The 72,089-nt window shown below is 38.5% G+C and overlaps 2 protein-coding genes across 5 annotated transcripts; both read left to right on the forward strand.

Annotated features, from left to right (window-relative positions):
- Window positions 1-2,779: 2,779 nt before the first annotated feature.
- Window positions 2,780-12,359, forward strand: LOC149202590 (formate dehydrogenase, chloroplastic/mitochondrial-like). 4 transcript variants are annotated; one of them, XM_089400014.1, is made up of 3 exons: window positions 2,780-2,976; window positions 3,165-3,267; window positions 12,097-12,217. In XM_089400014.1, exons 1-3 carry the CDS (start codon window positions 2,848-2,850, stop codon window positions 12,108-12,110), a joined length of 246 nt encoding a protein of 81 aa, XP_089256140.1. In that variant the 5' UTR covers window positions 2,780-2,847; the 3' UTR covers window positions 12,111-12,217. The 4 variants fall into 4 exon arrangements, 3 of the variants coding, with proteins under 3 accessions (XP_089256140.1, XP_089256139.1, XP_089256138.1); XR_016253554.1 differs by having other exon boundaries at window positions 2,783-2,976; window positions 3,142-3,267; XM_089400013.1 differs by lacking the exon at window positions 3,165-3,267 and having other exon boundaries at window positions 12,102-12,359.
- Window positions 12,360-33,305: 20,946 nt separating this feature from the next.
- Window positions 33,306-34,196, forward strand: LOC149202591 (uncharacterized). The gene has a single exon (XM_089401632.1). The coding sequence runs from the start codon at window positions 33,306-33,308 to the stop codon at window positions 34,194-34,196; it is 891 nt and encodes a 296-aa protein (XP_089257758.1).
- The last annotated feature ends 37,893 nt before the right edge of the window (window positions 34,197-72,089 follow it).

The raw sequence follows: 72,089 nt of genomic DNA on the forward strand, positions 1-72,089 counted from the left end.
ATACATACATGTTAATATAAGCATTAAAATTTGTATTCCTTTGTAAAAAATGCTAGTCCAAGAGATACATTTGATCACCTTGTCTTGTATCCAATATCCAATGTTGACCCCTATATCCTTAGATCTAGAGTGAAGGTTTCATTTCTAATGTTGTGTTTGAGCTTAAATTCTAATTAAATATTTGGGTTAGCCAAGGTCATTACTTAACTTAATGGCTTTGCAATATACAATGTATCATATTTTTTTTAAGTTCAATTGGTGAGATATGTCTGGGGGATTGAACTTTCGATCACTTGGATACACAAGGGCTTGCCAACATGCTTTTTTCCAATTGTGCTACTACCCTCAGAAAATATACAATGTATCATATTAACATCCACTTAAACCAAATTGAATTTTGGGACACATGTCTCTTTGATGATGAAGGGAATCCAATTATGTGATGTCAAACACATTCCCTCACAAACACTCACAAAGACCCTACACTTTTTAGGGTTCGAACCTAGGTTGTCTGTTATGAAACCAACTCACAAAAAGATAGAAAAGATAGATCAACAACTTAGAAATCAGCCTCTTCGAGGGGGCAACCTCCTTTACATTACACAAAAGAACAATTATTGGATGATACAAATGACAAAGCCTCATTTCTATATATAGGAGTCTAAGGGGTCACAATATAATCAAAGTCAACATAACAATAATAATATAAGGGCACAAAAATAACAATAGTGGGCTTCTATGGGGCACAATAATAACAATATGGGGACAATAAGGGCACAACAATAACAGTAAGGGCCACAATGACACTAGTAATGGGGGAATCACTAGTGTTATAGGGACCTAACATTGTCTATATGGAAACACTGTATAATTTTGAATTTATTTATTGTAGATTTGTACATAGATGGATATTCCTTTCTTTGCATTTATCTTTTAGACTTCTTGCTTTCACCAATTGATTTAGAGCTTATGGAGTCTCAAGTAGCACCAATCCCCTTGCTTCTATTGGATTGAATAACATGATTTCTCTTTTGAAATCCATAATATCTCATTCACATGCTTCCTATTTCTCCCATAAGACTTTAGCACAGACTCCATGATCATGTTTGTGTCCCTCTTAAATACGCACTCCTTGGAAGGGGCCATAAAATCTTTTATTAGAACTAAACTTGGATGTCTCTTCTTTCTTGCCCTTTGATTCTTCATTCAATCATACCACCCATCAACTTGTTATTTTTCCATTTTTCTTATAATGACCTTTGTTGTTGGGAAGGTGCCTTTCAAGTATTTTGTCTTTGCATATAGATACACATAAAGTATCATTATTTTAATCTAATGGACGTGGTTGTTAAAATCACCAATATTTAATTAAATATGCATTGTTATACCTTTGCTCAAGTCAACTTCAATTCAAATTCTAACACATGTGTGTATACCCTTCCTTGCTTAGTTTGTATATTGTTGTAAGTCCCCAATATATTTATGTTGGCTTTTGAAAGATCATCTCATCCCAAAATAAGTAGGGGGGATTCAATATTCAAATCCGACAGAGTGGGGTTGAAGAAATGGATATTGAAGATGGATTCAATTATAGAAACTATCTTTTGAAAAAAGGTTAGTTTTGCCCCAAAAAGAAAGTCCCTCCTTTGAGACCTTGCCACAACTTCCATAGTTGTGAAATTTTACAATAATAGAACCTCTAGACTAGAGGTTTACCATATACTTAGAACTTAGGTTGGAATTGATTTGATTCTTGAACTCTTTAGATGATGACTAGAGATCATTAAATACATAGTTTGAAGCGTTTGCTTGTAGTTATTAATGAACTTGTTAACCATCCATAGATGAATACTTCCCTTGCACATGTGCTTGATTTTGTCAATAATGAAAGAATCCTACTATGTTTTTGGTATATTCGACAAGACTACATCTTTAAAATAAAGAAGATTCAATTCTTAATGCTTTGCAATCCTGTAAGAGGGAGGGACAATCGAAGTCACGCAGGAGGAGGTATTCCCTTTGTTTAGCGAAACTCTACAGAGATAAAGCACTAAATGCAAGATTAACCCCTTGTTTATGTGATAATTAGGGAATATATATCTATTCTCTCAAAGATTAGTCTTATATATTCAAAAAGAATTTCTCATTTATTCTAAATAACACTTAACACTGTTTATAGAATAATTTCTCACCATTACAATCACAATAATCATTTTTCAAGGCAAAAACTACATCAAAACTTTTTGAATATGCAAGTAGATAATCTCCACAAATGAAGATGAAAACATATTTTGAGCATGTTTAAAGTGGATTAAAATATAATAATAAAAGACACAACAAAAATCTTGATACAATAATAGCTCAAATAATTATCTTTAACAAAAATCTATTAAAAATTACTATAAAATTATAAAATGAAATTAACATTAATAAATAATCAATTAATTTATATAAAATCCCAATTTAATCATGAATAATTACTTAATTCTTTAAGTTCCACTTCAAAGAAAGCATTGACACATCAGCTAGAGAAAGGTGCATTATTGTTTTGGAGTAAGAGAAGGGTGCATTATTGTTTCGGAGTTCTATGTCCCTCGCATCAATATTTTATTTGATGTGCCCAATTATTTTTCCAAAGTAAAACTATTATTCAACTTAAATAATAGAATGTATAATATTTCACATTCTATAAAATGTATAATATTTCAAATTCTTCTGAAACACAAATATATGGCTGTCGATGACATGATCGGACGGTAGATATTCTATCCCGCCTTTAAATTCAAATCCTCTTGGTAGTTTGGCGCCATTGCGCGTATCCCTCTCAACGAGCTCAGTAGCTCGCATATGAACAATCATGGTTTGCAATCGCATAAACATTGCCCCAGAATCGATCCACGAGCCACCAGATCTCTCTCTGCACGACTTCCAACCATTCATCTGCGTTTCTTCGTGGTCAAAACGATTTCAGAAAAGGTATTTTTCTGCTCAGAGAGTGCTAAAATTGCAAAGCGCCATTATTTTCTTGTCGCCGTCATGAATCCTCTACGCCTTGTCCTAATGAAATTATTTAGAGTTCTTGATTGGAAAAATTTGCCATATTTCAACTTTCTGGAAATATTTCAACTTTTTGCCTTGCAGTTCATTCCCCAATGTCACTTCAGGAGCACGCAGGTAGTGATAAAACTTGGGTCTGGCATGCAACTGATTTCTCAGATGGGGAACTGAAGGAAGAACTCTTCTGCATTCGTCTTGGCTCTGTAGACAGTGAGCACTGTTCTTAGACTCTTCTAATCCTTGTTTGTATCATGTATGCGGATTTTGAACTCTCTGCTATACGGTCTTGTCATTCTCCTGTTGTAAGCAGTACTACCCGAGATAACTCAATTGACAAATGCCATTCCACTCTACTGCCCGAGATAACTCAATTGACGTATGCCTCATGAGCTGCACTGAATTTTTGGATTTCTTACTTGAACTTGCTGGTTTTTAAAGGTCTTCCTTGAACGAGCTCTGCAAAAGTTCTGTTATCCGGGATCTGTACTAATATAGAAGCAGAGTTGAGCAATTAGAGGAGCATCTATGCTTTCAAAATTACCCAAAACTCTCACAAGCCAACTCCGACTGCCACCGACCTAGACTGTTTCATTTATACTGTGATATGCCTCTCCTGTAAACTTTCATATTTCTTTTGAGTACTAAGTAATTATGAAACATCGCGGCAACTGTTGTCAGGAACGGTGGTGGGGAAGCAGTAGAAAAGATGGATTGAAATATTCAACGCCCACTTAGGTCATTACCTTGAGTATTGGGCTCTTTGAGAGCCGAAAACTAAACCAGCCTTAGTTGCTGCTACTAATAGCCGTGTACAACCTGCCCTTTTATTTTGTCCGAGGCCGATAAGGCAATTTGGTGTGTACTTGATGTATATATACCTCAGCTCAAATATAATTTAGTGGCAACCAGTTCCCTCGTTTGCATAAGTTTGTTAGCGTTCTATAATTGATGTGACAGTCAAATGTTTTTGCGATAATTGGGGTATTGCATTCTTCTTTGATTATTGGTCTGTTTCTTCGCGCTTCCCCTTGGTTTCGTATTTGAGTGGAGGGAATATCGTTTTAGTGTTGCATATATCCACATTAATCACAAATTTATTGACCAGATCTCAAAGTTTTTGATATCAGAGGTTAAGACGAAACCATATTTTACACTCAATTGATCCAGTTGTTAGTAACTTAGTTGTTTGATGGCTTTAATGAAAATTCAATCCACCAGTTTCCCTAATGGCCTTTTCCTGTTCACTAAACTGCTAAACAATCATTCTAACAATCATTCTAGGGAGTGATTAGGAGAGTGCACTTAGACACTTGTTGGGAAATAGTAGCAGTTACACTTAGGAGAGTATCATCATGTGCTGGCAGCCAAACTTATAGCAGTGACTATGCATTAGAGGCCATTGCAAACCTTTCAAGGCATAGTGAGAATGGGTTTTCTGTAAGCATTGAGTTATATTCTCCGATGCTGTCAATTCCCTGAATGACTGGTATCTCTTTTCTCCCTTACAAGCGCTTTCCTTTGACACCTGAGTTTCCCCAGATCAGCATCATAATACGAGATAGATCTCTACACAATTGTTCCGCTGAGAATGTTATTGATGTCCATGTGACATTTTTGTTGTTTTTTAGGGCAGTTTAACTGAGAATTTTGATGTTCACGTGACTTCTTTTTGGGCAGTCTGAAAGGTTCAGTTCAATTCAACGAGTTCATTGCCACCAAAACTTAAACAGTTGAAAGCTCAAAAATATCTGCAAACAAGCTTAAATCCTTTTTGACACGAGTGGATATCTTGTAGGGCTCTGTAATCGTTAGACTGTTTTTGCAAGCTCAGTGTGGTAGAGATGTTGTAATGTAATGTCCTCAAGCACTGTACTATGACTATAAATCAATCTGCAGAGGATGAGCAGTTCTCTGTTCAGTTCCATATGGATCAAGAGGGGTGCTTGAACCTGAAACTTGCATTGCCAAGCGGTCAAAAACAAGTATCTCCTTCTCTTCCTACTAACATCCTGACAGAAAAGGCCAATCTGATGGTGAATCCATGCTCTTATGCTTTGTTAATACCAATACTCTTCAGAGAATGATCCTTTTAATATAGAAATTTGACCTTCTTTCTCCATGACTTCATCTTCTAAAACCTGTACTCTGTGCCACAAGTCAGTTGCCTCATTCCGGATGTTTAGAATAACCTGGTCTTTAGCTTCTGCTGCTTGCTTAAGCAATATATTCTGCTTGATCATATCACTCTTTTCGGCCCTTAGTCTGCACATTTCATCATGCATATGACATATTTTCCCTTTCAAATCATTCATCAGATTTTTGGAATGTATCAATTCAGCCTCAGTTTCAACCTTTTTGTAGTTGGCATTTTGCAATTGTCTATGCACTTGCAGGTGTTCAGTTTCTGCAAAAAGCAAATCTTGGTTTGCAACAATGGCTGTTAACTTTCGGGTTAACTTTCCCATCGACTCTTCACGTTTTGCAATCTCCATCTCAGTATTCAGTACGATGGAAGATTGTAGTAAATGATGCATCATATTGACTAAAAGTTCTAAACGCTCAAATCTTTACATTATTATGGTTTAAATAAATGTAACTTGACATTCTGTGATGGAACGAGCTGCCTATCTTTCGTGGCATTTTTGGGAAATTACATAATTCATGAAAATAGTGTTTTGTAGCATGCATTCCCATGTTCTTTGTTCTTAGATATTCTCTTCTTTCTTTTCCTTTATCTATAATTTGTTCGTAAACCATGATGACCCGAAGTTGGATACAATTGGGAAAAAAAGACTGCAGGAGATAATGGTACACAGAGGCCTTTTATGTACCAAATAACCTGTTGCTAAACTGTACATTCCATTGACAAAGAACTGCTACTATACCATCTTCTTTACTTCCTAGTATAATATCCATGTTTTCTTAGACCAGTGTTTTATCCACCTTGTGTTCATTTCAGGGGAACCACTACCAGGACAGTGCCGACTGGTTACAAGCTCAAGGGGAAGAAAAGAGATGAATTTCATAATCACATTCTGCTTTGAGAATGAGTTCTATATCTTGATGACTTTCATATAATCTAAGACCTCGTGGAGATGGTTTTTCTTTTTGGTTTTTTTTTCACACCATTGACAGACCCTATATTTAATTTGCATGTTTGCATTTTGAACTTCTACAGAATCCCAGTGGTATTACTAGCTTTGGGGCCTCGTCTATTTCTTCTCTTGGTTTTTTTCTTTTCAGACCTCTGATTCTAGGAAATCTATTGAGCACTTGTTAAAAGGAGGAAAATGATCTTGAACCAGATTCTCTCTTAAGCAAGAGAACGATACAAGTGCCTTGTGCTTATAAAATTTTCTTTTATTCTAGTTTAACAGATTATCATTAAGGTTGTCAATCCTGCATCCCTGCAGAGTTTCTGCATCAGGGTTGTGGGATTTTGTGGATCATGTGCACCAAATGTTCTCTAGCAAATAGTGCATCAAGAACAAATAATGCCCTGCGAGATTCTGTGTTTGTTGAATTAGATTCCAGGCTTCTAGAGCTTCATCCTATTTCACCCTACCAGTACTTTCATATTGCCTTGAAGCAAGCCCATGGTTTACTATTCACTATTCCTAAGCTTCATTTGAGTAACATCATAATGCTGCCTAGTATCAGATGTTGCTGTCTGAGATCAGCCATTTCGACTCTAAGAGCTCTCAATGTTCCACCCATAATGATATTATCCTCTGTATTCTTGGAAAGTACCATCTGCAAGCCTTCCACTCTTTCAGCTAAAGAGCTCATCTGCAACGTGTATAAAAGGGCTTAATACATGATGTATTCTACCATTGATGCTAATAAAAATAATCCTTCAAAATAAAACTCTTAAGCTTCAAAATTACCTCCTCCTCTTTCCGCTGGGCAAGTGTTAGAAGATCCTCATTTATATTGAGGTAATCTGTAACATAGCAATTTAGTTGCCGTGTTTCTTTTTTGGCTTCTTCCACAGTTCCTAGGTCTTCTATTAGACCTTCACCTCGGGTTGGAATTTCTGATGCATCTTCAATGTGTTTTAATGGAGAAATCCCAGCCCACAGTTTTAACGATCACTACCCGATATCAGAATCTATTGGAAGCCCAGATATTTTATATGAGGCCGTTGATTTAGAGGAAGATCCGAAGATGTATCAAATTCCACAAACAAAGAGACTCGTGCCTTTGATCCGAAAACAGTAAGAACCAATTACAGTGATAACATAGGTTTGAATTTCTAGGCACTTGAAGCTTCATGAAATGAACAATGGAGATTGACTGCAAATATGAAGAGGCCCACCATGATGTTTAGAAGCCCCTCGAGCTTGAATCTCCCGTTCAAAATGGCCATACATGAAAAATTTCAAGCCCCTTGATGAAGCATCTTGAATCCCCCTTTCAAAATGTCTTACATTAGGCAGTTACAAAAAAAGATATATGCAGCCCATGTTTCCTGCTCCAGACAAGCCAAATCCCAAGAAAGCTTTCCTAACAACTTTTGGAACATTTTTTTTGTATCCTTAGTCATTAATTGATACATTTTTGGAATGTTTTTCTAAATGAGAAATTGTAGCTTGCCATTTCTTTTAATCAGGATATGAATAGTTTCTTGAAATTTTTAGTTTATTTTTGGAAAACAGTGTACAGTAACTTACAACTATACCTTTGACTTAGGTACAGTGCTATGATTGTGATTTTTATTTTTACAATTGTCTACTGGTTCCTATGCCTCACACTTATATCATTGATGGATTTGCCTAGAGAACCAATGAAAGCTTCCATCAGCCCCTGTTGCCTTTAGCTGGTCTCTTGCCTTTTACTAACAGACCTGGAGCCTATTCTAGCTTGAAAGAGCATTACGATGGACATATAACGTACGGAGTTGTCTCCATCTTTTTATAGCCTTTAAACTCTTCTTTACCTGTGAGTTTTCTATTCTTATCTGACATAACTGCTTGTGACCTTTGGGAAACGTTTCAACTTTCTCTTGTTGGCGTAGTAGCTACAGAGAAGGGTATTGTGTTTATGTTTCTCGAAGATACCTCTGCAAAGTCCATGAGTTTGGAAATTTTCATTTTAGTGAACCTATTGGCTTTAAACCTAGCTGCTTTTTTGGCTTGACAAGTCATCTACATGGGTTTTCTTGTAATGTACAAGTTATACATTAATTTGTAGTATGTACATGGGTTTTCTTGTCATGTACAAGTTATCCAATTAATGTATGGAATGGAATACTGTCAAATGTTCTTGGTATTTGCACAGTCATTGTTGAAAGCTTTATGGTTCATCTGCTTGAGTGATAGTAATTATGTGTTCTACTGCGTCATGGGAGTAATGACTGTGCTGAGAAACTTTCAAAATAAAGAAAGAATAACAAAAAAACACATTGTAGAAATATAAATAAGATAATAAGATTATTATAGAAAACTGTTGAAATATTATTATTAAAAGAAGATATGACAAAATGGCAGAGTCAGGAAGACGTCCCCTGAAGAAATTCTTTTTGCTGACCAAACAATAAAAGTCCAAATCATGTATATATCCACTAGGGTACATGTAGCTGTTATATAGCTTCATGTCCAAACATAAGCATAGTTTAGTTGTTTTACATTTTAGTTTTTTTTTTGGGTATATTTTCCAGTTAATTTTGCCTAAAATTTGATAGGTATCTGTTGGAATTATAACTTTATGCACTCTACAATTCTGTGACCAGCTGAATGTCAAGCAATTGAACCGCGATTTAAATCCTATTTTGTCAGCAATAAGTACTATACTTTGTCTTTATTTAGTGTAGAGAACCAAGCACTTATTCACTTATCAGCATAGTTAAGACTTGAGTTTAGGGTGGCTTTAATTATCTCTGGTAATAGCAAATGATACGGAGGATTGTGCATAACCCACCCCCTTTTTGATTCCAATAAGCAGAGGTGGTCACTATGGTAATCCGATTTCAATTTGTAGTTAGAAAATGGGGTCACAACTTTCCATATTTTTTGTTTTGTTTTGTCTTTTTACATCAAACAATAGTATATTTATTAGAACCATAGTCAACTAAACAAACATGAAACAATTTATTTGACAGGTGGAAGAAGTGATAGGCTTAGAGCAATTGAATTGTAGGCCATGCTTCTTGACAAATTGATGAACAGATGTCTCCTTACTTGAAATTTAGGTTGGCACCATGGCACCATCCTGTCCATCATTATACACTAATCTTGTCATTATCTTCTTCACTGTGAATGACTGGCCTGTTCCCTGCAAATAGATCTGGGCATAGAGGAGCCAATCCAAGAACAGTAATCTCTAGCACAAGACAATATTAATGATCTAAATACCTAATCATGAAGCTTGAGTTTGATTTTTCTCTACTGGTTCTGAATCTCTGATTGAGGATCTCCCACTCGTCATTATCAAACCTTCTCCTTCATCATTGGCATCAGCTGCACTGCTGAGGTACTTTGGTTGGTTGTCATTGGACTTGAGAGCTTGAAGTTTCAAATGATTATAGTAACAGACAGCCAGAAAAGCCAGTCCACACCCACTCAAGTTTATGACTGTAACCTTTTCATTTATTACAGACAAAGATTATGTTATGAGCAGCCAGTCCTTGACAAGACCAGCAACATTCATAGTCAAGGCTGAAGTCTTTCCTATCAGAAAAAACACTGCAAGATTAAGAGCCAAGGCACAAGCAGAAATGTCATGTAATCCAAATCAAAGGAAGAGACCCTGATTATCAGAAATGGGTATTCTACTAAGGCCCAGGGGGTGCTGAGAAAAACAAGGCAACAAGGAGCAACAAAGATGTGATGGGATTCAACTTAATCCCTTTTGATGTTCGTGGAATTTGTATGAGAACCAATTGGGTAGTCTCACATGCAACTGCACTTAACTGGAGAATCACCTCCCATGCATTCATCTTGGCCTCCCCATAAGCTGAAATAGTAACTCCAATGGATATGGCCAACATATTGGCCTCGGGCTCACCTTTATAAGCTTCTTTCTTCAGGGAAACCACAATCAAATACACAGCAATGGGAATTAGAGCTTTCAGCATTTGAAATAATGATACTGAGAGGAAAACATAGGCAGAATTTGAAAACCAGAGACCCAAAGAATACACTTATCAATACTATGGGTTCAACGAGCTTGAAGACTCTTACAATAGCAACAGCCAGTGTTGAGTAGAAGCCCATGTGAATCATGGTGGGACTGATCACACTAAAGTTGTCAAGCAATGGCAACTCCAATGGATATGGCTAACATATTGGCCATGGCCTCACCTTTATAAGATTCTTTCTTTAGGGGAACTGCAATCGAATGCATATCAAATGGGCACAAGAGCTTTCAACATTTGAAATATCGATACTTTGAGAGACATGCACCAAGGGTTGCATCATTTAGGATTTGTACTCAGTTTAGGTGTCATATTCAAGGGGAAGTTGTTATGCTTTCCACCACTTCATAGATTGTTAGAGTGATGAAACAAAAGAGGCTCCCTCTTGAGGCTAGATTATGTCATTCATATCAGCTGTGTTGTTGATGTCCTAGCTCAGCCAGGTCTTGCCAAAACTCTGTTGAGGTTCAAAATTTATTATAAACTGAAATGTCTTCACAAGAATTGACCTCATAAAATGCCATAATCACAAGATATGCCATACATGGCTGTGATTATGGCTCGCAAGACCCTTAGACTTTGAGCAATGAGGCTCGCAACATCACTTATGATGATGCACTCTACAATTCTGTGACCAGCTGAATGTCAAGCAATTGAACCGCGATTTAAATCCTATTTTGTCAGCAATAAGTACTATACTTTGTCTTTATTTAGTGTAGAGAACCAAGCACTTATTCTGCTCATCTATAGAAGGGACAATGGTTGTTTGCCTATGAGGTATAAGGAAATCCTATCAGATGTTTTGTATTTTCGTATGGAATTGAATCATACTCCTGCACACTGTAACATTCATATATATCATAACAAGTGAAACAACTCTTTAACAAAATGGAGAGGGGAGGTGCAAGTAAAACAACTCTTTCAAAAAATGGAAGCTCTCTCAAATCGGGCAATGATGACTCCAAGGACTGCCTTTTGAGTTCTTTAATTTCCTTCGAACTCTCCTCTCCTTTTAGCAGACATTTCAAGGGCAAAGATAATTGCATTTCTAGCCTTCCCATTTTTTGTTCCTTTCTTGTGGTGGTTTTCCCAAAAATTTCCACCCTAAGTAGCGTTGTTGTGGATGAAGTTTACTATTTTCTTATAAATGACATTTTGCTCCTTCCTTCGAACGTTTCGAATAGCTTTAGGTACCATTGTTTCCTTTAGAAATGACGGTTCCATGTTTAATTCGTTGTTTCGTTATGATGTCCTCTCTTTAACCGTGGTGACCTACGTTTAGGTTGAGATCAGCTCCAATGGTTGATGGAAGAATGATTTGTCTAATTGTAGGATGTTGTCAATAGGTTTGTGCAAGGCTCTGTCTCACTAAGTGCCTTACGGAATAATTTTTACCCTTCACAAGTGGCTCCCACTCTCAACCCCTCTCCATTAAATCGACCCCTCTCCATTAAATTTGAACATGACATTTCATGAGTTAAATCCAACACAAACTACTTGATCCACACTAGATAGGTTTATTCTATTGTTAAATTTGAAAATGACATTTTATGGGCTAAATCCGACACAAACTGCTTGATCCACACTTGATAGGTTTATTCTATTGATATATATATATATATTTTTGTTTTGGTTACACTTAAACTACACAATTGTCATTGTTATATTTTTTTAACTTTATTTTTTCTCACTTTAGGAGTTACTTTTAAAACAACGCATTTTATTTATTCTATTGTTGTATATATATTTTTGTTTTGGTTACACTTTAACTACACAATTGTCATTGTTATATTTTTTAACTTTATTTTTCTCACTTTAGGAGTTACTTTTAAAAAAACGCATTTTATTTATATTGGATATATTTTTTAATTCCATTGATTTGTTTGTATCATCATTGGTTGAAGATCAGCGAAAGTAATGTGGTGTCCGTGGCAGAAGATGAGCTAATGCGCATTCTCATATTGATGCGAAACTTTGTGCCTGGATATAAGCAAATTGTTGAGGGTGATTGGAAAGTGGCAGCAATTTCTTACAGGTCATATGATCTAGAAGGGAAAACTATTGGTTCTATTGGTGCAGGGTGTATTGGCAAAGAACTACTTAAGCGTTTGAAGGTATTCATTCTTAGGATCTAGTACTACTTCATGATGTTGCAAACTTCTTTTCAAAAATCAGTGCTCCATAATTCTTACGCATGCATGCTGTTTGTTTCAAAATTTCAATCTAATAATAATAAACATTACATGATGTTGAATTGAATTGCGTTCCTTTGTACAACCCTTCAATTGTAAGCTTCTTTACCACAACCGTCTTTCTATTGGACCCGAATTGGAAAAGGAAACTGGAGCAACATTGGAGACAAATCTTGACGAAATGCTACCTAAATGTGATGTACTTGTCATTAATATGCCTCTTTCTGACAAAACTAGGTGCGCCTTATCACAATTTCATAAATAATCTCTCCCATTATTCACTCAAACATCAATAACACCTATATATTTTGTAGAACTTGTGAACAAAAACCTAATTATTGTTTCTCTTGCCCTTTCCTTTTGGTTACAGTAGGGGAATGTTTAACAAGGAAGGTGTTCTCTACCAAGCCTAGCTTTTCTCTCAGAATCTTAACATCCCCTTTGCAAAGGGTTTCATTAGAATGACAACAACCCGCATTTAAAGCATTTCTCCACCCATCCTAATTAGAAATACAATTTTGGGTTCTCTACTAATTTTCTCCACACCCATTTAATCTAACAATGGACATAGAGCATGTATATTTATACTTGTGCGTTGGAAATACCATTTTATACTTTAATGTTTATTATTTTTGTTTTATTATTATTACTTGAATTTCTTCTTAACAAGTGGTTGTGTTTCTTTTGGTTTTAGTGAAAGTATGGGCTCCAATGTTGGCTCTCTTATTATGGAGTATAATTCATCTTTGAGAATTTTTCAATTATTAAAGTAGGTTAGTCAATTGCTTAAAATATTAAATTTATTTCAAAAAGTTTTTGTTACTTTATAGGTTAGACACTGACTTGAAATATTAAACTTATTTCAAAATGTTTTTGTTACTTTATAGATAAGGCGTAGATTTCTTGGCTCTATGATGAAAATAATGAAGGGAAAATACATGTTAATATGTTACTTGTGCTCTTTGATTGAAAAATACACAGTGAGAGAAAAATGTATATTATGCTAATTGAGGAATGTTTTTCACTTGTCGAACTTATAGTATTGAATTTAACACACTAACACTTTACAACAATGAACTAACAATATTCATGATGAAAATAGCAATATGGAAGATTTATCTGCATAATGAAAAAGGCAATATGGAAGATTCTGATCACGTTCCAAGGCATTTCTTAAAATGTGGATGTGACAAAAGGTTGTTGTGGAAGTTGTTGTTTGTATATGGAAAATTTCTTGATCATTGTGTATAATCCTAATGTTGATAGATATGTCTACTAAATGCTTCCAGTTAATGGGGCATTGATTTGAGCATTCAATATATTTTTATTCTTTATCAAAGTATTCTTTTGTTGTATTTGTATTTTTCAATTTATGCCTTACGGCGTTTCCTTTGCAACATCTGGCGCAAATGCTAGTATAACTTACCTCATTTTATGGTTAACATTGTATAACAAAAACATGCGTTGTGTTATGTAATTAATACTAACATGTAATATTGATTTTTTTTGTCAGAATGCTATAGGTAATGATTGCCAAGACGATGATCCAAATTATGTTCAACATATATCAGGAGATGATGAGGATGAGGATGACGGTGGTGAAGGAGGAGATGATGATGATAGTTGCGGTGTTGGTGATGATGTGGATCAGAGTAATGAGGATGGTCAAGATGATCATGAGGATGATCTTGGTGGTGGTAGCTAGGCATGCACATGCATTGTTTTTTATGAAGAAATTATTGTGTAGAATGACATTGTTATGTTTAGATGGGTGTTGTGAATTTACCCTATATCAATGAGACATTTTGATTTTGTAATCATACGATGAGTTTGATTTATGTATGTTGTTAATTTATCGTAGAATAACGATATTCATGAAATATTTTGATTTGTTAATCATATTTGAATTTTACTTGTTTTGATTAAAAATAATACTGATTTTATTAGTATTATGTTGCTATTTTATACATGTTTTGAAAATTGTTAATGACACATTGTTATTTTTTTGGATGGATGTTGTCAATTTCTCTTAAATTTCTTTACAAATGATTTTGAATTGTGATGTCTGCTTTAATGATATTTAGAAACTATCATATATTTCACTATGAATCTATAAATGGGGTCATATATGTAAAGAAAAATATACTCTATATAAGAAGTCAAATGCGGATGTAACCATGGATGCAAAATTGAAAGTAAAATTGGATGTTAAACTAGGAATTAATACAAAATGCAAACAATTGACATACAAAGTGTTTTAAATTAGAAGTGAAAAATTGTGCAATAGTTGACACAATGAAGGGAACAAAACATGGCATACAAAAGGATATCAAATTGGGCAAAAACAAGGACACATAAATGGGCACCAAATTAGATGCAAAAAAAGACAACAACTAGATGTAAAATAAGATGCAAAGTTGAGCGTTAAAAAGAAGCAAAAAACGTTACAAATTAATATGCCAAATGATGATGCAAATAATGGTGTAAATTTGGGATGCAAACTTGGGTGCAAAAAAGGAAAAAAAAAAGATGTAAGAAAAGACATAAAACAAGATGCAAAATGGGGCTGAAAAAAGGTGAAACCAAGGATGCCATATTGGATGTAAAAAATGATTCCTAATCACATGCAAATTTAGGCTCGAACTCAGACACAAAATTATATGAAAATGTGGACACAAAATGAGGCAAAAAAAGATGCAAATTTGGATGGTGAAAACGATGTAAAACTAGACACCAAAAAAATGCAAAATTGGATGAAAAAGTCGGTGTAAATAATGGTGCAACATTGGACACAAGTAGACACAAAAAAATGGTGCAAAAAGGGGCATAAAATAGCTTAAAATTGGATGCAAAACTTGGTGCAAAAACAAATACAAAACTAGACGTAAAAAATGGCTCTAAATTGAATGTACCATTAGACACAAAATAAGATGCAAAGGTGGACACAACACATGACTCAACATAAGATGCAAATATAAATGCAAATTTGGATGCTCAAAATGATGTAACATTAGATGCAAGAGATGGTGTTAAAAATGATGCAAAATTGGATGAAACAAATGACGCAAAATATGGTGCAAAATGAGATGGGAAAAATGGAGACAAATCAAACGTAAATGTGGATGTAAAAAATGGTCCAAAAAAAGATGCAAAAATGGGCACAAAAATGGATGCAAAATTTGGTGCTAAATCAAATTCAACACATGGTGCAAAGATAGGCACCAAAGCTGGTGCAAAAATAGAAGCAAAAACTAGTGTAAGACTAGATACAAAACCTGGCGTAAGACTAGATGCAAAAACTGACACAAAATGGATGCATAAAAAGACGTTAAATTGGATTCAAAATACAGTGTAAACTTGATGCAAATGATGGTGCAAAAATGGAAGCAAAGAATGACACAAAATAGGAAGCAAAAGAGAATGAAAAATAGATGCAAAAAATGACACAAAACTAGAAGCAAAACCTGTCATAAAATAAGATGCAAATCTTGGTTCAAAATTTGACGCAAAAAATGATGCATAGTTTGGTGTAAAAAATGATGCAAAATCTAGCGTGAAAAAGGATGCAAAATCAGGTGCAAAAAAGGACGCTTTAAAAATTGTACAATAGAGCCAGATTTAGCGCCAGGTTGCTCATCACAATTACAAAAAAAATGCACTAAAATCTGGCGCTAAATCTGGCGCAAATCGCTGGTTTTGTTGTAGTGTCCCTTCTTCATTACCAATTAATTACTAACAAACAACTACATACACATATAGAAATATAACACAACACTTGTAACATTCAAAAACATTACCACCCAAATCCAAACACATAAATACACAAACCACTCAAAGCATATAAGCGAAAACGTACAAACCATTCAAGGCAAGAAACAAAAATAAAATTAAAGAAGAGAATGATATATTCATGTCAAACAAAGAAAACATAATGTAAATTTCAAAGTATGAAGTTTATCTCAAACATATACATAATAATGATAATCTAAAAATGTGTCATTGTCGCCTTCAATTGGAACGAGCCTAGATCCATCTAACTCTAGTTCTATCATGCCTCTCGAGGGATCAAATCCCTCGAGGTTTGGAGTGTGGAATTTGAGGAATGGTTTGCACCTCGAGGGATTTGATCCCTCTCGGCGCACGATAGATCCAAAGATAGATGGATCTAGGATGGTGAAAAAACCAAACCACAAAGAAAAATCTTCATGATGGATCATATTGGATCGTTTGTCGACAAAATTCTGATGATGTGAATTTTACTAAAAGTTTTCTTAATTTCATAATATGGATCACAAATTATAAATTCAATTAAATAAAAAGATATTATGATTTTACATTTACCTCAATTTATTTGACTTTGTCTAATATCAAGTCAAGAAACAAACCATTCAAGGCAAGAAACAAAAATAAAATTAAAGAAGAGAATGATATAGTCATGTCAAACAAAGAAAACATAATGTAAATTTCAAAGTATGAAGTTTATCTCAAACATATACATAATAATGATAATCTAAAAATGTGTCATTGTCGCCTTCAATTGGAACGAGCCTAGATCCATCTAACTCTAGTTCTATCATGCCTCTCGAGGGATCAAATCCCTCGAGGTTTGTAGTGTGGAATTTGAGGAATGGTTTGCACCTCGAGGGATTTGATCCCTCTCGGCGCATGATAGATCCAAAGATAGATGGATCTAGGCTGGTGAAAAAACCAAACCACAAAGAAAAATCTTCATGATGGATCATATTGGATCGTTTGTCGACAAAATTCTGATGATGTGAATTTTACTAAAAGTTTTCTTAATTTCATAATATGGATCACAAATTCTAAATTCAATTAAATAAAAAGATATTATGATTTTACATTTACCTCAATTTATTTTACATTTACCTCTGCTCCAGACAAATTCATGATTGAGAAATTGATTGAATGTTTTAAATTCATGATTAGGAAGTTAATTGAATAGTTTAAATTCATTTATACATTTACTTATATTGTTGTTTAAGTTTCTTATAATAGAGCCAATATGAGAAAATGTGATTTAGAGGGACTCGGCGATGAAGAGGGTTTTGGCTGCAGGAGCTGGAATTGAACCAAGGCCGCTTAGGCCGATGGCCTAAGGCGATGCAGACAAGGTTTTCAAGCTGGATGACGGAGGCAGAATCGTACGAAGTGGGACAGCGTGGGTCTACAACGAGGCAGGTGACTAGAAGGAGAGCATGATGAGGACAGCTGGGAGTTAAAAGCAGGGCGGCCTCGGAACGTGGAGCATATATTTTTCACTACGCAGGAGGATGGTTTTAATATTGGGGGTAAATGTGCTGGCACCATTTCCGGTCTATCCGAGGCTCTATACAGAATTCGTAGGAGGAAACAGACCGTTAGCGGTTCCCTGTGATTGTCTGCAGCAGATTTATAACCATGGTAAAACCTAGAGAAGAAATCGACCTCGACCCTGCACCGGAAGATATTTTGTCGGTTTGGGGTAAGGAAATAACCGCCCAAAATATTGACAAGTTTTTTGGGTCAGCTGGCAGTCATGCAACTGAGAAATACACTCCGGAAGGTTCATGGAGTAACAGGACACCAAAGGGCTATTGGAGGAAAGCTTGGAGCTGGCCGGGCTGAACAGTCAAGGAGTTAGGGGTCTGCAGGAGCCGAGTTTTCAAGAGGAGGGTTTCCATCTGACAGGAAAACCCTACGTTTCTCAAGTAAGTAAAGAAAAACCCTACTTTCCTGATCCTTTCTTATCTGGAGGGCTTGAAGACATTGTTAATTACAAGTCGAAAAAAGGGATTTGGAGATGTGCAGGAGGAGGTCTAAAACATAACATAGTAGTGGCGGAGGGAGGAAGGACGCCGATAGTTACCAGATCCATATTCGTAAAAGGGTCGTTTAGCCCCAGTCCGGGCACCGGATTGGCTGGCTTAGGAGCGGGTGAACTCTCGGAGCTCAGGAAGGATCCCTCTGGATCGGATAATGGGACGCTGAAAGAGGGCACCGGATTTGTAGAGGGCTTAGACAAAGGAAATGGAGGTAGAACCTCAACAGACATCTCTGCTAAGGGAAGGCTCACCTTGGACAAGGCCGAGCATGTACAGCTAGAAGAAGCGGTCAAGAGTGTCCCAAAAGCACAAGATAGGGAGGAGACTTCTGAGAAAGAAAAGACAGGGGAGAAAAGGACAAAAACAGAAGCCCATCAAGAAGAACAAATTCGAAGCAAACTTATTTCTGGGTATGGATGTTCAGGTAGAAGATGCATTAGAGGTGGTTGAATGCACACTGGTAGGGAGAGCACGGGGCAAGAGTTACTCAGGAAAATTCATCAAACATTGGGCGGAACAACAGTGGCAGACGGCCCCAGTTAAAAGTTTCAAGGTAGCAGCTCTAGTGAAAGGGTGGTTTATGGTGAGATTCGAGAGCAAGGAAGCGGCGGACTGGGTAGTGGGGAGGAATTGGGCTTTTGGGAATCGCCCAGTGTTATTCAAACGGTGGACTCCGCTATTTGACGCGAAAAGGGAGAAGGTTGATGAGTTTCCTGTTTGGGTTCGGGCACCTGGGCTACCCCCTTTCCTTTGGGTGGAATCGGTGTTTAGATCTATAGGGAATTTTCTCGGCACATTCCTGGAGGCGGACATGTCCTTTATTCAAACACACAACAAAGCCATGGCTCGGATCCTGGTCAGTTTAAACCCAAGAGAAGGTCTTGCGGAAACCATCAATCTTCAATACAACGATTACGTTTTTGAACAACCTCTGGACTATGAACATCTACCATTTAGATGTCATAGATGCCACGAATACGGCCATCTGGCTAGAGATTGTCCGTTGGGCAATCGCCGAAGAAGGACTCAAAAAACTGCCGAGCAAGAGGAGAATATAGCAGAGTTGAAAAGGGTTTCCGGGACAGAAGAGATCCATGTGGAGGATTCTATGGATGTGGACATAAATCAAGAAGGGAAACCTAAGGAATAGGCCTTAGAAGGTCCTCCAGACAGAGAGGACGCGGTTTAGGACCAGCGCGGATCAGAGAACCTGACAAAGAAACCCATCAATAAACTAACAGCGACCTCAATTGAAGACTCAAAGGGTATGCAACTAGACTCAAGTAATCCATCTTTGTCAGAAATTAAAGATGCTTGCTTGATATCTGGCTCACAAATCAATAATTGTAACTATGATGAACAATTAAATGTTGATAACATCACTACTGCTATTCCTTCCTTAGACCTGAACTGTGATGATGTTCCAAGTAAGAAAGAGGAATCTGTTCCCTCCTCCCCTGTATGTCATTATAATCTTCGATCCCTTGATAAAAAGCCTGCGAACCTAGAATCGATCGGTGGTTTAGGCCCAACCTCTTCACAGGCCTTTAGAAGGAAGGCTAGGGGCAGGAAATCAAACCTGTCCAAAGCACAGGTAAAATCAAAGTTTGATGTGGCTGACGGAAAACAAATGTCTATCCCTGGGGCGCTTAGAGCAGTGAATCCCCATGAGAATGTAATTAAATGATATTTTAATCCTGGAATTGCAGGGGTTTAGCCAGTAAACCCAAAAAACTGGCCCTTAAGGAGATAGTTATGCGCTATAATCCTGATGTTCTTCTACTGAAAGAGACTCTCGGTAAAAGTTTAGATGTGGAGATGACCCTAAGATCTATTCTTCCAGGCTGGCACTTTCTCGCAGTAGATTCGGTTGGACATTCGGGTGGCTTGGCCATGGGGTTCAGGGAAGGAAGGTTTCAGATATTTAACCATTGGGGAATGGCTCATGCGTTAGGGATGGAGTTCCAATCACCAGAGTTCGGTTTCCCCCTGTTGATCTTAATCATCTACGGGCCATGCCAGGGGAGGGTAAACTTCTGTACCGACCTCCTATCAAAATCAGTGTTGAAAAGAGAGGCACACTATATAAACTTACAATTACTAAGAGAGGCACACCATCAAAACATAAAGCAACATGGATCCCAAACAATGCTGCAAAACCCTGGTCTTTCCTTAGCCAAAAATGCAGAAATGAATGTACAATAGAGTGCCAAGCTTTTCCCAAGAGTCCAACCCTGAAAATGACTTAGAAATTACATAATATAGACAAGCCAACCTCTTCCCTTGCCTCTAGGGGTCGAGCTCATCCTTCTAGGAGCTGTTTCAACCAATTCTAAACAAAGCACTAAAATCTAGGCAATCAAAACAACTTGCCTCTATAAGGTAGGAAACTGATTCATTCATTAAATTTTCACTCTTTGGTGAATGAATCCTCTAGAACAAGTAACTAAGTGTCAAAATTACATCATGTTCACTCAATTACATCAAGATAAGTCAAAAATTACATCACAAAGCAAAACTAGTCAAACTGGCCGAATTTCTGAGCTGGAAGGTGAAAAATTGGGCCAAAAACCTCTGTGCGCCGCGCCAATTTCTGTATGCGTCGCGCTACTTTGCTGCTGATTTTGAGGCACTTGCTGAAGTCTAAATTGAGCACAAGTGTGCTTTTTGGAAAGCCCTGCCTGTCTACTTTCCAACCCAAGTGGAATTTCTGAATATGGTGCCCATTTGCCCCTCCAAAACCTCAATCTCCCAAGACTTCTTCCTGTGTGAAATTAGGGGCAGAAAGGTCATTTTTAGGGTGTTTTTGGCCTCTTGAGGACTCAAAAATTGCCCAAATTTCTTGTCCAAGAACCAACAGTCATGATTTTCCATGAAAAATCCAAAACTATAAACTTTTTTGCATTTGGAGCCTCCTATTGTAAGCGCGCGCCACGTGGCGCTGCGCACAGGGAGAAAAACCTTTTTTTGCACAAAATTTTTCAAAAATACCAAAGAGGCCTCAGTCAATATCTGAAGACGATCGAGCTCCCTTTGCCTCTTTTTCTTCTTGATTGCCTTCCTCAATTTCGCCTTCAAATTCCTGATTCGGGCCTTGCACACTTTGTTGCGCGCCATGTAATGAAAAGCCATGTGTCTCAGCAGTGCATGGTCTTTTTCGGCCTTGTCCAATAGCCTCTCTAAGTGCATGTTCACTCTCTCAAGATTGGCCTCCCGATCCTCATTAATTTCTTGCTCCAATGATGTGAGCTCAACTCTTCTCCTTTGTGTAGCTTGGCGATGCTCACGAATGTTTTGTAGCTCCATGATCGCTTGTTGATCTTCAAGTTGTTTGTTCCTCTGCTCTAAGTATTTCATGGTCCACTTAGCCCTCTCCAAGTCAAGGGATAAGGCTTCGATCTCTGATTGCTGCTCCTGGATGATCTCTCTAAGTTTGGCGCTTTGTGGACCTGTATATGTATCATCATCATGAAGGAGAATGAACTCGGTCTCTCGTTCACCTGATGGCTCACCTGAAGGCCCCTCATCCTGCATTGGATCCTTGCCTTTGTCCTGTACCTGTGATGCTGATGGAGAAAGCGAGGCCCCTTCCACCCTGGGTGGAAATAACACTCGCTTTGCCACTGCAAACAAATGTCTGGTGCCTCTCTGATATGTGATGAAAACTGGCACACTAGCAGTCTCATGGCGCCCATACTGATGAGAAGGTTCACCCTCATGCTTAACCTTTGATACTCCCCGTGAAGCTCTGAAGAAGTCATGGGAGATGAACTCATCCCAAGTGATGCCCTACAATCCAAGCTGATGAACCACCAAAATCTTTATAAGAGCAAAATGATATACACTGTTAAGTTGCTGCTGAGGGGTTTTACGCTGTATAAAGGTGGTCATTCTCTCAATGTTCTGACAAATGAAATACGGAATGTTCATCATCCGTACCCTGGTGAAATGCATGAGCAACCTGATGTGATAAGCATAAAGACGAGAGAACCGTCCCTCACAGCTGAAATATTTCATGATCAATCTCATTAGTGGAGCATATTCATCTTTCAGATACCGGAACGGGAATACTCTCTTGAGCTGCCTCAAGCAATTGGTTTTAATGTATGGCTCATAATGCTGCCGATCAATCTTTTGTTTCTTGTGCCATGGTTCCCCAATGTTCGGTATACCGGTTGCTAATGAGACAGATTCTGGTGTAAGTGTGAAGGTGACACCAGCCAAGATAGCTTGATCTCCGTGCAAGTGCAACACAAAAAGACGAGCCAACTCATGATGAAATTGGACACTAGCCACCTTTTGACAAAATTCGTAGCATGACTGACGCTGAAAACACTGCATAGCAAGAGAGCAGGCCTGCAATTCTGTAAGGGTGGTTGATTCTTCCCTAACATGCATGCCACTTTTATGAGGCCTCCGAGGTGCCTGTTCTTCCAAGGGAGAGTCACTTTGGGTTTCCACCTCATAGTCCGATGAATGCTCAGATGTCATGACTGCTATAGAAAAAACCTTGAAGACAAGATGACTACTGTGTATGAACTGTGCTTGAACTGCTCTTTTTTGGTGTTGTATTTCAATTTCTGCCACCAAGGGAAAAAACAAATGCAATAGGGACTGTTAGGGATTGTTAGGAAGGGGAAACAATATCGAGGAATGGGAATTATTGGGAGAAATTTAATAGGGAAATATGGGAGAGGGTTTGAGGGATTTGATGTATGGGAATAGGGTTTAGGGTTTGGGATTAGTTGTATAGGTTTTGAGGTGTGAGGTTAGGGGATTTGGGATAGAGTATGTAGGAGAAGGGAGTAATGGATTTAGGTGATAGGGAATTAAGGATTAGTGAAGATAAGGGAACAAATGGGAGGGAGACAAAATCTTGGTGGCAAAACAGTGAATTTTAAACCTGGCTGCAATTGGCTTGAGGATCTTTAGAAGTAGGTTTTGAAAATTTTTGTTGCAACCACTATCACCCATAAACCACCGTCTCTTATCATAAAACTTGATGCAATAGCAAGATAGCAAGCCTACCTGGCAAATCTAGGCCAAGTATGAGCAATTTGGTGAAGTTTCCAACAATTTTCGGGCTTGAGGCTATATGCGCCGCGCTCAAAACCCAGTGCGCCGCGCTCTCTGTGTGCGTCACGCCCGTTTAAATTTACACTGGGCGGAAATCCCCAGTGCGTCACGCCACCTATTATATGCGCCGCGCCGGTTAGCTGCAAGCCAGTTCTCTCCAAAACACGCACTGCTCTCACAAATTTGCCTTGAAATGCTTTTCTCCCACCTTGGCATGCAAAATGACTTTCATCTTCATGGAAAAACCTTTATATAGACATCAATTTGATTTTTGCTTCTCCAAAACCCATTTTGTAATGTTTTGCAATTGACACTTTTTCACAATTAATAGAACTCTGACCTTTTTGTTTCCTCGATTTTTTGGTTAAAATGATGAATTTCTTGACAATTTTTTGGAGGGATAACTGACATGGAATTTGGAAAAGGAGACCAAGGCTGCGCCTGGAGAATTCAAGAACTGAAAATTTTGAAAAATTATTACAAAAACGAAATTTCGACTTATCTTCAAAACAGAGTTTTGAAGAGAAGTCATAATCCATCCATATGACGATAAGAATCTTTTGAAATAACAACTTATCAAGGACCTCCCTCTGGTCTGCTGCCTTTATTAGACTTTGTCGAAGACCAAATTGACTAACCCTAAACCTAATGACTAAAATGACTGTTATGACCTAGAAACTGCAAATGACTTTTAAAATTTGATTTTGATGGACAGACCTGAGCCAGCAGTGCAAAGCATGAGGGGGATGAATGACAAAAGCCCTTCCGTTAGATTTATGGCATGCTCCTAACGAAATGCAACTGATCGAAAGCGATGGGACACCTAAACATGAAATGCAAAAAGAGTTTTGATCTCTGACGGAGGGATGACCAGACCGACTCTAACATTGGCTCCAATGGGGATGGTAGCTCCTTGGAGGTGCCAAGAACGACAGATCTCTGGAAGAGCTAGACAGTGCCTTCGTCCATTGGGCTATGGAGTCATTATTTCGACAAACAGTACAAGATTCTGACTCAATTTATTTGACTGAAACTTGACTTGAAAACGACTTGATAATAACACTAAAATGACTGAAAAACTGACTCGACAAACTGAACTCAAAACTGAAACCTTTCTTCAGAATTATAGCCTTCACTTCAGGCCCCAAACTGAAGAAAAGATTACAGCACACACTTGCAGTGAAACTGAAATAAAATGGTATTTACAATGACAATGATGACAACAGAAATAATTTAGAAAAGGTACCACTTGAGCAGCCGACCATTGACCGGCCCTCCTGGACAATCTTCCTCGTTCATCTCCTTCAAAAGAAAGGCATTCTGACCCCGATACGCTGCAATCTTAAAAGGACCTTTCTAGAGATTGTCAAACTTGTCGTGCTTTCCCTTTTCCTCATTCCTTGCATCCCACTTTAACACCACATCATCCAACTGAAATGTGTCCGCCTTTGCTTTTCTATCATAAATCTTTTTAATTCGCTCCTGCAACTTGAATGTGTTCTGAAAAACATCTTCCCGTGTCTGCTGCAAGTGGATCATTTGATTTAGTCTTCTTTGCATTGGATCCTCTTCACTACCCGCCTCTTGGAGAAGTTTGACTACCGGAGCTGCAAGAGAGGTAGGGAACACTGTGTCAACTCCATAAACTAACTCAAAGGGGGACATACCAATGGATTTATTTTGACTCACCCGATCTGCCCAAAGTGCATGGACTAGCTTATTATGCCAACTCTTCTTGTTGATTTCCAGCATCTTTTTAATGATATTAACCAAAGATTTGTTCGAAGACTCTGCCAATCCATTGCCTTGCGGATGATAGGCGGTTGAGTGCCCCAAAGTAATATGATATTTACTACAAAACTCAACCATCCTTTTTGATTTGAAAGCTGATGCGTTATCAGTGATTAACTTATTTGGGCAACCAAAACGAGACAAAATATTATTTTCTAGGAATGAAATTTTTACCGCATTTGTAGCTTGCCTAGTGGGAATTTCTTCGATCCATTTCGTGAAGTAATCTGTCGCTGTGAGGATCCATCTATGCTAACCTGAAGAAGGAGGATGAATTTCACCAATGAAATCCAACCCCCATTGCTGAAAAGGGACATTCACCTCAATGGGCTTAAGCGGCAAAGGCTGTAATTTCTGTTTCCCTTCAAAAATCTGGCAGTTATGACAGCTCTTAACAGTCTTAAACACATCAGCGAATAATGTCGGCCAATAGTACCCAGCCCTCAAAATTTTATTTGCCGTTGTTTTCCAAAAAAGGTGACCACCACAATCTCCTATATGGAAATCCTCCATGACCTACTTCGCTTCTTCCTCCACCAAACAATTTAACAAAACGCCACTGGGATCTTTCCAATAAAGTGCAGAATTCAAAATACAAAACTTAGCGGCCTTCAACTTAAGAGTTCTCGCTTTGTTTCTAGCCATACCAGGTGGTGCGAATAAATTCTGAAGGACATATATGATATCTGAATACCATGGAGAAAGAATAAACATTTCTGATACCTTAAGTGATGAAATTTCTTCATTTTCATCAGACATAGCAGCGATCAGATTTATGTCTAAGACGTGCAGATTTGATTCAGCCATCAACTTCGCCAAACCCTGACCTTTAACAAGCTTTGTGGGCCTTATTTCCACATCATACTCCAACAAAGCTACTATCCACTTGCCACGTCTTCCTTCTAGATCGGTCTGAACCAAAACATCTTTGACAGCAGCGTTAGGAACATAAGCTAAAATATGGGAATGCAGAATGTACACATGGAAATCTTTCAGTGCTTTTACAAGTGCAAGGGCTTGCTTCTCAATAATATTGTATTTCAAAGCAGCATCCCTTATATTCCGGCTGAAGAAAGCAATGGGTCTTTCATGCTCATCTTTTTTCTGCATTAACACAGTTGCCATAGTATGCTCCAAAGCAAATGAAAACAATATAAAATCCTGAGTATAATCCAGGCTGATTAGAACCGGAGCTGAGGAAAGAGCCAATTTTACTAAATTGAAATATTTTACAGCCTCTTTCATCCATGAAACTTGGTTGTCCTTCTTAAGCATGTTTGTGATCTCCCTTAGATGTTCAGCAAGATTAGGAACAAAGTGGCGCAGAAAATTCATCTTACCATTAAACGATTGTATCTCCTTCTTATTCCGGGGTAGGTCAATTTGCTGAATCGCTTCCACACATGCTGGATCAATACAGATGCCATATTTTGAGATAATGTGCCCAAGTAGTTTGCCTTCATCCATGACAAACAAACTCTTCTTAGGATTCAGTGACACACCATATTTTCTGCACTTTTCAAAGACAATTTTCAAATGATACAAGTGTTCTTCATCTGATTTGGAAAACACGGTCAAATCATCAAGGTACACAACCAAGAAGACATCCTTCTCATTTGCGAAAGCCAAGTCCATTGCCTGCTGAAAAGTGGCACCCACGTTCTTCAAACCGAAAGGCATTTTTGCATAATGAAATGTTCCCCATGGAGTGGTGAACGCTGTTTTGTCTCAGTCATCTTCATGGACTAAAGTCTGGTTATATCCGGAATAACCATCGAGTAGTGACATGCGAGATGCTCCAACTACTCGCTGAAGTATGTGATCCATTTTTGGCAGCGGATAATTATCCTTCAATGAAACTTTGTTGAGATTTCGAAAATCAATGCACAAACGAATCTCACCGGTTTTCTTTCGCACGGGCACCAAATTTGATATCCAATCAGAAAAATGAATGGGAACAATAATTCCTTATTTGTACAACCTGTTAACTTCCTTCTCAATTGATGGCAGCAATTTTGGATTAAGCCTTCTTAACTTCTGTCTGAAAGGTTTTTGATTAGGCTTAATAGGAATAGTGTGCTGAATTATATTTGTATCATATGTCTTCAAATCAGAATAGTCCCAAGCAAACACATCGGCAAAAGATGACAACAAACTGATATATTTGGCCTTTACCTTTGGTGGCAATGCTTTGGACAGCTTTACCATCTTCGGATGCTCGGCTGTTCCAATGTTCACGTCTTCAACTCCCTTTTCTGTTGGCTGCAATGTTGGTTTGCGGGCTACGTCATCATGATCAAAGAGTTCTTCTAAAGGTATCAAGCCTTTAGGAATCACATTATCCTTGAGTTGCAACACTTCCATTTGATTGATCTGCACATCGTCTTTGCCATCATCATGCTCTACATCAATTGAGGTATCTTTGAATTTACCTTTGTTTTGCAGAAAATCATTGATCTCCTCATCATCTTGGAAAACTTGCCAATATCTCTGATTGTCCGGGACAGTCGGACGGTGCTTCACATGGATTTCAAATTTATTGCTTGAGTTCATAGGAATCTTCAAATTACTTGCTGCCTTAGCAAGTGCATCAGCAATACTGTTTTGAATACGAGGCACACATGTCAAAGTGTAATCTGAAAAAAGCTTCAAAATGTCTAGAACAACATTCTGGTATGCCCGCATCCGAGGATGCTTTGCTTGATATTCGCCTTTAACTTGCTTAATCACCAATTCGGAGTCGCCATATACAACAATCCTCTTTGCATTCAGCTTTCTTATAATCTTTAGGCCAGCAATCAAAGCCTCATACTCTGCTTCATTGCTTGAGCAATCAAAAGCAAGTTTGTAGGAACATACCCGCACATTACTCGGCACTTTGTTTGGGGCAGAAAAAGGATTGCGTACCCAAATTCCAATTCCAGCACCATCATTTCCCACTGCGCCATCGAAATCCATGGTCCACAGGCCATCTTCCTCTTCTTCTAAGTGCTGAAACTCTTTTTCCTCTGTTTTTTCTGCTTGCTGTCCATCATCTTTTTCAAATTGCTGAACGGTATTTCCATGTTCTTGTCCTTCTCTCTTCAAAACTTCTCTGAAACTTTCTACTATTTCTGGAATACCATCTGCTATAACTAACTGACTATCAATATCATTGAAACTATCTAAATACAAAACAAAAGACTCGAGATCTGTATGTACATAATTAATCGGATGATTAATTGGTTTCTCCTTTCTTGTAATCATGTATTTCATCTTCTGCTCACGATACAATTTTCTCATTTGGCCAAACACTGGAATTGTTGCATAGGAGAAATCAAGCTGCATATTTCCTTTGATCTTTGCTCCCCAAGACCTTGAAAGAAGCATACCGAATCGGGGAGGAATATCTACTACAACAACATCCATCAAAATATTCTTAGCCGGAATCTGATCCAAACTAACCACCAAGTCTTTAATAAGCCCAATACATCTCACCCTGCTGGAATCAAATGAATAGAGATCATGGTACTTCTTGGTAATGTACAAACCCAACTTCTCCATGATAGCTTTTGGCATAAGATTGTGGGAAGCGCCGGAATCGAACATAGCATTATGCAACACAAACTCATGCACTCTCAAACTGATATAAAAAGGAGGCACATCACTGTCTGGAGACTCACCATTCAATGCTGGTCCAAAAATCAGTTCAGGTTTATCATCTTCCACACTCACCATGTCAGACATTGGATCAAAATTCAGAATTTTGGAAACCTGCCCTCTATAATCGTTGTTCCTCATCAGCTCTGTCAAAGGAATAGATACCTTCAATTTAGAAATTTCATTTTCTAAACTAAAAGTGGAAGTCTTCTCTACCTCTTTGGCTGGAATTTCTTTCTTCTCAGCTTTATCTTTTGGTGCAATGCACTGATTGACTCGTTCATTCGCTGATGGAGATTTGTTAGGCATAGTATCAGCAACTTCTTTGCCCTTATTTGGTGCAACCGGTGGCTCATTCTTAGATGTTGGACCCTCCTTTCTCTTTTGGATTGGATTGATGGGGACATTTCTGTTTCTTAATGAATACTAACACTGTTGGGTGGACAAGGCATGCATATACCCTCTTTGATACTCATCTGGCTCCTCTTCAAGAGTTGTATCATTTTACAAGATAAACTCTGCATCATGTTGTACCGCTGAACTTTCCGCATTTTCATCATCTTCAGTGATAAATGTGAGCATATCATCAGGAGTAAAGAAGTGATTTTCTTCTCCTATTACATAGTCTTCATCATCAAATTCGAGGCCAACAAAATTCTGCTGAAGAGGTGTCTTTACTTGCTGCTGTTGTGATGCCGTTTCTTGTGCTCACTGCTCACGCTATTTGATCCTAAATTGTGGCTGTTGCTAGCCACGGAAATTGGGATTCCGAATCTGCGATTCGGGCTTATCAAGTGTCAACCTTTCAATCATCTTTTCTACCTTGCGTAGCACCTGATCTGAGGTAGTAGCTTCCTCCTTTATTGAGACTTTCTTTTCAGCTTTCATTCTAGCTCGCTTGTCATTCAAATTTGCCTCAACAGTAACGGCAATTTTCTGCATCTCTTCTAAGGTAGCTAGATCTCTCTCCCTTAACTGATAAGCCATGTCCGGATCAAAGCCATCCGGGAACTTAAGCAAAGTTGATCTTCTAGTTAGCTTTAAATCATCCGGAATTGCATTATAAACCGCATTGAATCTAATACAATAATCTTGAACGGACTCACCGGCATTTCGCTTGATCTTGGTATATTCGGAAGTGATTTGCAGCGGATCTTTCTTTACTTCCCAGCGTTCCAAAAACTTTCTTTTAAGGTCTTCTAATGTAGGAACACTTCTGGCCGGCAAAGCTCTGAACCATTTTCTTACCTCGCCACCGAAAGTCTGCACGAATAACCTCATGGTCACATTTTCTTCATCGATCTCATGAAGATCGAAGAAATCTGTCATTTTGTCCACGTGTTGCTAAGCTGTGATACCCTGAGGCGTGCCATCAAACAAAGGTACTTTGCTCTGATAATCTGCGAGCATGTCATTCAAAACTTGGGGCAGCGCGAGAGGTGTGAACCGAGCAGCCATTGCTCTTGGTGGATTTCGTCCAGGGAATGATGGAGGAGTGGGAGTAGCTGATGTGTGAGGAGTATGAGGAGGTGTACGTGGAGGTGAAACAATTTTAGATGTAGAAGGAGTAGATGGAGGTGAATTTATAGCAGACTTTTGATCAGCAATGTTAGGCTGTGGAGGAAGGGTGGGAATGAATGGCGGCTCCGTTGGAACCCTTGAGCTAGATGGCGTTGTAACAGCTCCAAGGGTTGCAGATGTAGCTTCTAGAAAATCAATTATATTTGTAGCCTCAATGTGAGTTTGGAGTTGTCTTAGAATGAAATTTTCAATAGACTTATTAGATTTTTCAATGTTTAGAGCAGCAAGAAAATCTGGATTTGGGATGATAGACTCGAGCGTTTTCAGACTTGGTTTTAAATAATGACAATTCAAACTTTTCATCAAAATCAAGCTCTTCAAGATACTCAAAAATTGTCGGGCATGAACGACATCTAAACACGGGAGTGACAGAGCTCTCTTGGCGAACAATTCTTGAAATCAGATTAGGATTCTTGTAGAAAGGAGGAGGATTTGGATCTGGATTAGATCTTGTATATCTCTTTAAAGCCAGCGTGTTATTCTCAAGAAATCAAAGGAACAAAAACAACTTGATCAGCCTGTCAAACTCTAAACCTATCATCCAAAGCTTAGAATTCTCAAAAGTACTGGGGCGATTTACAGGTCAAATGTCACGATTACAAGCTAGACCGGAGATTGACTGAAGCAGCGTTTATCTACTTGCGCTAATGCAAAGCAAAAGTGTTTCGAAGGCTACCTGGCATAACTTCAGGCTCCGTCTGTAGCTTAGAAAACCAATGACATCAACAAGCAAACCATTTTTCTTCCCCAGCGGAGTCGCCACTATGTTAGAGCCTAGATTTGTCTCAGGCTGAAAAGACAAGGTTCTGGGTCCACATCAAACCACGCTCAGCCTCGTAGCTAGCCCTACGAGGACAGCAGAGGGCTCTCTCCGAGTCAATCTCAGCGAAAGATACTCAATGGGCTAGAGATGACTGATTTAGTAACTGATTTTAGGCTAGGTATTAAGGGCAAAGGATTTGATTTGAGTTTCTTAGGGTTTTGTTGAAAAAATGGGAAAGGCAAATTTGGGCTCGGGGATGAGGCACAGTGTCTGCAGAGGTCTGATTGGGGCAAGGAAGGCAATCGTTTTGATGCTTTAAAGTGAGTGGGGATGGATAGATCATACTGGTGAGGAGCTAAGGAGAGCAAGAGAGTCTTAAGAATTCTCCTTAAACAGATGAAAACATGAAAATTTAAACAAATTCAAATGCAAAGCATAACAGTTATGGATTCCACCTTAATCACTCATTTGTTTCAAATTTAGAAGAAGAAACAAGAAAATGATACACATAACACTAGATAAACTTACAATTACTCAGAGAGGCACACCATCAAAACATAAATCCACATGGATCCCAAACAGTGCTGCAAAACCCTGGTCTTTCCTTAGCCAAAAATGCAGAAATGAATGTACAATAGAGTGCCAAGCTTTTCCCAAGAGTCCAACCCTGAAAATGACTTAGAAATTACATAATATAGACAAGCCAACCTCTTCCCTTGCCTCTAGGGGTCGAGCTCATCCTTCTAGGAGTTGTTTCAACCAATTCTAAACAAAGCACTAAAATCTAGGCAATCAAAACAACTTGCCTCTATAAGGTAGGAAATTGATTCATTCATTAAATTTTCACTCTTTGGTGAATGAATCCTCTAGAACAAGTAATTAAGTGTAAAAATTACATCGTGTTCACTCAATTACATCAAGATAAGTCAAAAATTACAACATAAAGCAAAACTAGTCAAACTGGCCGAATTTATGAGCTGGAAGGTGAAAAATTGGGCCAAAAACCTTTGTGCGTCGTGCCAATTTTTGTATGCGTCGCGCTACTTTGCTGCTGATTTTGAGGCACTTTCTGAAGTCCAAAATGAACCCAAGTGTACTTGTTGGAAAGCCCTACCTGTCTATTTTCTAACCCAAGTGGAATTTTTGAATTTGGTGCCCATTCGCCCCTCCAAAACCTCAATCTCCCAAGACTGCTTCCTGTGTGTGAAATTAGGGGCAGAAAGGTCATTTTTAGGGACTTTTTGACCTCCTGAGGACTCAAAACTTGCCCAAATTTCTTTTCCAAGCACCAAAAGTCATGATTTTCCATGAAAAATCCAAAACTATAAACTTTTTTGCATTTGGAGCCTCCTATTGTAAGCGCGCGCCACGTGGCGCGACGCACAGGGAGAAAAACCCTGTTTTTTGCACAAAAATTTCCAAAAATACCAAAAATGCCCCAAATTTCTTGAAATTTGGGTTGGAGCTTCCTTATAAGGTGTTATGCTGGGCTAAAGAGGCCTCGGCCAATATATAAATATGATTGAGCTCCCTTTGCCTCTTTTGCTTCTTGATTGCCTTCCTCAATTTCGCCTTCAAATTCCTGATTCGGGCCTTGCACACTTTGTTGCGCGCCATGTAATGAAAAGCCATGTGTCTCAGCAGTGCATGGTCTTTGTCGGCCTTGTCCAATAGCCTCTCTAAGTGCATGTTCACTCTCTCAATATTGGCCTCCCGATCCTCATTAATTTCTTGCTCCAATGATGTGAGCTCAACTCTTCTCCTTTGTGCAGCTTGGCGATGCTCACGAATGTTTTGTAGCTCCATGATCGCTTGCTGATCCTCAAGCTGTTTGTTCCTCTGCTCTAAGTATTTCATGGTCCACTTAGCCCTCTCCAAGTCAAGGGATAAGGCTTCGATCTTTGATTGCTGCTCCTGGATGATCTCTCTAAGTTGGGCGCTTTGTGGACCCGTATCTGTATCATCATCATGAAGGAGAATGGAGGGGTAGCTTTGGGCATTAACAACCGTTCTATTAAGCTGAATAGTGTATGGGGCAGATATGGTTTCCTGGGAGATGATATATACTCTTCCACTCTTGAAGCTAACTACAGAATTATTAAATTTTATGGCCCTTGTCACGAAAGGGTCGAATACTAGAGGAAATTTCTAAACTCATTGATACTCCAACAAGACAACATAATCCTGGGGGGGATCTGAATTTTTCCATAGGGTTTATGGAGTCTTAGGGCCATCAAGCACAAGTGGACATGATATCAACATTTTTCGAGAATCTCCTGGAGGACCACAACCTTATTGACATTCCCTCTGCCAAGATCCAGCCCACATGGAGGAATAATAGAACTGGTGAGGCTAGCCTTGCTGGAAGGCTTGATAGATTCCTAATCAAAGAACCTCTGGTTAATAGAGGCACTCGCATCAGACAATGGGTAGGATCTAGGGGACTCTCTGATCACAAACCTATCTATCTGGACATGCAGGATGCCATTGATAAGCCAAAGGCTCCATTCAAATTTAACTCCACCTGGCCGAGGGATGCTGATTATATGAGGATGGTGGTCGACTACTGGAAGGCTCACCCACCAGGAGCTGGTGGGAACATTTTGGATGACTTTGTCCACAATCTGAAGGAGCCTAAATCGCTTTCCAAAGCCTGGGCTCACAAGAAAAGAAAACTGGAAGACCATTTGCTTAGGACGGCTGAAGAGGAAATCTACAGTTTCGAGGAGAACACTGGGGAGATAATTTCCTCCCTAGAACAAAAAGATACTATCACCTCGTTGATGCACAAGAGGACACAAATCCTGAAGGACAGTGAAGAGAGCTGGAGGTTACGAAGTCGGGAAATTTGGCTTAAGGATGGGGACGACAATACCAAATTCTATCACAAATTTTCCAATGAGAGGAAGGCGATCAATACAATATGGGAGTTAAAAAATGAGCATGGAAAAGTTATACAAACCTTTCGAGAGCTGGCAACATTGGCTAACTCACACTTTAAGGACATTTATAAGGCTCCCCCTATCGCCGCCCTAGCAGAAGTGATGCGCACTGCCCAGCTCTTCCCCAGATTTGTAGATCAGGAGTTAGAGTTGGAACTTACAAGAGAAGTAACTCTAGATGAGCTTGAAGGAACTTGAAAATGGCTCAAGAAGGACAAGATCCCGGGGCCGGATGGTTGGACAGTGGAATTTTACATTTCTTTTTTTGATATCATAGGGACAGACCTGTTAAGGATCATAGAATACTGTCGAAGACATAAGAGGATGTCTGAAGGCCTTAACTCCACATTCATAGCTCTCATCTCCAAAGCTGATAAACCCTCTACCTTTGATGATTTCAGGCCTATATCCTTGTGTAATTGCATCGACAAAATTAATGCCAAGATCATTGCCAACCGTCTAAGACCAATTCTGTCCTTGCACATCTGCCCAGAGCAATTTTCCTTTCTGCAAAACAGACAGATTCATGAGGCGGTTGGCATAGCTCAGGAACTACTCCGTACTGTACAGCTCAAAAAATTGAAAGGTATGATAATGAAGGTAGATTTATCAAAAGCATTTGATAGAGTTAGTTGGTTCTATATCCGAATTTTGTTAACACACTTGGGATTCCCCCATGCCTTCATTAAATGGTTCATGTGTTGTATAACCAACGTCACATATAGTGTACTTATCAATGGTTCGGCATCCCCCTTTTCTCATGCGGAACGAGGGCTGAGGCAGGGATGCCCACTATCCCCTCTCCTATTCCTCCTCATCATGGAAGGTCTCAGCAGACTTATTGGAGAAGACCATAGGCAAGGGCGTATTGCAGGAATAAAGATCACTGATACTTGCATATTGACACACCTGCTCTTTGTCGATGATGTAATTATTTTCCTCAATGGAGGCATTGGCGACTTAACATCCCTGCACAATGCTTTTGGAATATTTCAAAAGGCTACGTGAATGGTTCTGAACAAAGCAAAGTCCACTATTACAGCTACAAGATGCTCTCAACATGAAATACAGTATGCGCTTAGGAGATTCTCTTTTACTCTCCTTCCCCTGGAAGAAGGTCTGAGGTACCTCGGCTATCGACTAAAGCCTCATGGATATAAAATCGCTGATTGGACCTGGCTAATCACCAAGGTAGAAAAACGCCTCAATGTTTGGTACCATAAATACTTGTCAAGAGCAGGTAGATTGATCCTGATCAAGGTTGTTTTGGAAGCAACGCCTGTATACTGGATGACGTTGGCTTGGATTCCTAGAGGGATACTGGCGAGATTACAAAACATTTGTTGTTGATTCTTATGGAAGGGGAATCAGCCTGGGAGAATATTTGCATGGGCCAGATGGGAGACCCTTGCTCTACCCAAACAGTGGGGAGGATGGGGGATCAAAAGACTGGATGTCTTCTCCAAAGCGTTGGCAGCAAAGCTAGGATGGCAACTGCTCAACAATTGTAGCCTATGGACGAAGGTAGCAGTCTCCAAATATATTGCCCCTATCAACACTCTAGATTGGATCAGACAAGCACAAAGGAACACCTCAAACATATCCATCATTTGGAAGGCTGTAACAAATGCAATGAGTCTTATTCGGAATGGTCTGACTTGGAGAATCCGATCCGGATCACTAGTTCGCATAGGGGAAGACCCCTGGGTTGGCTGTGGCAATGCACATAGGATACCCGCGGAGTTGAAAACACTCCTTGTTGATCAGGGCATCACCCACATCTGCCATATAGCCAACAATACCCATTCTACCATGACACAACAGGCCTGGAAATCAGGGAACTTTCTAAATATTCCACTGCACTGGCAACAACACTAGCTTGACTACATAACTACATTAACAGAGGCCCATATCAGGATTATAGAAGGGGACGATGAACTAATATGGGCATATGCCAAACATGGCTCATATTCACCCAAGGAAGGATATTTGGTTTTGATGGAACCTTATAAACCCCAAGCTATCAAGCCTTGGTGGAACCTGATGTGGAAGCTCAAAGCAACTCCTAGAACTAGGCTGCTAATGTGGTCTATTCTCTACAACAAAACCCCGACTAGAGAAAATTTGATGAAGCGATCCTATCTAGGACCATTTTGGTGCCACCTCTGTAGAAAATGCAATGAAGACAATGACCACCTTTTTTTGGACTGCCCTATCACTCAGGAGCTATGGAATAGTCTACATACATCACTTCCCACCTTATGTCGGTGGCATGGTGAAAATATCAAATATGCATGGAACAACTGGTGGAAGGCCACCACAAGAAAGGAGAGGAATCTGCCATTACTTACATGTTGGGATATATGGATAGCACAATAGGAACATCAACCAAGAAATCATAAATACTTCTATACCATGGGCATATTTCGATGGGTCGGCCTAGGATATAGGATGTGGGGGGGGAGCCATACTACATATATCAGAAACCCATACCTTTAAAATACAAATGGGTCTGGGTAGAGGCACTAATAACTATGTAGAGCTCATAACAACCAAATTCCTCATCCATTTTTCCCTGAACAAACAGTGCACGAACCTCCAATTCTCCGGGGATTCAAAATTATTATGCAACTGGATAAATAAAAAATCTAATTGCAATGCATACACATTGAGGCATATCTTGGATGATATTCACAGGCTCATCTTGACTTTTGACACATTTTTTTTCCATCACATTTTCAGGGAACACAACACAGTTGTCGATCACCTATCCAAGGAGGCAGCACATAGGAATGATGGCACTTGGATGATTCATGAGGAGAAGGACAGTGTTACCTATCAACACTATCATAGACTGTTCATAGATCTAGAAGCATAACTGGACGGCTCAATATGAGTCAAGAAGTTTTTTATTGATGTAAATATATATGTTTTTCTTCATGTCACTTAATTGCAGAACTAAGCTGAACTATACTCTATCTGCGTAGAGACTATAATTTTTTTGGTTTTTGATCATTCTATATCACCATTAACTTATATTGGACATGCAATGCCTTACATACCGCATATGCTCAGCATCTACAAAATGTAATTTTCTCTTACTAATGAAAATTATGACCTTTTCCATGGGAAAAAAAAAAATAACATTGCCATTGTGTCCAAAACACCCAAAAACCCCTATGTAAGCTCTTCTTGGGCTCAAAAAGGCTAAAAAATGGCCAAGTTAGACCCCCTTCTTCATTTCCTTGGTAATTGTCCTGCAAAATTGACCCCCTGTCAAAACCGGCAACAAATTTTTCCTTTGGTGGACTTGCACAGTGGAAAATTCACAAAAAACAGGTGGTGCAAACCTGCCAAAAAAGATGCAAATTGTTGAAGGGTTAAATTGGCACCTATGCCCTCAAAACTTTGCCTTTGATTTAGTCACGTGGCATACCATGCGACTGGGTGCACGGGCCAGAGGCCATGCACTACACCAAACCCAATTCTGGTCGTGTGAATTGTCCATAAGGCTGCGGGATGGAGCACAAGCAGGGTGCCATGCACCCTGCCCCTCCTGTGATCATAGTCATTGTTTACGTTTAATAAATGGGACCTGGGGCTGGGGACCAACTCCCCGTCCCCTCTGCCTTGGCTCCGCCCATTTTTATGTGTAGTGCCATAAGACTCTGGGTTGGGCCAGTCAGGCGAGCCTACCGGCCTGACCCCCGCTCCCCCCCAAACTATATACCATAACAGTTTAACAATAAACATTAAGCCTTATATAATAAGAACTACTGTGTGGTATGTTGATAAGTCAGAAAGTTATGTTGTCAGAGGCCTCAGGGTCAAACCCCATCGAGGTTGGTCGATATGCTAACAAAATTTTAGCCAATAAAACATATCCATGTGGCAGCATCCCATAGGGCCATGTGTCAGCGTTTCATTGGGCCATGTGGTGGCCTAGGGTTGGCCCAACCACAAACACCACAACCAATCACAGTTCACCACTTGTCTTGTCTTGATTAGTCCTCTAACAACCATACCACCCAATCAACCTGCTAATGTTAGTGCCACACCATCATATGGGTTTCCCAGTCAGCTGCCCAGTCAACCTTGAAAGTTGACTTTTTAGATGTTTCTCAAAAACTTCAAAACACGATAAATTTATCATACGGTGTCAAATTGAGGTGATTCAAATGTCGTTGGAATCATAATGACGAGATCTACGATTTGACACTAGTTTCAAGAGAATTTAAGCACTTCGATTTTTTAGAATATTTTTTATCCCCTAGATCATTCCTCCCTACTAGAAGCTTTTGTACCACCAAAAGTTTGTTTTTACTTAGCAAGTAAGTGAGGGTAAAACTCCCTCACTTCCCCGATCTCAATCCACATTGCTTTACTTGGATTATTACCTTTGAGCCCCACTCAAAGATACTCCACATTGCCTCGACGTGAAGTCTTGAACCTCCTGTCAAGGATTGAGTCTTCCTACAACTCATTTATTCAAGAGAAAAATATTCTATAGATGGAATCTGAACATTCTCTTCATGATCAACAATCATTGGAGGCTCATACAATCTCAAGTTTTCCATATTCACAACAGAATAAATTTGCATGTAAGGTGGCAAATCTAATCGGAAAGCATTGTTATCAATCTTCTCCAAGATTTTGAAAGGACCATATTTGATTGGCTTGAGCATTTTACCTTCACCTTGAAGTATTTCCTTGCTGATATACAACCAAACTTTATCTCCCACTTGGAAATCATGATCAACTCGATGCTTGTCATGTCTTGATTTGTACTTGGCATTGCTTTTCTCTAGCTGACCTTGTACTCTTTGATGTAATAGCTAAATTCGTTCAATGAAATGCTTGGCATTGTCCACATCACTATGTCCATCTACTACAATATCTTCACCAAATATGAAATCCAAATGAGACTTTGGCAAATAACCCAAACAAGCTTCAAATGGAGATACTTGCATAGACAAATGCTTGGCACAATTGTAGGTATGCTGGATGTAATGCAAATGCTCATCCCAAAGTTAGGATGCTTACCACAATATCCTGGAAGGAGATGCACTACTGTTTTGTTAATTACTTATGTCTGGTTGTCGGTTTGTGGATAAAATGTGGTGCTCTTCTTCAACTTGGTGTCCATGAGTTCCCATAAAATTTACCAAAACTTCATGACAAGTCAATAATCTCAATAAAAAATAATAGAGGTGGGTAACCAAAGTGAACCCATACATTTTGGAAGAACATCCTTGTTGTGTATTCAATTGTAACTCATTTCTTACATGGCATCAACATACACATTCTGCTTAAACAATTCACAAAAACATATACATAATCATGACCTTTCCTAGACATTGGTAGTCCCCCTACAAAATCTATAGAAATACTTTCCTAAGGATTGAAAGGAATAGGAAGTGGAGTGTACAAATCCAATTTCCTATTGCTAGGCTTACTAGTAGCACACATGGAACATCCTTTAACATATCTTGAAGCAATTTCATTCATGCAAGGCCAATAAAAATACCTCTGAATTTGAGCAACTATTTTAACCTACACCATAGTGACTAGCAATAAGATAATTGTGGGATTCCCTTATGACATTGACTCTTTCACCCTATGGAACACATATCTTTCCAAGATGATACAAAAACTTGTTATGAACATGATAATCCAACTATTCAACATGATTGCCTTGACTCAAAGTTGCATAAACATCTTTAAAATCTTCATCTTGAGCATACTATTCAATATAACTTTCATGCATGATTGAGTTATGCTTAATAATAATAGATGCATTAACAATAGGCCTTGATAACATATCAACAACTTTGTTGTATATACCTTTCTTGTACCTGATTACCAAATGAAATTTTTATAGGAATCCCATCCACCTGAAATGTCTAGCTTGTTGTAGCTTGGTTTGCGATTGTAAATATTGCAAAGGTTGATGGTCAATATGAATAATTGTTTCTTTACCCATCAAATAATGCTTCCATTTCTTCACACTTTGTACCAAAGCATACAACTCTTTATCATAAGTTGGATAATTAATTACTGCATTGGTAAAGGTTTCAAAACGATAACAAATAGGCTTACCATGTTGCATCAAAATTGCTCCCATAGCATAATCGCTTGCATCGGTTTGAATCTCAAATGGCTGCTTAAGATATGGAAGTGTTAGAACTAGTGTTATACTGATTTTCTCTTTGAATGTGTCAAAGGATTTTTGTTGCTTGCCTCCCCACTGAAAAACTTGTTTCACACTTGTCGAAGTATGTAATGGTGTTGTAATGAGTGAGAAGTTGGTGATAAATTTTATCCAATATTGGGTTTCTCCCAAAAATCTCATAACTTTTTTTATATTGTTTGGTTTAGGCCAATTCAGAATAACATCAACTTTTGAGGGATCAATCTTCAGTTCACCCCTTCCTACAATATGACCCACATAAACCAAATAGGTTTTCCCAAATTCATACTTAGACATCTTCAAATAAAACTTCTCTTTTTTCAAGACATCTAAAACTTGTTTCATATGCTTGACATGCTCTTCACAAGTCTTACTAAAAATCAGAATATCATCTAAGTAGACTATGGAAAAATCATTAAGGAATGGTCACAACACATCATTCATAACTCTCATAATTGTTGCAGGTACATTGCAAATCCCAAACGACATAACTAACCATTCAAACACCCCTTGTTTTTTCTTGAAAGCAATTTTCCAAATATCATCTTCAACAATCCTTATATGATGATAACCGCTTCTCAAATCTAACTTAGTAAAGTAAACAACTTCCTTTAACTAATCTAGCAAATCATCAATGTGAGGAAGAGGATAGTGATTCTTTACTATGATCTTGTTCAAAGCTTGGAAATCCACACAGATGCACCATGTACCATCTTTTTTTGGAACCAAGACAATAGGGGACCCACAAGGAGGTGTACTAGGCATGATGACCCCTTTGTCAAGCAACTCTTGAATTTGCTTATTTATTTTTGCATTCTCCAAAACTGGCATTCTATACATGCCAATATTTGGAAGTGGTGCATCCTGCTGCAAGTGAATCTCATGTTGGATTCCTCTTTTAGGAGGAAACCCTTCAGGTTCCTAAAACATATTGTCATAAGTGTTAACAACTTCAACCAATTCATGCTTGAGTTTCAAATCACATCCTGTGAAAGCTTCAGATTCAGCAATATCTTTAGCTTTAATCATCAACAACACAAAATTATTACTAACATTTACAAGCCTTTTCATCTGACCAATGCTAACAAGAGATGAGTTCATCTTCTTACGATGTGTCTAACAATATACTCAACTCCATCTTTAAAAAGACACTAGTTGTTCTCATGATGACATAATATGGTTTTTTGGTCATAAAAGTATGGAATCCCTAAAACAATTCCTCAAATATCAAGTGGTACAGCATCAAGCTCTACCTCATCTATAAAATTAGCAGTGATGGAGAATTTGAGTTCACATTTTCTTGTCACTTTTAGTTTGGAATCATCAAATACCCAACCCAAAGGGTAAGGTTTAATATGAGTTGTAGTATCTAAATTTAGTTTCTTGACAATTGTTTTAGAGATAAGATTGATTTGGGATCCACCATCAAACAATGTATCAACTTTGGCATGTTTTGTAATGACCCTGATATGAAAAATCTCACTTCTTTCTTTATAATATTGAGACTCAATAAGCTTACTAGAAGAACTCGTACTTGCATTAGAAGTTATACCTTTCATTCCCATGGCTGTGATTTTGGTTTCATCACTTGAATAAGATCCTAGATCTTGTTGAGTTGTAGCAGCATTTTTTTGTTTCCCCTTGTTATTGAACTTCTTTGGTCTCATTTCTGGATGAAATTTCCAACAATGGTCTTCATCACGGACTTATTTTGAAAAATGTTTACAGGTAAGTTTCTCTCCCTCTTTCTTGACTATAAAATTCTTTTTTTCTTTTCCTTTAAACTTCCCCTTTCGTTTGTGTCCATATTTGGAAGGTTTATTGCTAGTCTCTTGAGGAACATTCTTGCCTCTTGATTTTAAATGAGTTGCATGAACACATACTTCATCTAGATTGTTGGGATTAAACATAAGTATAGTATGTCTCAAATAACTATGTAATCCACCTTTGTCTCTAAGGAGAGTATCTTGTGAAGACAAATCAACACCCAAGATTAAAGCTCTTCTTCTAAATTATTGTGTGTAACTTTGGAAACTCTGACCTTTAGCTTGTCTAAAATTTTGCCTATCCATAATTACTTTTTTCATATAAGCTAATGGATAAAATTGCCTTCTTAATGCAACTTTAAAATCATTCCAAGAAGAAATAATTTTACCACTTTTATTCCTTCAAATCTTCTTGAGTTTTATCCTCCCACTAGATGAGGGATACACTTTCCAAACGAGGAGAAGCAAGCCAGATCTTTGGAACATCATCATCAATATTTTGAATCCTGCAATAGACTTCAATTTGACAAACCCAATTATCCAACTTTTCAACATTTACTTCCCCATTGTACATAGGAAATTCAAACTTGACATCAAGCTTAATCAAAGGAGACTTAGCATGTCCTTTTAGAGATGGAGGAGGAGTAGGTCTATGAGATGAAGGAGGTGAAGAATGAAGTGAGGATGTAGGTGTAGATGGAGGTGAAGGTGGTGGTAGAGCTGGAGGTTTGCTCCCATGACCACCATTACCTTTTTGATAATTTGAACTTTCTCCTTTCAACCTTGTTATCCTTTCATTGTACAACACTTTTACCATCTCAGACATATCATAGAAAGCCTTTCTAAAAGATCTCTCATCCTTAGACATCAACTCCTGTCCTTCTCCATGTGCCATGACTGGTGGAGTTTGTGGATTTTGTGACCTCCTTGAACTAATTGGAAGGTTTGGTTCTTCAAGCACTCGTCTTCTCAATTTAGACCTTGTAATCATTCAAGAAAACTCTTGCAAAAATTGTCAAACCTTCAAAAAAACCATGCTCTATACCAAACTGATTTGAAATTTAAAAATGAAGGTTTCTTGTAAAAGCACAAAAACTTAGTAAATTTAGTTAAGTTTTTCATATTTTAACAGTGAAAAATAGACAACATGCAACATAACAAAACAACAATTTGATGACAGAGTTCACCCCTCCTAGGCTACATCTCTGAGTCCAACTTCTAATGTTAGTCCTTCAAATTGTATGCTCAAATGCCAATTACATCAACATACAATGCTTAAATCACAAAAATAACACTTCCATTGTGTCCAGAACACCCAAAAACCCCTCTGTAAGCTCTTCTTGGGCTCAAAAAGGCTAAAAATGGCCAGGTTAGGCCTTGTTCTTCATTTTCCTACTAATTGTTCTGCAAAATTGACCCCTTGTCAAAACTGGAAATGAATTTTTCCTTTGGTGGCCTTGCACAACGATAAATTCGCCAAAATAAGTGGTGTGTGCCCCACCAAAAAATGTGGAAATTGTTGAATGGTTAAATTGACACCTATGCCCTAAAACTTTACCTTCAGTTTGATCACGTGGCATAGCATACGATCAGGGGCACGAGCCAGAGGCCACGCACTCCACCGGCCCCACTCCTTATCACGTGAAGTGTTAGGTCCCTATACTACTAGTGTAGACCCTTATTGTTATTAGTGTAACCCCCTTATTGTATTGTTGTGCCCATGTAGTCCCCATATTATTATTATTGTGCCCCATAGAAGCCCCATTATTGTTATTGTTGAGCCCTTACAATATTATTGTCATGTAGGCTCTAATTATATTGTGACCCCTTAGACTCCTATATATATATAAAGGGGGTATTTTCATTTGTGTTATCCAAGAATTGTTCATCTGTGCAATGTAAAGGAAGTTGCCCCCTCGAAGAGGCTAATTTTGAAGTCATTGATCTATCTCTTCTTCTATTTTGTGAGTTAGTTGCATAACATTTGGTCCTTGTACCACTAGTGTAGCCCCTTATTGTTATTAGTGCAATCCCCTTATTGTATTTTTGTGCCCATGTAGTCCCCATATTGTTATTATTGTGCCCCATAGAAGCCCCGCTATTGTTATTGTTGTTCCCGTACAATATTATTGTTATGTGGGCTCTCATTATATTGTGACCCCTTAGACTCCTATATATAGAAAGGAGGTATTGTCTTTTGTATCATCCAATAATTGTTCATTTGTGTCATGTAAAGGAGGTTTCCCCCTCGAAGAGGCTAATTTTGAAGTCGTTGATCTATCTCTTCTTCTATTTTGTGAGTTGGTTGCATAACATTTGGTCCCTATACTTTTAGCATAGCCCCTTATTGTTATTAGTGCAACCCCCTTATTATATTGTTGTGCCCATGTAGTCCCCATATTGTTATTATTGTGCCCCATAGAAGCCACACTATTGTTATTGTTGTGCCCTTATGTTGATGCCCCGAAATTCGTTGCAACAACATCGGGGAAACCACCCGGTCCGGAACTTAGTGCAGCTCCTTTTCCGTTTGGAATAGTGGCTCCGACTGGGGATAATGGGACCAGTTTCCCAAAGATTATAAGTAAACGGGATGGATGAATGATTTACGATATAATGTGATAATAAATAAATAACTAAACTACAAGAAAAATATAATAACTATAAACTAATCCCGGGATTTATCGATTCATAGAATGCAGCGTTTGATAGTCTGTGCTTAATTGGCAGGCATATAGATGACACTAACAATAAGCGTAGATGTTTAAATCATTTAAGATTGCTCTGCATAAGTAGTTATGCAGAGCGATAATAGCGAATTACTGCACTCAGTCATTTATATCATTGTTACACGCATGAGTAAGAGAGATAACAAATCACAAAACATTCAATAGTGATATGAAATGCAGACTTGCTGTTATATTGCATACATGTAATCAACAATAGCAAAAATAATAACACAGCAATTCATATAATAGAAAAGAGAACAGATACAGATAATAGTACCATGCAAGCTGTTTGATCAATCCAATATATTAATCGCTATGTCGCGGTCCTTCCTTCAAACCAGAAAGCATTCCAAGCAAACGACAATAGTGCACAATTTACTTAAAACAGCCTTCCAAGTAAAATTAAGAACCAGTGGTCGAGTCTCAAAAAGAATACAGACTGAAGCACAATAGTGCAAACTTCAGCCTTTAAGTCTTTTACAAAATTTTACGACCCTTTCCAAAACAATGAAAGGGTCTATAAATACTATGCTAATCTAAATATCTAAATATCTACAACTGAAAAGCTACTAAATCGGCATTAACAAACATCATCTTGCATTTTGGTGATTCGGCAGTCGGCGGCGATGCTTCAGTCAGAGGTCTCTTTGCCTTTACTCCTTCGCTGACATATCGCCAGCATTGGCTCTACTTCTGGTGGAGTATTGAGGCGTGAAGTCAGCTGTGCATCATATGTGGCATCTTGAATGTCGGCAATCAGGTATCAGAGAGCATCTGTTAGACAGTTAAGAGCCGACCTTTGAGAATGTGGTTTAATCAGGAAAAGCCAGTATGCGTCGGCGGTCAAGGTATTTATTCCAGCAATTAACCGCCCTTGTTTCTCCAGATCAGGGTAATTCCTGTGCTCCAGCATGTTTGCTGTTGTTATGTTTCCAGGTGTGCATTGGGAAATCATATTTGCCAGATACAATGTATCATTGACTAGATTGATCATGTTGCTGGCAATCATTTTGCATCTAGAGGCTGCCCTTTCTGCTTTCATCACCTGTGTGTTCCATTCCATGAAAAGTATATCCTTGTATGTTACATGGATTCGGGAAAAGTTTGCTGCTTGCCCTTCTGGAGTGTCTTGCCATTCAATATACTCTGTTATATCGTCTTCAGCCTGATCCAACTTACTCCTGGCTTTCTCTATTTGTTCACACACTGCTGTAGATGTTTCACAAAGTGATTCAGCGTCAACAAGTTGTTGGCACAAGAGCCTGATTTGAGATATCAATGCGCTGTTTATTCGAGTTGCCTCTGTTCTGAAATCATCAATACTCTGGGTGCTCTTAATACCTTCGAGCTGTGCTGATAGCTGAATTATTTGCTCGTCTTTAGATTTCATCATCAGCTCATTAGATGCTTTTAACTGGGATAATGACTCTGACAATTCTTTTGCTTTTTGAATGTCACTTTGGTCTATCCTTAGTTTTTCGATTTGCTGGGTTAACAAATGATTCTCTTGTTGTTGGGCCAGCAATTGTTCCTCTACCTGCGCTGCCTTTCTTCTTACCTCAATCACTTCTACTTGCAATGCGTATATCTCATGCTCTTTAGTCTTCAAAAGAAGACTTACTTCGGATGCTTTGTCAATAGTTGCCGCTGAATAAGCTCCCGCAAATTGCGATAGCTTTGTCAGATCTTCAGAGGGATCTAATTCTCCCTTCCAAACGACATTGCCCGTGACTGTTTGCTCAGGTGAAATAGAAGGTTGATCAAGCCTTCGTCTTTTCCTAGAGCGTCTAACAACGGCTCTATGCTTTGGGCTGTAGAAAATGTCTAGAGGAGGAATTTCCTCCACCTGAAGATCAATTTGATCGGATGGGTCTTGAGTAATTACCTCAACATTCTGTACCATGGGTGGGCCGTTGGTTCCTTCTAGAACCGGAGAAGAAGTAGTATCGGGAGCTTTATTTGTTTTGGAGGCGTCTGAGTCTTTGGAGGCTTCCTTACCACTTATAATGGAATCGAATTGGTTCCATTCTTTAATCAATTCAGGATCAGTAGAGATTTGCTCTCCTTGTTCTGTGTGGGCTTTACTCTGTTCTTTCTCCTGTTCAATCCTCTGATGTTCCTCGAATGCCTTCCGCTGTTGCTCCTCTTGTGCTCTTTGTTGTTGTTCCTCCAATTCCTTCTTTGCCTTCTCTTCTTCTTCTCTTTGCCTTTGTTCTTCTAACTCCTTTTGCTTTCTTTGCTCTTGATCCTTTTGTGCCTTTTGCTGCCTTTCTATCTGCTCCCTTTGATGCTTTTCTGCTTGCAGCTTGTTTTGCCTTTCCTCCTGTTGTTTATCATACTCTTTAGTTGTAACAGGAGACAGGTGTATTTGCTGCTGACCAGACTCGCTTGAGGAGGATGTTGGGGTTGTGGATAATAAATCTAGAGGCAAAGTTTGCAACCTTTGCTTTCTAAGTTTATTAAATTCAGTTAACTCCACATCTTCATATCTCAGTGAAGCAAGTTGTCTGACTTGGCTTATTGAATCGGCACTCATGAACAGGTCATCAAACTGATCCTCCTGATGTACGACCTTTGATAGTTTGGCCTGTTCCAAGGCAATGAAAGCAGTCTTTTTTGGATCATAGAGTCTATTTGGAATAGAAGCTAGGGATATCATTTGGAGTTTTTCTGCTTCCTTTTCTGCATGCTTGTAATTTAGCAGCGTATAAACTCCAATTCTTAAAGGAAAAGAGGGCCATCCTCTCTTTTTCTCCTCTTTGAGAGTTTGTGTGACACCCTCAGACATAATCTGGTAGGAGATTTCCCGGGCTAACAATTTATCTGGGATGTACAGGGGGAGAACATGTGGCCTAGCCTTGCTTCCAAAAACTCTAATATAAGTAAAATGTTCTTCGCCGAACCAATGGGCTACGGCTGGTAGGTCAAAAGAAGCTTCATAAGAAATTCTAGGGATAGGTCTGTCAAAAATAGAGTAGTGAACGGGCACCATGAAACCATTGCAGATTTGATACAAATGGTCTTTGTGGGAGGGTTTCCACAATTTCCGATGATACAAATGAATAGGTGTTGGGTCGTGGGTGGTCCATCTCCAACCAAGGACAGGAAATTCAGAATTAAAACAAAGGGTATCCATAATGTAAGCAGAGTAATAGAAGGGTGGGATTTTTCTCTCGGTGACTCTGGTTTTGGCCCTAAACTCACGAATAGCTATGACCAATTTATCGGACAAAATAGTGGCCCAATCCATGATTATACTATTTACGGCCGCTTCCATTAAGGGGACCATATCAACATGGATATTAGCAGAGTCATGAAATCCCCACAATCTACACATCATAATCCCAGCATAGCAATAAGGTGAAGCCAAAGAAGCATTGGAGTACTTACCCGACATATCATGCTTGTGTTTAGCTGGATTCTGCCTCCAATCTCGGAGCGGTTCGGATGGTGATTCATTCTCTTTCGCGAACTTCTCCACAAAGGCTCTGTTATAGACTTGCTCAGGTTTGGGCAAATGATACATTCGTCTCAAGTCGTCAGGCTTGAAGGAACCGAAAATCCTTCCATCCTTAGTATGGAAGGTTCTATCAGTGAGAGTAATTTCTTCAATTGCCCAACGTACCACATCAGTATAAGGCAAGACTTGTTCTCTGGCTGCTATTCTGTGCAGAAAGGAGTCAGCCAAATCTTTAAGAGTTGCCTCAGACTTTCTTAGTTCATCCACACTAGCCTCCGTTACTGTCTTTTCTGGTTGTTCTGCTTCTAGCAAATTGTATGTACCTTGCCATGTAGTGCCAGGAAGATCAGTGCATGTAGTATCTGAGATTAAGCCTTTCTTTGAAACTATAGCAGCTTGGCTTGAGACAGGTGTCGTAGTAGAACCTGCCACCTTCTTGAACTTCTTTCCCATCATATTCAGACTTCTCTCGACGGTTGAATTCTACACAAATGCAAGAGAAATCGTAACAAGGAAATAACAATGACGATCCATAACGGAATAGATATATAACTTGAAGCGTGGTGAGATTAATTCTAAAAGTGGCTGCGGATCTAATGATTTGAGAAGGCACCGCAGATGCAATGATGGTGATTTTACAGCCTGCAGCTCCATAAATGACCATTACTTAAGTTATTAAACCGAATGACCCCTTAAAGCGTGCAATAGATTTCTTCAAAGGTCTAATCGTAATTGTTCGTTAATTCAAAGGGGCAAAGCTTTAAATACGCATGCATTACCTTATCCCTTTACTTAACGGCATTTTGAAATTTGTGCTTTTGTCAAATCGGATTTAAATATAACTTTAAAGCTTTGAACTAATCACCTTTTAGGAATTCAGGTCATCATTAAGAGTCATCGCATCGCATCGGGGGTGTGAGTGACATTATCATTTGGGAAAGGTCTTGGCGAATGCCGATTGCGACATTGCATCATATTTAACGTGCGAACATAATCCCTAAATGCATATCAATTGACTTACCGACTACCGATAGCGATATTACATCGCATCGGGAAAAGATCTGAACGTCTTATGAAGATGTATGGGATTGTGCCGACTACCGATAGCGATATCGCATCGGGTCGAAGCTTTAAAACACTTTTCATAAGAAGCAGCGCCGATAGTTGATTGTCGATATTGTGTCGCATCGGGGAAGAGACATGTGTTTTTTCTGTGTGTGCATTGGCTATCGCCGATGGCCGATAGCGATATCGCATCGGTAAAAATCAAGGTAACAAGTAATCCGGCGATTGCTTTTTCGGACTTAACCAAAATTTGCTTATTATTTGTTCAAAAAGGCTTTTATTCACAAATTTATTTGATTATCATTCCTTTTTCGAACAAATTCATTAATGCCAATCAAAATTTTAAAAGGGACCCATTTCATATGTTAATTGTTTGTGATAAAAATGTTATGAAATGGGGGGTTGTTGTAGGGCACAACAATTGGCGATTCGCTGGTAGAACCAGTTATCTCTGGACTAATAAATATACTTACACATTTTCAAATAGAATCTTTATAAAGAAAGGAAACTTCTAATATAACTAGATGTCTATTGATTCTGAATAAAACAGGTTTCTTCATTTGACTTCCTCTTTTTATAAATGTACTTTAAGTTTTAAAACAAGTCTTTATCGGTTCATAAAGGTAAAATAAAAAACTTTTCCATATCAGCTTTTTAAAATAAACTCCTCTGTCACAGGTAGAGCCTCTGCTGCCAGCAAACGTTCATAGTCTCGGCAGGGTTACCTTTTAACCATGTTGTTGTCCATTGTTCCATTCACTTAAGAGTGTGACTAAACAGAATGAATTCAAAAGATATTTTCGTATTTTTTTGAATTTCACTTTCTTCTTTGCTTAAGATAAAAGCCATTGTCCTGGTTTGGTGGCCAGATAATGACAATGCCATTCACGGGTAGTAATCAAACTGAACAAGCTGGCTCGTGATGAGACCCCTTGTCTTGAAATTTCAAGCCATTACCCTGTTTGATATGCAGTTTTGGTAATGTCAGTTAAATTATTTTCCTATGAACATGGTAAGCAGGCTTGCAATAAGACCTCTTATCTTTAATCTTTTATATTTTAGAATTACACTCTGAGTAATCATAAACTTTTGGTGAATGGGATGAACAACTATCTTCTTAAGAGTAAATGGATGACAGGTTTAAGAGTTAAAGATGCTGAAGATGGATTAGCTCCTATTTTAATATAGATAACCTTTGGAGACTAATTTTAAAAACCCAAGATGACTCATAGAACTTCGTTCAGAGTGAAGTTTACAAAGGTTAGACTGTGATGTTCAGAATAAAAAGATATCTAATTTCCTAGAAATGATCTCTCTTGGTTTAAGACGCTATTATCCAAAAGTAAATATTAATAGTGCGGTGGCGAGACAACTTTTAATTACAGCGCAAGGTCAATGGAAGATGTCCCACATCCTTATTTCTACAAATCCTACAAACTATATAAAAACTATCAAACTACAAAGAGAAGGGGGTACCTCCTCAATTAAAGAATTTCTTCAAGATTAGACCATTGACAGGGAGAGAATCTCTCACCCCTGATAGATTTTGCAGTATAAAAGTGGAATGGCCTATTTTTTCACAGATCTGAAATGGTCCAAGCCACAGTCTCTGAAACTTGGAATGTTTACCTTTGTCTTCATGGGCTTTGTCCCATTTCAGAACTAGATCTCCGACTTGGAATTGTTTAGGACTAGATGAGGCTAGATCAAAAGCTGCTTTAATGACTTGCTGATGTTTTGCGTGTGTAACCTTGGCCTTTTCCCTTTCTTCTTCAAGTTTGAGAATTTGATCATATCTAAACTGGATAGAGGAAGAAGGAGTTTCGTCAATAAATTGCACTAGGGCTAGAGATGGAAGAAGAAGATTGGTTGGTACGATTGCTTCTTTTCCATAGACAAGATTAAACGGAGAGGTCCCTATGGAAGCTTTCTGTGTTATCCTATCCGCCCATAATGCAAATACCAAGGATTTATGCCAGTTCTTATGATTCTCTTTGATTGTTCGCTTAATGATTTTGATTAGATTCTTATTAGTTGATTCTGCTAGGCCATTGCCCTGAGGGTAGTAGTTAGCAGAATACTTTAATTTAAACCCTCTTTTGATAGCGAAATCAATCATTGCATTGCCTGAGAAGTAAGAAGCATTATCAAAGACAAGAGCGTTTGGAACACCAAACCTGGTAATGATGAACTGATCTATAAATTCAATAATCGCCTCAGAGTTTGTTGTCTTTAACGGAACTGCTTCTACCCACTTTGTAAAGTAATCAGTTGCTGTAAGAATATATTTGTGCTGCTTGGAAGAAGAAGGATTAATTTCTCCAATGATGTCCAATCCCCATTGTTCAAAAGGCTGTTCAATGTTGATTGGCTGCAAAGGGAAAGCTGGTTTTTGTTGTCTTCCACTGGCAGTTTGGCATTTGATGCATTTCCTTACATATTCGTGAGCGTCCTTAAACAAAGTAGGCCAATAGTATCCAGCATGGATGACTTTATGAGCTGTTGTATCAGCTCCGAAATGTCCTCTTGCTGGTCCGTTGTGTAGCTCCTGCAAAACCTTTTGAGCCTCAGGTTTCTCAAGGCATCTTAGTAGGACAGAATCATAATTTCTCCTGAAGAGCACATCATCAATAATGGAAAAACTCTTAGCTTTCAATCTAATGGCTCTTTTGTTCTTGTAAGACAAATTGGTAGGTGCATAACCATTCTTTAAATAAAAGATCAGATCTGCATATTGAGATTCGGAATCGGGAATACTTAGCTGATTAACTTCTTGGGTTTGCTCTGTATCACTTGATTCCGGAATGTTTGATGCTCCTGCTAATATCCTGCAAAAACCTTGACCTTTAACAAACTTTGCTGGCTTTATTTCTAGATCATATTCTTGGAGAGCTGCGACCCAATTTGCCCTCTTTTCACCCAATTCCTTTTGGATTAATAGTTGCCTAACTGCTGAGAAAGGAACTATCACTTTAGTATGGGTTTTTAAAAGAAAGGGTCGATAATGTTTGATTGCTTTAAAGACAGCAAAAGCTTGTTTCTCGATATCGGAATAGTTCAATTCGGCGCCTTGAAAGTTTGAACTGAAGAACGAGATGGGCGCTTCCAAATTGTCATCATTCAACTGGGTGAGCACTGCTGCGTAAGATAAGTCGGATGCAATGGTATATAATGTAAAATGATTAGAAAGATTTGGAGTATTCAGAGCTGGGACATTGATTATTGATTGCTTAATGTCATTAAAAGCTTGATTTTCCTCTAATCCCCATCTGAAGGTTGAATTCTTTTTAATCATCGTTTGTAGTGGTAGTACAATCTGTGAAAAATCTGGAACAAATCGTTTAACGAAATTAATCTGACCTAAAAACGACTGCATTGATTTTTTGTTGTGTGGAAAAGGAATTTCAGAAATTTCCTTAATTCGATCAGGATCTACATAAATGCCATCCTTAGATACGATAAACCCTAAAAGCTTACCCTGGTTAAGAGCAAAGAAAGACTTTTTCGGGTTAAGAGAGATACCATGTGTTTTGCATCGTTGAAAAATCTGATTTAAATCATGCAAGTGATTATATCTCTTCTTAGAATATACAGTAATATCATCAAGGTAGACGACTACTGTTCGATTAATTAACCCTCTAAAGGCTGTATCCATAGCTCTTTGGAATGTTGCTCCTGCATTTATGAGTCCAAAAGGCATCTTTTGATATGCATAAGTCCCCCATTTTGTTCTGAATGTGGTTTTTAATTGGTCATCAGGATGAACCAGCACTTGATTATATCCTGAGAAACCATCGAGAAAAGACATCAATTCAGACCCTGCTACCGATTGGAGGATTTGCTCCATGGTAGGCAGTGGGAAATTATCTTTTAAGCTTGCCTTATTCAAGTTTCTGAAATCAATACAGATTCGGATGTCGCCGTTTTTCTTCCTGACTGGTACCATATTAGAGACCCAGTTTGAGTGTCGGACAGGGAAGATAATCTTAGCTTTTAAGAGCTTATTAAGTTCCGACTTTATCTGGCTCTCCAAATATGGATGTATTTTTCTTAACTTCTGCTGGATCGGTTTTTGATTGGGAAGCATAGGAATAGTATGTTGTATGATAGATGTATCATATGTTTTGAGGTCGTCATACTTCCAAGCAAAAACTTGTTTGTTTTTCCTTAAGAGTTTGATGAATGCTTCCTTTTCTTCTATAGAAAGTCCTAATCCTAAGTTGATATTTTGAGGAGCTTGAGCTGTTCCCAAATTAATCAATTCAAACCTAAGAGTAGAGCTTTGGAGTTTTGTATTAATTACAGGTTTGAACCTGTCTTTAATGTCATAAAGATCTTCGAGCTTTACTACAGGCTTAGGAATCGCGTTATCTTGAGATGTTTCTTTCATTTGAGAATCATGCTCATCTTCTTCAATGATTTGATTGTCATAAGACTTTTCAGAGGTTAAGAATTGCAAGATGTCATCATCATGGTTGAAAACCCTCCAGTTGGTGATGTTATCAGGAACTGAAGGTCTAAAAATTAATTCTATAGAAAATCTATCAAGACTATAGTCTTCGGAAGGCAGAAGTTTGGAAGCTACGTTGGCTAGTAAATCGGCTGCTGAGTTCTGTGATCTAGGAATTGAAGAAATGTTGAATGTTGAGAAATGCGAAGTAAGATCTTGCACTAGCGATTGATAATGCTTAAGGTGGCTTGAAAGGCAATGAATTGCATTTCTTACCTGCTTAACAATGATCTCACTATCGCCGAATACTTTTATATATTGGACTTTAAGGTCAATTGCCTTATATAATCCCTGCACTAAAGCTTCGTATTCAGCCGTGTTATTGGTGCATTCAAATTCTAATCTACATGAAAGCATCGTCTTTTCGCCTTGTGGACTAACCAAAATGCAACCTGCTCCTAAGCCCTCGCTGGACTTAGAGCCATCAAAATACAAAGACCAAAATAAAGGAGAATTAACAAAAATATTTACATCCTTTTGATTTTCGTTGAAGCATTTGGATAAATTGGTTTGTGAAAAAATTTCTACTTGAGATGTACAATGGTTAACTGAAAAAGGGGAAGATTGGGCAACAAAGTTGCCAAAGAATGATTCTGAGGAATAATTTCCCAAAATGTTGTTGTTGAAGGCCACAGGCTGGTTTTCTTGTTCGAAATCGGTTACTGTGTGAGTCATGTGTTTCTCACGGTCGATCCTTATTTGATTTGGCTTACCCTTGTAGGGGAGCCACATATGTGACCAATCCGTGGAAATGTATCCATGAAGTTTCTCAGACCAATCCCTGCTCAAAATTACGCCGTAGAATTCAGGTATGTCAGCTATCAAAATATCTATTCTCTGTACTATTCTGGGATCAGCAGACAACCTGATAGTCACGGAATTAATTTCTCCTATAACCTGTACTTTGGTTCTGTCTAACTGTACAATATGAATCGCGGACTTCTGGGGTTCTATGTTCAGTTTAGAACAAACTGAAGCTGGCATAATATTAGATGAAGCCCCTGAATCAATTAAACAGTTATGCAGATTTCGATTATAGATTTCATAGGTGAGCAAGAAAGTTGGGGTATGAGAATTGGATCTATCTCCGATCAGAACCGAATCGGTAGCTTCGACCATATCTGGAGGGGGTTGTCCTGAATCATTAGCAGCTTTTGAACTAGGAAGAGGAGAAGAGGGGACAGTGTTAAATTCTCTTAGGAGCAATTTCTGCTGATGTTTTAATTTACCTAGTTCAAACATGGTTATGTTTGCCTTAGTCTTTTTCATATCATCAACAATATTATACTCCATGGAGTCAGATACCAGTAATGTCTTAGATGTCGAAGGAGAATTAGAAATTGGAGGCTGGTTTTGAGGGGCTGCTACCGGAGACTTTTTTGGAAGAACTTTTTCTTTTGGTGTGGCAGCACCTGCACTCCTCTTTTTTGTAGTTGTTTGAGTAGGTTCAGAAGCAATTTTACTTCTTGTAGTAACAGGAAATGCTTCTTCATGATTCTCGGTGTCAGAGTTTGGGAGTATAAAATCCCACATGCCGTGGCACTCAACTACTTCTTCTTCATCATCCGTTTGAGAGGTTGATTCCTCTTCTTCTTCTTCCTGTTCAGAGTCTGCATTAGATATAACATTGGGTGGCTTTGTTTCAGTTTTCTTGAAAGTTCTAAATGGTCTTTTGTTCGAAGTTTCGGCCACCTGTTTTTTAATCTCAACCATTTCATTAGACAATGTTTTAAGGACCTTTTGTAAACCTTCCATGTCGTATGGGTCCTTTGGGGTCTTTTTCTTAGAATCTTCTTTAAATGAAACTTTTTTGGATTTTCTATCCTCTAAGGCTGCTTTCTTCTCTAGAGCATTAATACGCTTTTCAACGGCAAGTGCTTCCTTCATATTTTCAGCTAGGGTAGGTTTGCCAGCCCTGTCAACAAAAATTGCAATGTTGGAAGGGAGGGCAGTAATATACCATTCACTCCTAATTTGTTCACTTGGTTTGGAAGCAGTGGGGATTTTATTTAGGAGTTTGTTGAATCGAGCATTAAACTCCTTTATTGGTTCCCTATGCTCTATTCTCAAATTGGAGAGGTCATTTATTAAAGTGGCTAGAGACCTGTCATCTCCATATTTGGTAAGGAACTGCTCTTGGCATGTGGTCCAGCTGGTAATAGAACCAGAAGGTAAAGAGAAGTACCAGGATCCTGCCGATCCTTGCAGGGTATAAGGGAAAAGCCTGACAACAACATCTTGTTCCGTCACTCCTTTTAAATTAACTGCTAACATGAAATTGTTAATATGTTCTTCAGCTTGTGTTCCGTTATCTGGATTAAATTTAGGCAACCATTTTTCGGGAGCATCAGGTAGATCATGTAATGGTCCGGGCATATTAACTGCACCTGGCGTAGTCCATGGATCTACCATTATGCTGGCGATAATAGTTCTTACTACTGTAGGGATTCCAGATGACTGAGGAGAAGAGATTGTTGAAGAGTGAGTAGTTTGAGATGCTGTAGTACTTATTCCATGATGAACAACAGTATGTAACGGAGGAGTGGATGGTTGACTTCGCAGAGGAGGAGTGGAGATGGAGGATATGGAAGAAAGATCTTCACTATCAGATGCTTCAGTAATCTTCTTAGCCTTTTTCCTTTTCGGTAAAGGGAACTCAGTAGGTTCAATACCGAGTTTTTCGCTCTGAAGTCTGGTAAGTGGATGGGATAAGTTTAACTGCGAGGTCACACTGCTTTGTGATACTTCAGATTTCTGAGGCGAAATCGAGAAGTTCTGAAGTTTATGGATAAGAGACTGAACTTCAGGGGATTCAAGACTTAAATGTTCTGAAATATGATGGATATGAGCAGTGGTGGTTGATTCCTCCTTTTCTCGATTGTGTGCCGAAGAACCAGCATGTGATTGAGAAGGGGAAGAGGATTTGGAGGGAGAATTACTCTTAGAATGGTTTGCAGATTTGGACCTACTTGCCATTCACAGTCGATGGCCCTCCTTCTAGCGCCAAAAATGTTGATGCCCCGAAATTCGTTGCAACAACATCGGGGAAACCACCCGGTCCGGAACTTAGTGCAGCTCCTTTTCCGTTTGGAATAGTGGCTCCGACTGGGGATAATGGGACCAGTTTCCCAAAGATTATAAGTAAACGGGATGGATGAATGATTTACGATATAAGGTGATAATAAATAAATAACTAAACTACAAGAAAAATATAATAACTATAAACTAATCCCGGGATTTATCGATTCATAGAATGCAGCGTTTGATAGTCTGTGCTTAATTGGCAGGCATATAGATGACACTAACAATAAGCGTAGATGTTTAAATCATTTAAGATTGCTCTGCATAAGTAGTTATGCAGAGCGATAATAGCGAATTACTGCACTCAGTCATTTATATCATTGTTACACGCATGAGTAAGAGAGATAACAAATCACAAAACATTCAATAGTGATATGAAATGCAGACTTGCTGTTATATTGCATACATGTAATCAACAATAGCAAAAATAATAACACAGCAATTCATATAATAGAAAAGAGAACAGATACAGATAATAGTACCATGCAAGTTGTTTGATCAATCCAATATATTAATCGCTATGTCGCGGTCCTTCCTTCAAACCAGAAAGCATTCCAAGCAAACGACAATAGTGCACAATTTACTTAAAACAGCCTTCCAAGTAAAATTAAGAACCAGTGGTCGAGTCTCAAAAAGAATACAGACTGAAGCACAATAGTGCAAACTTCAGCCTTTAAGTCTTTTACAAAATTTTACGACCCTTTCCAAAACAATGAAAGGGTCTATAAATACTATGCTAATCTAAATATCTAAATATCTACAACTGAAAAGCTACTAAATCGGCATTAACAAACATCATCTTGCATTTTGGTGATTCGGCAGTCGGCGGCGATGCTTCAGTCAGAGGTCTCTTTGCCTTTACTCCTTCGCTGACATATCGCCAGCATTGGCTCTACTTCTGGTGGAGTATTGAGGCGTGAAGTCAGCTGTGCATCATATGTGGCATCTTGAATGTCGGCAATCAGGTATCGGAGAGCATCTGTTAGACAGTTAAGAGCCGACCTTTGAGAATGTGGTTTAATCAGGAAAAGCCAGTATGCGTCGGCGGTCAAGGTATTTATTCCAGCAATTAACCGCCCTTGTTTCTCCAGATCAGGGTAATTCCTGTGCTCCAGCATGTTTGCTGTTGTTATGTTTCCAGGTGTGCATTGGGAAATCATATTTGCCAGATACAATGTATCATTGACTAGATTGATCATGTTGCTGGCAATCATTTTGCATCTAGAGGCTGCCCTTTCTGCTTTCATCACCTGTGTGTTCCATTCCATGAAAAGTATATCCTTGTATGTTACATGGATTCGGGAAAAGTTTGTTGCTTGCCCTTCTGGAGTGTCTTGCCATTCAATATACTCTGTTATATCGTCTTCAGCCTGATCCAACTTACTCCTGGCTTTCTCTATTTGTTCACACACTGCTGTAGATGTTTCACAAAGTGATTCAGCGTCAACAAGTTGTTGGCACAAGAGCCTGATTTGAGATATCAATGCGCTGTTTATTCGAGTTGCCTCTGTTCTGAAATCATCAATACTCTGGGCGCTCTTAATACCTTCGAGCTGTGCTGATAGCTGAATTATTTGCTCGTCTTTAGATTTCATCATCAGCTCATTAGATGCTTTTAACTGGGATAATGACTCTGACAATTCTTTTGCTTTTTGAATGTCACTTTGGTCTATCCTTAGTTTTTCGATTTGCTGGGTTAACAAATGATTCTCTTGTTGTTGGGCCAGCAATTGTTCCTCTACCTGCGCTGCCTTTCTTCTTACCTCAATCACTTCTACTTGCAATGCGTATATCTCATGCTCTTTAGTCTTCAAAAGAAGACTTACTTCGGATGCTTTGTCAATAGTTGCCGCTGAATAAGCTCCCGCAAATTGCGATAGCTTTGTCAGATCTTCAGAGGGATCTAATTCTCCCTTCCAGACGACATTGCCCGTGACTGTTTGCTCAGGTGAAATAGAAGGTTGATCAAGCCTTCGTCTTTTCCTAGAGCGTCTAACAACGGCTCTATGCTTTGGGCTGTAGAAAATGTCTAGAGGAGGAATTTCCTCCACCTGAAGATCAATTTGATCGGATGGGTCTTGAGTAATTACCTCAACATTCTGTACCATGGGTGGGCCGCTGGTTCCTTCTAGAACCGAAGAAGAAGTAGTATCGGGAGCTTTATTTGTTTTGGAGGCGTCTGAGTCTTTGGAGGCTTCCTTACCACTTATAATGGAATCGAATTGGTTCCATTCTTTAATCAATTCGGGATCAGTAGAGATTTGCTCTCCTTGTTCTGTGTGGGCTTTACTCTGTTCTTTCTCCTGTTCAATCCTCTGCTGTTCCTCGAATGCCTTCCGCTGTTGCTCCTCTTGTGCTCTTTGCTGTTCTTCCTCCAATTCCTTCTTTGCCTTCTCTTCTTCTTCTCTTTGCCTTTGTTCTTCTAACTCCTTTTGCTTTCTTTGCTCTTGATCCTTTTGTGCCTTTTGCTGCCTTTCTATCTGCTCCCTTTGATGCTTTTCTGCTTGCAGCTTGTTTTTCCTTTCCTCCTGTTGTTTATCATACTCTTTAGTTGTAACAGGAGACAGGTGTATTTGCTGCTGACCAGACTCGCTTGAGGAGGATGTTGGGGTTGTGGATAATAAATCTAGAGGCAAAGTTTGCAACCTTTGCTTTCTAAGTTTATTAAATTCAGTTAACTCCACATCTTCATATCTCAGTGAAGCAAGTTGTCTGACTTGGCTTATTGAATCGGCACTCATGAACAGGTCATCAAACTGATCCTCCTGATGTACGACCTTTGATAGTTTGGCCTGTTCCAAGGCAATGAAAGCAGTCTTTTTTGGATCATAGAGTCTATTTGGAATAGAAGCTAGGGATATCATTTGGAGTTTTGCTGCTTCCTTTTCTGCATGCTTGTAATTTAGCAGCGTATAAACTCCAATTCTTAAAGGAAAAGAGGGCCATCCTCTCTTTTTCTCCTCTTTGAGAGTTTGTGTGACACCCTCAGACATAATCTGGTAGGAGATTTCCCGGGCTAACAATTTATCTGGGATGTACAGGGGGAGAACATGTGGCCTAGCCTTGCTTCCAAAAACTCTAATATAAGTAAAATGTTCTTCGCCGAACCAATGGGCTACGGCTGGTAGGTCAAAAGAAGCTTCATAAGAAATTCTAGGGATAGGTCTGTCAAAAATAGAGTAGTGAACGGGCACCATGAAACCATTGCAGATTTGATACAAATGGTCTTTGTGGGAGGGTTTCCACAATTTCCGATGATACAAATGAATAGGTGTTGGGTCGTGGGTGGTCCATCTCCAACCAAGGACAGGAAATTCAGAATTAAAACAAAGGGTATCCATAATGTAAGCAGAGTAATAGAAGGGTGGGATTTTTCTCTCGGTGACTCTGGTTTTGGCCCTAAACTCACGAATAGCTATGACCAATTTATCGGACAAAATAGTGGCCCAATCCATGATTATACTATTTACGGCCGCTTCCATTAAGGGGACCATATCAACATGGATATTAGCAGAGTCATGAAATCCCCACAATCTACACATCATAATCCCAGCATAGCAATAAGGTGAAGCCAAAGAAGCATTGGAGTACTTACCCGACATATCATGCTTGTGTTTAGCTGGATTCTGCCTCCAATCTCGGAGCGGTTCGGATGGTGATTCATTCTCTTTCGCGAACTTCTCCACAAAGGCTCTGTTATAGACTTGCTCAAGTTTGGGCAAATGATACATTCGTCTCAAGTCGTCAGGCTTGAAGGAACCGAAAATCCTTCCATCCTTAGTATGGAAGGTTCTATCAGTGAGAGTAATTTCTTCAATTGCCCAACGTACCACATCAGTATAAGGCAAGACTTGTTCTCTGGCTGCTATTCTGTGCAGAAAGGAGTCAGCCAAATCTTTAAGAGTTGCCTCAGACTTTCTTAGTTCATCCACACTAGCCTCCGTTACTGTCTTTTCTGGTTGTTCTGCTTCTAGCAAATTGTATGTACCTTGCCATGTAGTGCCAGGAAGACCAGTGCATGTAGTATCTGAGATTAAGCCTTTCTTTGAAACTATAGCAGCTTGGCCTGAGACAGGTGTCGTAGTAGAACCTGCCACCTTCTTGAACTTCTTTCCCATCATATTCAGACTTCTCTCGACGGTTGAATTCTACACAAATGCAAGAGAAATCGTAACAAGGAAATAACAATGACGATCCATAACGGGATAGATATATAACTTGAAGCGTGGTGAGATTAATTCTAAAAGTGGCTGCGGATCTAATGATTTGAGAAGGCACCGCAGATGCAATGATGGTGATTTTACAGCCTGCAGCTCCATAAATGACCATTACTTAAGTTATTAAACCGAATGACCCCTTAAAGCGTGCAATAGATTTCTTCAAAGGTCTAATCGTAATTGTTCGTTAATTCAAAGGGGCAAAGCTTTAAATACGCATGCATTACCTTATCCCTTTACTTAACGGCATTTTGAAATTTGTGCTTTTGTCAAATCGGATTTAAATATAACTTTAAAGCTTTGAACTAATCACCTTTTAGGAATTCAGGTCATCATTAAGAGTCATCGCATCGCATCGGGGGTGTGAGTGACATTATCATTTGGGAAAGGTCTTGGCGAATGCCGATTGCGACATTGCATCATATTTAACGTGCGAACATAATCCCTAAATGCATATCAATTGACTTACCGACTATCGATAGCGATATTACATCGCATCGGGAAAAGATCTGAACGTCTTATGAAGATGTATGGGATTGTGCCGACTACCGATAGCGATATCGCATCGGGTCGAAGCTTTAAAACACTTTTCATAAGAAGCAGCGCCGATAGTTGATTGCCGATATCGTGTCGCATCGGGGAAGAGACATGTGTTTTTTCTGTGTGTGCATTGGCTATCGCCGATGGCCGATAGCGATATCGCATCGGTAAAAATCAAGGTAACAAGTAATCCGGCGATTGCTTTTTCGGACTTAACCAAAATTTGCTTATTATTTGTTCAAAAAGGCTTTTATTCACAAATTTATTTGATTATCATTCCTTTTTCGAACAAATTCATTAATGCCAATCAAAATTTTAAAAGGGACCCATTTCATATGTTAATTGTTTGTGATAAAAATGTTATGAAATGGGGGGTTGTTGTAGGGCACAACACCTTACAATATTATCGTTATGTAGGCTCTGATTATATTATGACCCCTTAGACTCCTATATATATAGAAAGGAGGTCTTGTCATTTGTATCATCCAAGAATTGTTCATTTGTGTACTGTAAAGGAGGTTTCCCCCTCAAAGATGTTAATTTTAAAGTTGTTTATCTATCTCTTCTTCTATTTTGTGAGTTGGTTGCATAACATGAAGTGTCCATAAGGTCATGGCTATGGTGGCACGTGCCCTGCCCCTCTCATAATCATAGTTGTTAGTTATGTTTAATAAATGGGACCAGGGGTTGGGGGGCCAACTCCATGCCCCCTCCGCCCACGGTTATGTGTAGTGCCATAAGATTTGGGGTTGGGATGATTGGGCACGGCCTCGACCCAACCCCCCCAAAACCACCTACCATAACAATTTAACAATAATAGTTAGGCCTTGTATAACAAGTACTACCATGCAGTTTGTTGGTAAGTCAAATGGTTATGTTGTCAGAGGTCTTGGGGCCGAACCTCGCCGAGGTCAATTTGTTCGTTAACAAAATTTTAGCCATTAAAATAGAGAAACATGGCATCCTTTCATTTGGCCACGTGGTGGCCTGTGGTTGGGCCAACCATAAAGACCACAACCAATCGCACTTCACCACCTGTCCTATCCTAATTGGTCCTTTGACAATTGTACCAGCCAATCAACTTCTTGACATCAGCGCGCCATCATCATACGGCCTACCCAGTCAACCCTATAAGTTTATTTTTTAGTTGTTAGTCAAAAACTTCATAACATGATAAATTTCTCATATGGTGTCGGATTGAGGCAACTCAAGCGTCGTTGGAATCAAAACGATGGGATATATGATTTGATACTAGTTTCAGGAGAATTTGAGCCCTTTTATTTTTTAGCATATTTTTGATCCCCTGGATCAAATTTTCATCTAAATTTGGTCCCTAGATCCATTTGTGAGCATCGCCTTGCTCCTTGTATATGAAAACACTTCATTTAATTCTCTCTAACATGAAATTTCATGGCACATATCCACAAATTAGTGGTTTAACTCAAAACTCCCTTGATGGACACACTTCCCATACCTTGGTGGGATAATTATGTACTAGTCCCAACTATTGTCATAGTTGTGGGGAGTTGGTAGTTCAATTACCAATTCCCTCATCAATTAATTTCATGGAAATCAAGTCTTTGTATTTTTATCTCAACAAAAGAATTATGGCAAGAATTATTTAAGCGAACACAATTCCTACCATTCCTCCTTGCTAACTCCCACTCATGGCTCATGGTCAGTATAGGTATTCACCCCTTTCATTAGTTTTTTATGTTCTCCTTAAAATTAAAATAAATTCATATTTCAAGAATAATCCATTCCACATATACATTTCCTCACATGTAGCATTGATATAATTTAATTACAATATCAGTGGGGGTCAAAATGAGCATGTTAGACCACTTCCCCTCGTTATAAAGATGATACCCAGGGTAAAACCTAGATTCTTTCAAGTAGAAGGATGGTTCAACAACTAAAGGATAGATCATATATAACTACTCATAAAAAATTATCCCAGTAAGAGTAGACATGTCATGAAATGGGATTTGAACCTAGGTGGGGAGGGTAACAATTGCCTCAACATTAGTTGGTGACATGCTTTAAGACCTTAATCAAATGGTTTAATATAATCCTTAAGTTCACACACACACACACCCTGCAGGGATGCATGTACACACCCACATGTTTACATATATGCATGTATGTAAGTATGTGTGTATATTTCTTTGTCTCTCTCTCTCACACACACACATGTATACATGCATACATATATGTAAGTATGTGTGTATCTCCCTCTCTCTCTCTCACACACACATTTTTCTAGGAATTATATCTTGAGGAATCCCCTTGGGAATTTCCCCACATTTAAGGAGGGTACTTAGGCCTTTACATTTTTAGCTCAACAAAAGAATTATGGTAAGGATTATTTAAGCAGCTGTAATTCCCACCATTCCCCCTTTCCAATTCCCATTCATGGATCACGGTTAATATAGGTTCTCGTCCCTTTCATCATTCATTTGACTTTTTCCTTAAAAATAAAATACAATGCATAATATTTTGGGTTTAAGCCATTCCACATATGCATAACCACATAGGTAGCATTAATATAATTTAATTACAATGTCAACAAGGGTTAAAATGGGGGTGTTACAACACTCCCCCTCATTCTAAGGATCCACCCAAGGTGAACCCTAGATTTTGTGGGGCACAAGTCTAGGTCAACAACTGATAGATACATCATACATAATTGCTTGTCAACAATAAACCCACTAAAAGAAAACATGTCATAAAATGTGATTTGAAACTAGGTGGGGAGGGTAATTATTGTTCCTTAAAATCACATATAAACATGCTTTGATACCTTAGTCAAATGGTTCAAGATAACCCTTGGGTTAACACACATACGTGTGTGTGTGCACATATATACACAAACACATGCACATGCACAAACGCGTGCACACATGTATACCTACCTACCTATCTACCTACATACATGCATGTAAGTATGTTTGTATTCTCTCTCTCTCTCAAAGACACATTTTTCCAAGTACTATATCCCTAGGAAATCCCTTGGGAACTTTTTCTCATTCTTAGGATAGTATCTGTAATATCCCACTCGCTTAACCTCATGTATGCAATGTAAATACTTTTATAAAAGAAATATGGGTTGAGTTATGGGACATGGATTCCAGAGGTTGAGGAGGATAATTGCTTGGGATGATCATGCTTACTTGTTGTAGGAAAAAAATTATGAATTATGTGATAGACATTGAAGGTTAGTTGTTGTGCTTTAATAACCTAGTGTTCCTCTAATTTATGGGACTAAATTAGAAGTACAAGAACCATACTTTCCTTGGGAGATTGGACAAGAAAACAGGATGAGCATTTATTGAGTATGGGTTGCGTAGGCAGTGGGGGAGAGGAACGAGGAATTCAACCACTACACTGAAGAAAAATATGATCGAGGGGATGATTCAAATGAGAAAAAAAGAAGAGAAGAGGCGGAACCGAAGCAGGGATCACGAAGTTCAGCACCACTGTGAGAAGAAAATAGGACAACAACAACAAAGGGGAGACAACTTTTGGTTGGAAAGGAGTCAAGGGGGGAATCAATTCCAGGTGCAAAAGAAATTCCCTCTTGAGTCCCCAATAGCCAGATGGTGGAGATGTTGATTCTCGACAAATCCTGAAGGGCTGGGGCGGAGTAATTATTCCTGGAAAATTTCCTGGAGTATTTTTGGATGGATTCCTTGCTATAGGATTCATTTTGTGTGGTTTTGGAGTCCCCAAGTTGGGCGAAACCAAGGTGTTGAGTTTTTAAAGGTGAATATAATGAGTCTCTTGATTACCTATGTAGTGTTGCTTGCAACTCAGTTGGAGGGTGGAGGTGGAGAGGCCTATGGTGTCCTTTAAGCCACTGAATATTGTATTTTAATCCATTAAGAAAAAGACCCCTCAATCCCTAGAATATGGCTCAGGGGTGATAGCTTCAAGTGAGAACTAGCTGCAACTATTTATGGTTGAGTGGAGAGTCATAGTCCCAGACTTAGTTGCCCAAAAATTCATAAGATAAGTGTTTCTCATGTATTGTCTATGTTAATGAATGAGCCTTGTATTTCTGGTTTGGAATGATTTCAGTAATACATGAGACATGATTGTGTGATTCATATTTACAGAATTGACTAGTATCGTGTGTTATTGTTTTAAGGGCATTGGTATAACGTGTAAGAATACTAGTTATGTTACAACACTATTAGCATGAGAATTCTTCTTCTTTATTGCAATATGTTGATTATGTTGATTTCAAGCTTGTATTGCCTTGTTGTGTTGCAAGGTGGTAATATGGAGGATTTCCTCTTTTATCCTCATTGACCTATTTTTTATATAGAGCCTTCTTCAAGCCTTTAGTGATGCATACCCTAGTGTTGGGTCTGTACATCCATTTTATTAAGGGCTCAGTCTAATAAATTTACATATGGTGTCATGTGAGGCACAACCTCATGAGCTTGAATGAATTGGATTTAAAGTTATGTATTCCATACAAATATGCATCCTTGCTATGCACTTGTTAAGGTTGAAGTCTCAAGGTTGAGTGTGTTGTCTCTGTGTGGAGATGGCATGGGAAAATCCTTGCTTAAATGACTAGTTTTAGCCATGGTAATCAATTCGATTGGTACTCCATAGTGGGTATTCATATATTGGGCAATTTTGTGGTTAAGTTGCATGGAATGCATGTTCAACTTAATGAGATGATTACATGCTTGTGTTATTGTCAGTTAAGTGACAATGCTTATGTTCCAAGGTTGTAATTGAAATGAACAAAAGGTTCCTTGTTTCTTTGAGTATTGTTAATTTCATTGTAGCCTTTTGGGCATCATATGTTTTTCGTTCATTGTTGTAAGCTTGTCATGCTGGTTAGACTTTCAAGAGGGGCCTTAGGATCTCTAGACTGAGAATGACCTAATACCATAAGCTATTGAGGAATCATGGAGACTACAAGTATTGAAGGCTTGAAGGGGCAAGTCCCTATTTCGCGTTTTGTGTTTCTGCCATTAAATACCTTCCAGGATGATCTGATCATAAGATCAAAAGGGATAGCACTTTTGTGTGTTTCACATAGCCTTAATAAGTGATGTTTGAGTTCTGGAGTGGGTATAAGAATTTACAGAACCACTTTGGTCGATCCATGGACAAATCCCTTCACAAATGACCCAGGTGTAAGGCCTTATCCTTCACCCTTTAACCTTATTTGTGGATGTTGTTGTTCCTTAAGAAACCAATGTCCTGGCTGTGGGTAAATTGTGCTTAAGACATTAATAAATATTATTTACTGTCACTTATTGTTTATTGTGTTCTCAAATGAAGGACCTGGAAAACTTGTTCTTTAACTCTTAATACATGTATGACCAGAACATCTCATAATGCCATTTGTTGCTAGATATAAATGATGAATGAAGAAAATTTGAAGGAGAATTTAAAGATAATATGTTGATCTTTCACGGAAACTACTATCTATAACATAGAGGAACTATGATAATGAGAATTGAATCATAGAAAATATGTTGGTCTTTCACAGAAACTATTATCTATAACTTAGAAAGGAAATGAGGACTTCAAGTATAGGAGTGCTCTTTTAAGGAATTTTAACTTTATCTACATAAGCAAATAAAGACCTGCAACTTCATTACTATACTTGAAAAGAAGAAAACATAGCATGACACATGACAGAGAAGCTTACAAAATTATATGCAACAACTCATGGAAACTTTTGATTCTTTCATTAATCAACGATGATATCAGGAATACAGTGGCCTAGTCTCCGAGTTCTCCAACATTCCAACCCTTTCTTAGTAAATTTTTCTCTTTTTATACATTGTGGAGTAGTTGTTGATTTCTGAAACTACCCAAATTATCTAACTACTTTTCTAAATATATGAAGTAAAAGCTATTACAGAATTTACAAAGGGTAAAAGACACCTCAAAGAACATGAAATAACAAAAACATAACTAGATTTAAAAGGGGATGATGACTGTTGGATTGCTCTATTGATCCGCTGTCGAATTCTTCTATAAATTCCCTAATGATGCTTAATTTGTTTTAGCCATAATGAAACACATTTATTTTGTATAATCCTGGGCTTACATGGGCATTCTGATTGGCCAAAATGCAAAGAAACATACCAAATTGTCTTTCTCTTCAACCTTGGCTCTAACCCTGATTTTCCACTTTACACAGTGAAATTAACGTGAACCTCTGATTAATACGGAGCTCAAAAGAGTTAATCCTGCTTTATAAACCTGTCAAATCCGCCCGTTCAGCGCTTCATTGATTTCCATGGAAAATCGCAATCGGCCCGATAATGACTGTAAAACTTAACTTACGCACCCTCAGGCCGCATAACCATGGAAGTGTTGGACTTATGCATAAATCCTTTATATCTGCGCTTTTCTATTGTAAACCTTTTATAATGAAAATATATTATCAAACATGCTTTTTCTACTTTCACTAGGGCTCCGCACAATTTTTGAGGTATACCTTTCCCGCAATAGATTCCCCACCGTAGATCTGCACTTTTTAGATCAGACGGTCTATAAAGGTTTCGGGTGGGACATAAGCCCGGAGAATACCCGCCCGAAATGGGCGGTTTCCACTCTCCACCCGGCTGCTACGTGTTGAATGATAAGTGGGATCGGGTGAGTTTCAAATAAAACCATTTACCGTTTTTGCTCTGCCCGAAAACCTACCTTATAATTTTAAATCAGTCGTTTCTTCGGATTCGGCTTTAACACTAATTTTTTGTTTACATAGCAAAATCGACGCAAAACACATAAAGCGGAACTGAAAAGGAATTAATCCAATCTAATAAATCGATCAGATCCAGAAATTGTATCGCAAATCGCAATCGGCGATTGAACTAACACCCATTGCTCCACGGACTTGCCGGAAGTATACAATATAGTATACATAATATCGGGTCCGGAACCCAATCGCAATTCGCAATCGGCGCTATGAATATATACATAAGGTGCTTTACGGACCCGCCGGAGTTATTAAACACATTATATATCATTTCGGGTCCAGCCCACCCATATCACAATCGGCATAGCCACATATATATATATATATATATATATATATATATAGATAGATTAAGAGTTATGCGATATCGCAAACCTACTAAGGCTTATAAAACATAACATATATATGTTTCAGGTCTGCCATCACGAATCGCAATCAGCAGATCCATATACATAATTGCGGACCCTCTGAACTTTATAAAACAAAACTTATAGTATTCCAGGTCTGGTGTTAACACTTTAACACTTGTTTCCTTTGTAAATCTAATTTATTCCTTTATTTCTTTCTCGTTTCAATGTGCACTTATATATATATATATATATATATATATATATAGATATCGGGTCTAGCTCCATATAACCGTTTATATAATGACTTGATGTGTTTGTATAGTAACTTTGGCTACTCCAGGGCTGATTCTTTTGCAGAAAGCCTAAATGTTGAACATTTAGATGGTGTTCTAAGACTTTTTGTTCAGACCCTGGATGGAGAAGCAAGGAAATGGTTCAAAGGACTTCCCAATAATACCATTCCTTCTTGGGAAGAGATGGAACATGTGTTTATTCAGAGATGGGGAGAAAAAGAGACCATGGATATTGATTAACAGAGTTAATGCCATAAAGAAGAAGTCTGAGGACACTGTGGCCAAATTTTTCAGAAGATTTAACAAATTGTACAATAGTCTCCCAGCAGAGATTAAGCCTCCTCCTGCTGGTGCAAAAATAAATTTTGCAGGGGCTTTTGAATCAAATTTTGGATTCACATTAAGGGAAAGAAGAGCTCCAACCCTTGATTAAATCCAAACAGATGCATTAGAGATAGAAGCAAATCTGGTGGCTGTAGGAAAAGCACCAGAAACACAGCCTACCCAAGACAAGGGAAAGGCAAAGATGGAATCCTCTCAAAGTCAAACATTGGAGGATATGTGTGATGTAATTAAAATTTTGTCAGATAATGTAAATAGATTAGAGTTAGAAAATAAGTGTTTTCAGAAGCAAACACAGTATAATAAGAACTTTAATCCCCCAATACAGAAGACAACCTTTGCAAATATTGCAAAGGGAAAGAAAAGATCAAGTTCAAATTCAAGCACCATTATATATAGAGGCAAGTCCTATTGAAAAACAGGAGCATCCTAAAGATCAAATTTTTACATTATATGCAGTGGATGAAGATGAATTTGGTATCGAAGAAGAAGAGTATGAATATGATGAAATATATGCCATTCATGATAAAATTGATGAATATTGGAAGCAATTTTATGATTTTATGCACGTTGAACTACATAAGAAATATGACTTGAGATCGGGGAAGAGGTCAAGAAATCAAGAAAATGAAAGTGAGCAACAAGTTTCAACTTCCTCACCAAAGGCGACTCCACAAGAATCTCAGTCTGCAAAACAAGTGAATAAAGGAAAGCAACAACAAAATGCAAATGGCAAGACACATGTACTTCAAGGTGATTTTTCTCAAGATCAAATTGGAAACATTCCTTTGGAGAAACTTGTTTCAATTCCTCAAGTAATTCCAGTCATGAAGAAAGGTGAAGATGAGAATGAAAAGACTACCAAACAAGGTTACTTGTTTAGTCTTACTAAGGAGTTGGAAAAGGTAAGAATTCAAGTTCCTCTTGTAGAGTTCACAAAAATACCTATTTATCAAAAGGATATTGCTAAGTTTGTTAGTTTGAAAGAAAATGAGATTATAAATGACACTGTAAATCTGCATGAAGACAAACTAGTGGTGGTTTTTGGTGCACATGTAGAGGAAGTAGATCCTTCAATACCTCCTTTTTATATTTCCTTAGTGGTCCATGACTTTCTCTTACATAATTGTATGTTTGATTTGGGAGCTTCACACAATCTAATGCCTTTGTCAATAATGAAGTAACTAAATCTTCAAGTTACCAAACCCTATTGGGACTTGTATTCTTTTGATTCGAACAAAGTCAAATGTCTAGGGATTATTAAGGATCTGGTAATGTCACTAGCCCAAAATATAGCTAGAAGCTTGGTCATGGATGTAGTAGTAGCAGATATCCCTGATATATTTGGAATGCTTCTATCTAGGTCCAGGGGGCTAACTTGGGTGGTGTTTTGAAGCTAGATTTTGCGTATGCTGTTATACCGATTTTTGGTGGGGAGGAGAGGAGATTGTACAGAGAAACTAGGTTTGTAAGAACAATTACAATAAATGGAGCAAGTAATTCACTTGTATATAGCCAGAAGAAGGATGACTTTTCTTGTTTCACACTGTATGATAATGCAGAGCTAGCTGAAGATAATTAGAAGTAGCTTGCTTTAGCCAATGTAATTATAGAGCTGCAAACTGAAGGAGTGTGGAAATGCTTCTTTGATGGAGCTTATTCCAAGGAAGGAATAGGTGTTGGTTCTCTTCTAATTGCGCCCGGAGGAAATATGTTCCCTTTTTCTTTCAAATCAGAGTTCGAGGCAACAAACAATGTGGTAGAATGTGAGTCCTTGATTATTGCTTTACAAATAGCTAAACAGAAGGGAGTTAAGTCAATTTCTGCTTTTGGAGATTCATAGCTGATTATTAAGAAAATAAAGATCATTTCCAAACAAAGAACCCTAGGCTTAGGGCATACAAAAATAAGGTATGGGATTTGATTGAGAAATTTTTAGAAGCTTTTAATATTCAATTTATTCCAAGAAATGAGAATAGATTAGCAGATTCATTGGCTATGTTTGCTAGTACTTTCAAGCCTCCTATTAATCCAAGGCTAAGATATGAGGTAAGGATGAGACACAGACCCTCTATTCCTGATAATGTTAAAAATTGGCAAGCTTTTGAAGATGATCAGTAGATTAAAGAATTTTTTACTATAGTTGAGGAGTTTCAAGGCATAGAAATTGATCAGGATAAAGAAGAAAAAATAGAAGTTGCAGAAATCAGTGGTTTAAAAGATTCAATAGCTAATCCGAAGATTTTTCAATTGAAGGATGATATTTTGCCAAAGGGACTTGTTCCTCTTGAAAGGCTTTCTAACCCCAATGTTGACTCAGGGAAGGTTTCATAGGATGAGCACATTCAAGATCACAACATTGGAACTCAGGAGAAACTCAGAATGAATTGTTTTTTGAAGATTCACTGGCAGAATGGTTCTAGATTAAGCACTCAAATGCTAATCTGGTATCATTGGAAGATTGACTTCACCTGATTGAGGTCAGTCATGTGCATATGTAGGGACTTGTACATAAATAAGCTCACGTGTTGAGCATTTGGTTTCTAGTTGCAATTATTCAATTTAATCATTAGTTGATGAATAAGGGTGACTTTCCCAGTTGAAAACTGGTTTGCAGAGGTGTCAGACTTCAATACTGTTGGGTTTTAGTTGTCATATTTCAGGGTTTTCACAGTTTTGGACTCCATGACGAACTAAGGCTACTTATCTATGATTCCCAATGTTTTGCTATCAAAATGCAAGCATCTTATCACCGCAGATATCGACGTGGGATCACAGTACAAAATTTTCACACAGTTAAGATTGG

This window comes from Pinus tabuliformis, chromosome 2_1, assembly GCF_031772625.1.
Source record: "Pinus tabuliformis cultivar Carrire ecotype Pingquan chromosome 2_1, CPIR1, whole genome shotgun sequence".
Lineage (NCBI taxonomy): Eukaryota > Viridiplantae > Streptophyta > Pinopsida > Pinales > Pinaceae > Pinus > Pinus tabuliformis.

Coding starts and splice junctions, on each gene's coding strand:
- LOC149202591 (XM_089401632.1), top strand. CDS start 33,306: ATGATATCAACATTTTTCGAGAATCTCCTGGAGGACCACAACCTTATT.
- LOC149202590 (XM_089400012.1), top strand. CDS start 2,848: ATGAACAATCATGGTTTGCAATCGCATAAACATTGCCCCAGAATCGAT. Junction 2,977..12,096: donor TCAAAACGATTTCAGAAAAG/GTATTTTTCTGC, acceptor CATTGGTTGAAG/ATCAGCGAAAGTAATGTGGT.